The 59,077-nt window shown below is 46.3% G+C and overlaps 3 protein-coding genes and 1 long non-coding RNA gene across 9 annotated transcripts; 2 read left to right on the top strand and 2 right to left on the bottom strand.

The window, feature by feature from the left end:
• Positions 1 to 1,332: 1,332 nt before the first annotated feature.
• LOC146438661 (uncharacterized) lies at positions 1,333 to 6,781 on the bottom strand. The gene is made up of 2 exons (XR_014851878.1): positions 6,652 to 6,781; positions 1,333 to 3,960 (listed from the first exon to the last, which is right to left on the bottom strand). It is a non-coding gene; the product is annotated as an uncharacterized LOC146438661 (long non-coding RNA).
• On the top strand, positions 6,760 to 24,477 carry RPIA (ribose 5-phosphate isomerase A). Of its 6 annotated transcripts, none has more exons than XM_085059515.1 (10): positions 8,869 to 9,021; positions 11,323 to 11,423; positions 12,849 to 12,909; positions 14,943 to 14,998; positions 18,879 to 18,938; positions 19,758 to 19,822; positions 20,131 to 20,199; positions 20,712 to 20,853; positions 21,336 to 21,435; positions 23,292 to 24,477. In XM_085059515.1, the coding sequence occupies exons 1-10, from the start codon at positions 8,958 to 8,960 to the stop codon at positions 23,387 to 23,389; spliced, it is 816 nt and encodes a 271-aa protein (XP_084915641.1). In that variant the 5' UTR covers positions 8,869 to 8,957; the 3' UTR covers positions 23,390 to 24,477. The 6 variants fall into 6 exon arrangements, with proteins under 6 accessions (XP_084915640.1, XP_084915643.1, XP_084915641.1 ...); XM_085059512.1 differs by lacking the exon at positions 8,869 to 9,021 and adding an exon at positions 9,420 to 10,370; XM_085059514.1 differs by lacking the exons at positions 8,869 to 9,021; positions 11,323 to 11,423 and adding an exon at positions 6,760 to 7,032.
• Positions 24,478 to 29,252: 4,775 nt separating this feature from the next.
• Positions 29,253 to 30,305, bottom strand: LOC146438659 (uncharacterized). The gene is made up of 2 exons (XM_085059903.1): positions 30,204 to 30,305; positions 29,253 to 30,048 (listed from the first exon to the last, which is right to left on the bottom strand). Exons 1-2 carry the CDS (start codon positions 30,228 to 30,230, stop codon positions 29,320 to 29,322), a joined length of 756 nt encoding a protein of 251 aa, XP_084916029.1. The 5' UTR covers positions 30,231 to 30,305; the 3' UTR covers positions 29,253 to 29,319.
• A 10,435-nt stretch (positions 30,306 to 40,740) lies between these two features.
• On the top strand, positions 40,741 to 56,367 carry SUCLG1 (succinate-CoA ligase GDP/ADP-forming subunit alpha). Its single transcript, XM_085059511.1, has 9 exons — positions 40,741 to 40,896; positions 49,296 to 49,399; positions 50,268 to 50,384; positions 50,893 to 51,105; positions 51,194 to 51,251; positions 53,583 to 53,666; positions 54,289 to 54,440; positions 54,961 to 55,149; positions 56,115 to 56,367. Exons 1-9 carry the CDS (start codon positions 40,845 to 40,847, stop codon positions 56,139 to 56,141), a joined length of 996 nt encoding a protein of 331 aa, XP_084915637.1. The 5' UTR covers positions 40,741 to 40,844; the 3' UTR covers positions 56,142 to 56,367.
• Positions 56,368 to 59,077: the final 2,710 nt, after the last annotated feature.

Genomic DNA, 59,077 nt, shown 5'->3' with positions numbered 1-59,077 from the left:
GGAGCGGGGGGGACGCGTGGAAAGTGCCCCCCAGCAGCCCGGAGCGGAATGGACTCGTCGGGCGGGAGCGGCGCGGTGAGGGAGTGAGGGAGTGAGGGAGTGAGCGAGTGAGGGAGTGAGCGAGTGAGCGAGTGAGGGAGTGAGGGAGTGAGCGAGTGAGGGAGTGAGCGAGTGAGCGAGTGAGCGAGTGAGCGAGTGAGCGAGTGAGCGAGTGAGGGAGTGAGGGAGTGAGCGAGTGAGCGAGTGAGCGAGTGAGGGAGTGAGGGAGTGAGGGAGTGAGGGAGTGAGCGAGTGAGGGAGTGAGGGAGTGAGCGAGTGAGGGAGTGAGCGAGTGAGGGAGTGAGGGAGTGAGCGAGTGAGGGAGTGAGCGAGTGAGGGAGTGAGGGAGTGAGCGAGTGAGGGAGTGAGCGAGTGAGGGAGTGAGGGAGTGAGGGAGTGAGCGAGTGAGGGAGTGAGCGAGTGAGCGAGTGAGGGAGTGAGCGAGTGAGGGAGTGAGCGAGTGAGCGAGTGAGCGAGTGAGCGAGTGAGGGAGTGAGCGAGTGAGGGAGTGAGGGAGTGAGCGAGTGACCGTCCGGGGATTGAGGGGAGAGTGGACACGGCACTGAGAGTGGACACGGCACTGAGAGTGGACACGGCACTGAGCGGTGTGGGGTGCTGGACAGAGGTGGCACTCGGGCATCTCACAGGCTGGTCCGGCCAAATGGATTCTGTCAATCGGGCGGTTCTGGGCAGGACAGGTAACCCTAGCCCTGACACCGAAATCGGCGCTGTGCTTACCCCAGGTGACCTCAGCCCAGGTGACCCCACAGCTCTGCCCACCCACCCCACCACACAAGGCCCATGACCGGCAGCCGCAGAACCACCTGTGGCACCTTAAACTCCTGTTCCTCCATGTATCCATGGATTTGTGCATCCCTGTGTTCCAGGCCAGGCTGGAGGGGGCTAGGAGCAGCCTGGGCTAGTGGAAGTTGTCCCTGCTTCCAACCCAAGCCATTTTGTGAGTCTCTGTTTATGGTATACTTGATATAAACCATACATATGATACATAATTGCCCCCTTCAGGGTGAGTTTCCCCCCATTTTTTTTTCCAGACCCAATTTGCCATGTTTTGAACAACAGTCCTTGACATCATGATGGTACCACCCAACTAATGAGGATGTCATCTGCAAATTGGATTAGGGCTGATTTTGTATTTACTTCCAAATGACTAATGAAAATATTGATTATGTACATGTGTAGTACAGCACACATGATCCTGGAGGGTCCTATTAGAAGTAGGCTTATTTGGTAATGATTTATAACCACTTATAAAAAAATAATCTCTATGACCAGTTTAATATATTCTTAACTGATGCTTTATTACCCTGTTTAATTAAAATATTGTGCAGTTCTAAGTAAAAATGTTTTTAGAAGTTTATTACACTTTGCAGAGGAAATTGAATTATTTGTTGTCTTTTAGAAGCATGAAATGAGATTATTAGACCTCTGACTGGCATTACTAATGACTGTAATGAGTCACGTAACACCCTTTTTTGGTATTTATCCAGAACATTATCCATAGATCTAATGTTATTAAATCTACATTTACTACATATCATGCAGCTGCCCTTCCTGACGACAGGCACCAACCTGGCACCTTTTTAGCCTCCTAGAATTGCTCTGGTCTATCAGAGTTCACTAAAAAGGAACGTCAAGAGACAAGGGGTCTCTGCAGTCAGCTGATTCCAACCTCTTGGGCCAGAGTTATCCCTGGAAGACAAGAGCCCCATTGGTCACTAATGCACTGAAATTAATCACAGCACTGTTAAGTGACCCCCTCACATATCTTCCTGCTTCTTTACAAACATAGATCATAAATGTTCAATGAACACTTCTGCATCGTTACTGACATTTTAATCATCTCCATCTAGTAATGGGCCTGTACCATTCACTACTAGGGTTTTCTGGGATTTAGCCTTGCCAGCTATGGATTTCCTTTGATGTGCTTCACTTCCAATAAGTACTCTGCTTCTCATAGCTTCGTGTTTATACCACCACTTTTTTATTTCCTGCTTTTTCCATTTTGGCTATTTCTTTTTTAATTTTACTCACTCTCTCCAGTCCATTAATAAAACCAGAGTTGTCAATGTTTTTTCCCTCTTGATTTTGAAGCTGTGACTCTTTGATTCCCCAATGAATTCTTTAAAAAGAGCTTGCAATTGCCATATTTAGACTTCTACCTAATTTCTTCTCCCTGCTTGCACTCTTATTTTCTGATGAATTGGAAATGCAGCTCTTTTGGAGCACCAAATGTATGCAAACTCAGGTCACGAACACTGCTCCCCAGCCAACCACTGATCTGCAATCCAGGGATCTTTGTTTGGGTTTTTTTGCTTCCTTCATGATAACAAAGTCCAAAAGAATTTACCTTGTGCCACATGCCAAATGGCGCATGTCATTTTTAGTAACTTAAATGACATTTTATTACTGTACCCATATGGTCTTTTGCTACTATTTTCTTTATTTAGATAACTCCTCTCTCTTGAGTGTCTACCCGTTCATATGTTTATAAAGAGTAATCAAATTCCTTGTTTCTCTAGGGAAACCAAGCCAAAGGCTTTTATTCTTCCCTTACTCGTTTGGCTCTCTGCTCTAATTCACCCTCCCCTGCACCTGTCTCCATTTAAATTCATTTTTCTTGCATGGTAATGTTTTGAACAGTCAGGTTGAGGGGTAAATTTAGTTACATTTTAAACTCCATCATACTTCTAGACTATTAAGAATAGCTAATTCCTTGCCGTGCTTTTTACAGTAACTTATCTCTTGTCCCACCAGTGATTGGAGGGACTCAGAGACAAATACACGGTAACCACAGACCCGAGAAAGTTCCAGACTATCCGGATACCTCACAACTAGACTTGCACTTCTACCTTTGTGCTGGTTCGTCAAGGTTTATTACACTTAAGGCAAAACAACAACAACAACAACCTCGTGCAAGTGTCCCTCTCACACCCATGAGCATGATCTCATTTTCTTGCGTTCCCTCCCACCCCCCGCCCCACATCAGCAGCCTTCCAATTGCAGCCTTTTATTTTGGGGAGGATCTAGCGGTTTTCACCCGAGCACACGTTTTCTTCTAGACCCCTCCTAGATTCCGTGGCACGGAGGAATAATGAATAATAATCAGCATGTAAAAGCTCTTATTTTTCTTGTTTTGGAAACATTTCTCCAAGGCATGGACAACGTTATTCTCGAATCCTTATGACAAACGTGGCAATACAGCCCTATAATTTTCTCTCTGTATTAAAAATTTGTGCCAACAAAACCAAACTTCCTTCTTTTTGCAAAGCATGACTCACATCCTCCATTCTGTTTTGACTGACTGACATAAGAGATCTATTTCAGTCATATGACAATAACTTTGAATCTGACTAGCCACTTATGTGGAAATCAAAGCCTGTTCTTGCAGGATGGATGGATGTTAACAGGAATGGTGTTTTACATAACTCCACTGAAGATCTGCCTGCTTTTCCCGAATAACTTGCTCTTGGAACAGCAGTGAAAGCCCAGTGTGCCACCTCGTGGCTGCCCTGTGCCCAGGGCCATTCCGAGTGCCTCCCTTTTCCAGAATCCAGACCTTCCAAAAGCTGCATATGGTGTAATTAGCATACCGGCACCCCTGCTGATGTCTTCTCACAAGCAGAATAAAACCAACTAATTCTTCACCCGGCAGATCAAACCAGAGGCAAGCAGGGAGGCAGGTGTTATTCAGAGGAAATGTCACCGAACTGGAGTTTGCAGGATAAAAAATTAGGTCGCAGGAATGTAAATTGCAGGGATGTGACAGGCTTAGAATGCTGCTGCCAAGCAGGAGAGTTTATCTGAGAAGATGAGTTAGAAATTCTCAGTATTCCACTTGGTTTCTCCAGTGTGTTGGTGAAGTTTCACTTTCATGGGTCTTGGATTTTAGCTGTTTCATGCCTAATGAAATGAAAGAGGAGTACAGTTAATTGGATCCACACATCTGACACCCAGAGGGGCTGTGCCTTCACCAGGATTTCAGGTTAGAATGCACTTTTCCAGCCAGTTTCAGCTGGAATAAGTCTGCCATGGAAGATGGTCCCACAGCCTTCCCTCTCCCAAATTATTTGATCTTGCTGCCTTCCTCAGGAAAGGTCAAGGAAAACTGACCTCAGTTTTTTTTGTTTGCTTTACCTTTTAGAGAAAACAGGTCTGTGCCAACACATGGAAGTAGCAGGAAAACTTGGCAAGTGATGGACAATAAAGTGGGAATGCTGCCTTTTTTTTTTTCCCTGTCTTAGACCAGGGCAGCTTAAGCTGGTTACAAAACTCCCTTTCAGAGAGATATATTAGGTTTGGCTGACCCAGTTCAACCTCACTCACCTGGCAAGAAGAAACTGCCTTTTCTTTCCTGTGTGGCAAGGTGAATCAGCACGGGGTCATGGGAATGCCAGCAGCAGCATAAACTCTGTACCCAGGCTGAGTGGATGGTGGCTGAAGGGAGTGAAGAGCAGGCTCTTCCCTTTTTGTCAACAGCAGGCTGTTATCTCAGCTACCATGTAATTTCCCTAACATGTAATTTCAGCCTCAGATGCAGAATTCAGCACCCAGAGTCACGCAGTCACCCTGACAGCCTGAAAGGGCTGAGCTGCTCCCTTCCCCAGCATGGCTTTTTGTTGGGGTTAACACCTCACAGTTACCTCGGTTTGACAGGCAGAATTTCTGTTCTAAGCAGGTTCAAACACCTTTGTGTTCTGAGAGTTGGCTCCTGGAGAAGCTTTGACATGGGACAAAACCAGGCTTGTACAAAAGGACTTTGAGCTGTTTGCAAACAGAGCTGGTTGTTGCTGAAATTCACAGAAAATCCATTTCTAAAATGTCCAATACCATTTTTTTGTGCACAGGCAAGGCTCAGCACACCATAAATGAAAGATTTTCTGCTTTCACTGTAGCTGTAACTCACCAGCAGATTCAGATAAATTGCTAACAGAAAGCTCATTATCTACAAGTGGAAATGTTTGTGTTTCCCCAGGCACTGCAAGATGTGTTTCAAGCCAAAGCTCTCAGCTGTTGCTGTGAAGGTACAACAGGATTATCAACCCACGCTTCTGCAGTAACACTCCCCAGCCCAGTGGGATTTGAGAGAAGCCCAGGATGGGCTTCCTGAATCAGCATAAAACCCCAGTGACTGTTTTTCATTTCACGTAGCAGTCAAATTCTTTGGATACTGAACAGAATAATCATAGAATCACAGAATCATAGAGTGCCCTGGGTGGGAAGAGACCTCAAAGATATCTCATTTCAACCCCCTGCTATGAGCAGGGACACCTTCCACTAGACCAGGTTGCTCAAAGCCCCATCCTACCTGGCTTTAAACACTTTCAGGGATCAGGCAGCCACAGCTTCTCTGGGCAACCTGTTCTAGTGCTTCACCACCCACACAGTAAGTTTTTTTTCCTAATATTCAATCTAAACCTGCTCTCTTGAAGTTATTCCCCTTTGTCCTGTCACTACATGCTCTTGTAATGTCTCCCCAAACTCAGCCAACTGCTCCTTCAGTTTTACCCTTCTTGCATCATGGAAAAACATCGTGCTTTGGTCTGATTCCCTCTGAATTTATATCCCACTAGATGTATGTATTTACACTTTAAAGTGGGTGACGTGCAGGAAAAATCGTTTTCAGCTGGCAGAAAACACTGAACCACTGTATAGAACCACGTGCTGCTCTTAACAGCAAGTCACCTGCTCTGAACAGAAAGGTAAGGCCTCACCACACTGAGATAAGCCTGGGCAATGATAATAGAGTCTTTGTTGAAACCCCACTCCATTGTCCAAGGACTGATGTGCTGGCCCAGGGAAAACAAAAGGAAATGTTTCTAGTCCTTGAAAATCACAGCAGAATCGCAGAGGTTGGCAGCAAAGCAAGCCAGTCATACACAGAATTTAAAAAGAGAAACCAGCGGCAGCTTTTCTGTTGTGCAGATAAAAAGATTATTCTTTATGAATTGTTGTGGCCTGACCTTGGAGTGAGTAGTAATGGCTAAATACCTGCAATTCTCATCCACCTTTGTGGGACTGCAGCCTGGAGAGAAACTGAAGTGCCTGTGAATGGTCCTAATGTGGCTCACAGGAGTGAAAATGCAGGTGTAGAAGGACTTCAAGGTTGTTCTGCCTCTCTAATATGTTTCAGAAACAATTTCATCAGATGTCAACCGAGGACAGAGGGGAAAAAATTTGGCAAATAAAGATACGGTTCTACGTGGTTCAGGATAGGAGACCTCTATGGGGTTCTATCCTGACTCTCCTGCAGGGTGGGATAAGGACTAAATGCTTATTGACACCATCTGCTCAGACAACCCGTGGAATTTTTCAGTCCGTGTTGCTTCTTTTGAAGGAGATCGCGCTACGGAGTTTGAGTGAAAAGTCCAAGAAAGGCTCTTCCTCAAAACCTGTGGAAGCCCGGCCAGAGTTACAGTACCTCCCCGAGCTCCGGGCATTGCCTGGCCTCCTGCAGGAGCTCCCTCGCCATCCTCCCTCCTCCCCCAGCACTTCCAGGAAGGACACACCGCATCCTTCTGCTCTTTGTGGAAATGCCTCAACATTTCCAGCCCTGACAAACCCGATCTCTCCTGTACTTATACACGTACATACATCGATGCAACAAGTTGCTCCGGGGACTGTCGGGCATTGTGGGATCTGTAGTTCGCCGCTCGCAGCACTACAAGTCCCAGCCTGCCGGCGGCAGAGGAGAAAGAGGCGGAGGAGGAGGTGGAGGAGGAGGAGAGGAGCCGGCACGGCCCAGGCCTGCAGCCCGTGAGGAAGAGCCCCCCGGGGGCGGGCCGCGCCGGCATGCGGCTCCCCGGCCGGCTCGCCCTGCTCCGCAGCACGCCCCTGGCTGCCCGGCCGCCGGGGAGGGTCCGAACGGGGCGGGCGGGGGCGCGGCGCGGCTTCTCCCGCGGGCGGCTCGGCAGCACCATGGCAGAGGAGGCCAAGAAACGGGCCGCCTTCGCCGCCGTGGACAAGCACGTCCAGGTGAGGCAGCCCGGGGTGCTGCGGGGCTCGGGGGGCTCGGAGCCCCGGTGTGCGGAGCGGCCGCGGGGTGCGCGGAGCGCCCGGGGCGCGGGGCTTCCGCGGGGTGCGCGGAGCCTCCCGGAGCTCGGACGGACTCGGAGTGCGCGGAGGGGCTCTGGGGTGCAGGGGCTCCACAGAGCACCGAGGAACTCCGGGGTGCGGGGACCTCCCAAAGCACAGAGCGGCTGCAGGGTGCTGGGGTCCCCCAATGCATGCAGTGGTCATGAAATGTACGGAGCATTGAAGTGCACGGAGCGGCTCTGGGGTGCCGGAACAAGCTCTGGGGTGCCGGAAAAGCTGTGTGGTGCCGGAACAAGCTGTGGGGTGCCGCGACCGCCCAATACTCGGAGCGGCTCCGGGGTGCCAGGACAGGCGCTGGGCTGCTGAGACCCCGCAGTACACGGAGCGGCCATGGGGTGCACGGAACTTCTCAGCGAATGGTGCGGCTCTGGAGTGCACGGAGCCCTCAGTACCCGGAGGGATCCCGGAGTGCAGGGACAGGTCCGGGGTGCCGGGACCCGCCAGCGCACGGAGCGGCCATGGGGTGCGTGGAGTTCCCCGGTGCACGCACGGAGCTCGGAGTGCATGGAGCAACTCCGGGGTGCAGAAACCCCCTAATTCCTGGACGGAGCTCGGGGTGCCCGGAGCAACTCCGGGGTGCAGAGACCTTCTAGTACGCGGAGCAGCCATGTGTCTCCAGGCGCACGGACGGATCCCGGGCTGCGTGGAGCGGCTCCGGGCGCAGCGACAGGCTCTGAGGTGCTGGGACTCTCAATGCCCGAAGTGGCTGTGAGTTGCACGGACGGACCCCGGTGAGCACGGAGCGACTGTGGGGTGTCGGGACCCCACAAAGCACGGAGCGGCCACGGGTTGCAGGGGCTCCCTAGTTTACAGGAGCGGCCACGGCGTGCGAGGAGCCTCCCAGGGCACGGACGGAGCTCGGGGTGCGCGGAGCGGTTCTGGGTGCAGGGACAAGTACTGGGGTACAGGGACCCCCCAGTGCACAGAGCGCCCACGGGGTGCACGGATTTTTCCAGCGCATGGAGCGGCTGTGGATTGCAGGGACAGGCTCTGGGGTGTCGGGACCCCTCAGTGCACGAAGCGGCCGTGAAATGCACGGAGTTTCCCAGTGCATGGACAGGCTCTGGGATGCACGGATCCCCCAGCACACAGAGTGGCTCTGGGGTGCCGGGACTCCCCAGTGCACGAAGTGGCCAGAGGGTGTGCAGAGTGCCCCAGTGCATGGATGGATCCTGGGATGCATGGAGCGATTCTGGGGTGCAGGGATACCCCAAAGCATGAAGCGGCCACAGAGCCTCCCAGGGCACGGATGGACCCTGCGGTTCATGGAGTGCCTCTGGGGTGCAGGGACAGGCTTTGGGGTGCTGGGACCCCGCAATGCACAGAGGTGCCATGAGGTACACAGAATTCCTCATGCATGGACGGACCCTGGGGTGCTCAGAGCAACTCTGGGGTGCTGGGACCCCACAAAACACAGAGCAGCCAAGGGTGTACAGAGCCTTCCAGTGTGTGGAGAGACCCAGGGCTGTGTGAGGCAGCTCCAGGTGCAGGGACAGGCTCTGCTGTGCCGGGACTCCCCAGTGTATGGAACAGCCATGGGATGGATGGAACTTCCAGGATGTGAATGGGCTTCAGGTGTCACAGACTCCTCCAGTGCCCAGAGCAGCCCTGAGGTTCATGGACACAGTGGAGTGCGCTGAGAATACACACCCCACTCAGAGCATCCCAATCCTGGGTGCAAGGAGGGATCTGAGCATCCCAATCCAGGGTGTACGGATGGGATCTGCCGAGCCTCTTTCTCCTTTGCTTTGGTCTCCACTTCTTTACCAGGGGAGAAAGGAGAAAGCTGCTTTTCCTTCCCCGGGATGTGCCCCCCTGGCAGCAGCTCCATGCCTTGTCCAGCTCAGCACTGTGTACACCAAATTTGGGGTAATGTCTTGCACCTCCAAACTTTCACTGTGCACCCTCCTGTGAGTTGGGCTGTGGTGAGAGTTCAGGCTAATGCCGTGCCCTGCTCCTTTATCCAAGTCCAGGACATGCTGCTGCTGCTGCACCCTATTTCTGATCCCCCAAGCAAGGAACAACAGCCCAGGGTGTTCTGTCCTGTCCTCTGCAGGCTGGGAAGTGCAGCCAGGGGCTTGAATCAACCCTTTCAATGTCAGCTAGGGCTGGAGCTGCTTGAAGTTTGGCACAGCCTGATCGGGAGCTCTTGGAAGATCAACGGTTACAGTCACACGGGTTTATCACAATGTTTGCTGTGCCAGCCCTTTCGCAACGGCTCTGGTGAAATCAGGGTGAGGAGCTGCTGCTAAGAAAGTAGATAATAGCAGTTAGTGGAGAAAAAAATTCCCCTTTCCTTCCTGTTCCCCCCTCGCTGGGTTAACGCTTTGAGGTTCAGTTGCTGATGGCTTCCCTTATGCCCCATAAAAGTCTGGCTTGTTTTGCAGCCTCCTTCCTCTAAGCAGTCTGTACCTGCCTGAGAGAGCACAGCCCCATGCTACCTGAGACCCACTGCCTGCCAGGCCACCAGGATCAAAAGTGGTCACTCTGTGAAATGGGGCAGCCTGGGGGCTCTAGCAGTTGCATAAAAATCCCCTTTCTTGCCCAAGGCAAGCCCAAAACTGTGCATTGAGGGGTCGTGGGAAGAAGGACTTAACTCAGAAGGTGTGGAACCAAGACATGACTGTTGCTGTGAGTTATCATAATTGGGGGCTCCTTTGATTTGGGGTAAAACCAGTGCTTTTGGACTTTTTTAGTGAAATAGCTGGCCTTTCTGCTGTTTTATGGCCAGGAAAACTTAGGATAATGGTTCTGGTTGTGTCCCAGCTGATTAAAGTTCAGTGTCCAGCTAGTGATGCCGATTAAGTAAATTAGGCAGTGTCTGGGGTAATACCCCAATTTTTGTGTAAGTTGGCTTCAAGAAACAGTGGAGAGGCAACTCAGAGTCACTGCCCAAGAGCTGGATGGTCTCAGCTGTCAGTTTGCACTGCCGGAGCAGCTGCTGTTTGTAATGGATACGTTTGTGTTTGCTTGTTAGAGCTCTCAGGAGGGTGCAAAGCTCTCTGAAAGCAAAGTTAAGGCTTCCCTTGCACAGCAGGGACATGCGGGAGACACCATGACTTCAGGGTTTAGTTCTGCTGGACAAATCTCTCTTGCTTCACTCTGCCATAAATCCATGGCACTGGGGGCTTGGTTGTGGTACTGGATGAGGCTCCTCGCTTGGCATCCTCCTTCACACCCATTCCTGCCTGTAGACAGCAGCTCCTTGTGTGGCAGATGTAAACCTGGGAGTGGGAGGGGGGATTAGGAGAGGAGAACTTGTTTCTTTTTATTTTCTGGTTTTAATTTTTTTTTAATTAAAGCCAGATTTGTGTGTTTACCCACAGCACTTGTCCCTGGGCAGCTGCAGGAGCAGAGTTGCCCAGTCCTGGAGTGGACACTGAGGTGACCAGCCTCAGAAACCCTGGACTGTGGGGCTGTGACAGCTTGGGGGAGCGGGGCTGGCACAGGGCTTGGGGCTTTAGAGCTGTAAGCTGCTTGGGAAGAGCTGGCTTTGCGTTTATACAACACCTCTGAAGGCAGGCCCTGCGAGTGTGCCTGTTAGAAATGAAATTACAGCTGGGAGCCCCATGTCCTGCTGCCCCAGAGAGGACTGAGCAAACTTTGGGCTTTGTTTTGTATTGATCTACTACTTTTACTAGAAGGTCTTTGCTCTCTAGCCTTGGAAGCTTACGTTGGCCAGGCCAGTCCCTGTGTGCTGCTGTTCCCTTGTTGGCTTCTGTAATGCTGGGCAGTGTCTTTAGGCCCTTGGGTTGGCTGAGGAAATGCTGTGTCCCCTGCCCACTTCACCCAGCATGGGTCCTCAGCTGTACTGTGGCTCTGTGCCTTGGTTCTGTTTGGTAGGCTTTTGCTAAACAAGCTGAAATGTATGGTTTTTTTACATGAGGTGCTGCTCTTCAGTGCTCTGCTTCTCACCTGTGTTTGCCCTGCCCCTATTTTTAAAAGTGGATGCTTTGTAGATGGTTTTGCCCCTGGTCTGGCTGGGGTTGGAGCTGAGGAGGGAGAGGTGGGAGCCAGGGTAAGGCAGGGACTGTAGCAGCACCAGTTTAGACTGATTTAAAGTGCTGCTTCACACTTAATCTGGTAAATGGATGGGCTGGGACCCTTGTGAGCTCTTCCCATTTCATTACAGCGGAGTGGCTGATGCTGAGGCTTTCCCCATCCCTTCAGGGCACCCACCTGCTCCAAGAAGCTGCCCCATCCTACAGAAATGGGGGCAAAGAGAAGAAACTGCCTCTTCCTGGGTCGAATCAAGTCTTTTGGGAGCACTGGTACTGCCCATATCCTGCCAGCCTCTGCACAGCTTTGCTTGCCCCTTCCTTGGCTGGCCTTGCCTGGCTCTGCCTGCAGGGTGGGTGACACAGAAACCTCACGAGCTGTTGCGTTTCTGCTGGCCATGATGCAGGTGTGCAGCAGTGACCTGTTGCTCTCCCCAGCTTTTGCAGAGTCACGGTGGTTAGTGAGGGCTGGGCTGTAAGCTGAGCCTCTGGGTTTGGAGAACTTCTGTTTTCTTTAAGCTTTTAACCTGCAGAAGCAAGAGAAATGACTAATCCTAGGGGAGTGTGACCTGTCTTATCTCCACCTTTGCAGGTAAACTTGCGTGACAGCAAGATTTTAGCTGGTTGAAGTGCTGCAGGTGTGGCTTTTTCCACAGCTGCCAAATTCTGGATTTGCTGCACGTGGGGAAAGAGCTCCAGATCTGTCTAATGTCCAAGAGATAATGCACAGCAGCTCTGTGCCTGCATCTCTGGTTGTCTTCAAGTCTTCCTCATCTGAAGTCTCTGTGGTGATCGTGGGCCTCTTTAAGTCAATTTAAGCTTTGGATCCTGTCCAAAGAAAACAGTACACTGAAAATGGGAAGTGCAGAAGGCTGGAGGTCACTGTCAGGGGATGGGAAACTGAGTTGATAATAAACAGAGACTGGCATGGCAGAGAGGATGTCTTGCAGAAGTAGCTCAAGTGCACCCATACACCCTCAGCCTGCAGCACCTTTTAGGAGTGTATCTGTTTTATGGATGACAGGGCAGTGATCCTTCTGAAACCAGACCATAGGCAGAGAAAGGCCAGGATGGAGCTGTGGTTAAAATTTCATCCTCTTCAGCACATGCTGCCAGGCTCACCACCTTCCAAGTTTTGCTGGACTCTCCTATAGGCAGCTTTACACTCTGTTTTGGAAAACATTTTTTATTATTCACAGGAACAGCTGCTGTGCTCTCTGCTTTGGCTGCTGGTGCATCTGTGCTGTTTACTAACGATATGGTTGGCAGCAAACCCAGCCTTTTACTGTGTGGCTTCCTTGGGAGATTTTATCTTGAGGTTGTTTCCCCTTCTTCCTCTGTGGTATTGTCTGAAATTCACAGCTTTCCGGCAGGAGAGCTTTCATGGAATGCCAGCAACCACCAGTGAGTGTGCATTGAAAACCCTGAGATTGGACTGTGCTGGTAATTAGCAAGCACATGTCCTCTAATGAGAGGGAGAGTTGATTAAAATCCCTTGGCTGCAGACCATGGCCGTGCCCTCGCTGGCACAGCGTGTTCCCTTCCTTGCCTGCAGAGTGCTGAGATGCTGTGTCCACGTGCATCCCTGGACAAGGCTCCTCCTGCATGTGTTTATAATGCCAATTTTACTGGGAAAAGTGGACAATCCGGAGCCTCAGTGACAGCATTCCTCTCTCTCTCTCTCTCTTTGATTTGCAGAACAATCAAGTTCTTGGGATCGGAAGCGGATCTACGATTGTACACGCGGTGCAACGATTAGGTAGGGTGCTCCCCTTCCTGTCCCTCCCATCACAAAAATCCCCTTTTCCATCTGCCCCAGCTACTTGAAAAACACCCTAAATCACCTGCATGCTGACTTAAAGCTGATGCCTTGAGTCTGTTCACTGACTGCTGTGTCCTGCTTGAAGCTGAAGGTTAAAACTGGGCGTTGGGCTCCAAATTTATTGCCCGAGAGTCCTGAGAGGTAATGATTTGCCACCTGTTCTCCCCACACAGCCAGGAAAAGAGCTCTACTGGCACCCACCACAAACTGGAGCTGAGCTCCTTGGTCTGGTTCCAGCTTTGCCCAGCTCTGCCCAGTGCTGACTTGCTGGGTGGCTCGGGGCCATGCAGCTGCTCTGCTTCCGTTAACTCGTTTGTCTGAGGCTCATTTTGCTCCCCACATCCACATGATTCGCATTGAGGGCCCTGCTGAGGTGTAATGAAAATGAGGAAAGCAAAAACCTGCTGCATTTTATTTGTGTATCCCACAGCCAGGTTTACCTGTTTGCTCCAGGTGCAGGGGTTTGCTCAGGGCGTGATTCAGAAAATTCCAGGAAAATATTCGAGTGAGGCAAATGCAGTTTTGCAAAGTGAGTGTGAGGGTAATTACTGTCATGCCTCATTACAGGGGGTGCAGAGGTTTAAAGTTCCTTTGCAGGCCACTCTCAGCCCTAGATCTGCATGTGGAGGTGCTGAACTTTGGATGACCTTCGATGCAGAGCAGCTGTGGGGGCCGTGGAGAGGGAGTGCAGGATCAGCCCTGATTTTCTCGGGGGGTCTTGCTTGAATACAGAGGGAGAATCACAGTATCATTAAGGTTGGAAAAGACCTCCAAGATCATCAGGTCCAACTGTTAATGCAGCCCCACCATGTTCACCACCAAACCATACCCCCATCTGCACCTCCAGGTATGAAGATTCCACCACTTCCCTGGGCAGCAGAGGTCAGTGTGTCCCACCTGGGTGGCTCTGCGTGGCTGGGGAGTCCCCTGGTGACCTCCAGCTTCTTTGGGCAGAGCTGCAGCCCACAGCAGGCTGAGCTCTGAGCACAGCCCAGCCCTTCACTCTGCAGGGACACAGCAGGACTGGGGCTGTGCCTTGGCAGCCAGCTGGCCCCACTCTGAGTGCGTGACACACTTCATTGTCTGGAGCTGCTGTTCTGCCTTCTGGGCTTGGCCCAGTACTGCAACCACTCCCTCCCTGAGCACAGAACAGTCTCTAAATAAATGGCTATTGTATTGAAAGAGGAGTGGCTGTTCCAGGCTGCAAATTCTGGCTTTTCATGTCTCCTGACTGCTTTAGCGCTGGGATGTGGCTTGTAACAACATCCAGCCTCGTGTATTGTATCTCCAGTCCTTCCAGCAGCAGCATTATCTTGGAGCATGTAGCTCCTGTGCTTGCTCTGGTGTAAGAGCTCTTGCTGGCTCTCAGGCTGTTGGCTTGTGCCTGAGTATTGTAATTACTAAAATAACGTTTTGTCCATAATGATATCTTAGTAATAGATTTTAGTCATTTGAGGTTAGCCCGGAGGAGGAAATATTTCCTTCCATTTAATGGAATACTGTACTTTATTAGTCCTTTCCCTGCCATATATTTAAATGTTCTATAATAAATTAATGTGATGTCCCCAGGGCAACAAGCCAGCAAACCTTTCAGACAGCTGTTGGAGCTCTGTGTTTACATGGAGAGCAGCAAAAACCTGTCTAATGGAGTGAGAGAGGGGATGGGGCCAATTTCCCAGGTGAGCATTTGCTGATGGGGCTCCTCTCCTGCTGGGGACATAAAGGTTAATGGCTCATGGTGGCTTGGGTTGAGCCAGAGTGGGTGTTTAAACATTTCTGACTGTTGAAACTGAGCCTCAGCCTATGCAGGGTGGCACCTGTTTGTGTTTTGAGCGTGACTGAGTTATTTGCAAGCCAAGCAAGTAATTGCAGTGAATCAGAGGGGCTGCTCTGAAGTTTCTTAAAGTGAAAGTTGCTGTGTTTTTTCGTTGTGCAATGAACAAACCAAGGCTTCTGCATTTTTCCTGCAGCTGAGCGAGTTAAGGAGGAGAACCTGACAATTGTCTGCATCCCTACATCTTTTCAGGTAAGCACTTTCCTCCTTTGCTTCCTGCCAGTCCAAACACTCTTGCAGGGGATCTTCCCCTGGGCTGTGGGAGGCCACCTTGCCTCTCTCTGGTTCACAGTGGTGTGAATTCACCAAAACCACCAGTGAAAGCAATCGTGGTGCAGCCTGCAGATAGATCTCACAAAGAAGGTGGTGGAGCTGTGTTACCCTGACCTGAGCTCAGGGATGCAGTAAGGCTGGGAGGTATATTTTGAGCCTGTGTGGTAAGGCTGGTTGTGTCAGGGTTGCTGTGTGGCTTCCTCTGGATCCCACTTGCAGGAAAATGCTGCTTAGTGGTGAACCAGACTCGCAGTGCAAAGCTCACTGGAGACACTTTGTCTCCTTTGATTCTCTATCAGCCCTGACAGCTGTAAAAAATAATAGCAAGCTCTTGTCTTTTCAGGAGGAACTTGAAATGCATCAGCTGGATTTTATGAGAAATTGCTGAAGAGGAATTTGCTTAACCTCTCATTTGCTGTGTAGCCTTGGCAGGAATTGGTTCATACCCAGCTAGGTGTTGAGAGGGTTGGAGGGAGAGGGAGAACCTGGCTTGGTGGTGGAATACAGAGCTGCTGGAGAAGCTTCTGAGCATCTCCCATGCCTTTGGCAACTGGCTTTGGTCTCTTTGCCTCTGTTCCCTGAGATCGGAACATCCCTCTGGGCAGGGAGAGGTGACATGGAGGGGACCACCTGAGGGGTTTTCAAGGCTGGGTGGTAATAGCCCTGTGAAGAAATTGGACATGTGTCCTTCTCATGGTCCTGGTGTGGACCTGGGGACTGTACTTTTGTCACAGCTGTGAGGACAGTCAGGCAGTGTGGCAGGCAGGGCAGAGCATGTCCTGTGAGGTTTTCAGGGGTGGGATGGGTAAAGCCCTGAGCAGCCTGGGAGCTGACCCTGCTTTGACCTGGAGGTTGGATAGAGACCAGCCTGAATTATCCTAAAATCTTAGGAAAACTTAACCTTACCCTACAGTTGTTGAAGTGTGGGGTGACAGGGCTCTCTCCTCCCAGCTGCTGCAAAAGGCAGTGGCCAACTGGGGTATAATGCAAGGTGTGCTGCAAAGGTCAGAAAGTGAAAAAAAAAAAAATAACCTATATCAGTAATTCTGTTGCATATATAGACTGTGGTAAGAGTCTGTCTTTGATCTGTCTAAAATGATTCCCACCCTGAAATGCCACGTCCCCTTTGAATCTAGGAGAAGTGCTCTGAGTTCAGTCATTAGTGCTTAAAGAAAATATTGATGAAGCTCTTGTAGTGAATGTGGGCTCGAGCCTGTCCTGCCTTGAAATGTTGTCATAATTCATTTAACACCACTGAATTTCTTACCAGTAAAACAAAAAGGTTGCTGTTAAAGGGAAGAGAGAGATTGTACAACTGCACGAGCCAAAATCCCCAACACAGGGCTGCCTTGTATCTTTTGCAGTCTCTTAGACCTTAACCAATCCCAAGTAGAGCATTCCCAGGTCAGCAAAACAGCATTTTATTTTCACTATGCACAGGTGTAGATGGCTGCCTGAGGTCACTGGCAAGGAAGAGTTGGTTTCAGTGGGCTTTTATACTCCTCCCTTCCCTGTTGTCAGGTCATTAATCCATCACCATCAGTAAAGCTAGAGCAGGGTAAGTATTTGTCCCTTGGCGTTTGCATTGTCTCTTTTCACCTGGACGTGTGCTGAGAGCACAGAGTGGGACTGTTCCTGGCAAGTGCTGTGCAGTGACCACCACTTCTCCCTCAGTTCTGGGAGCTCTGCTTTTGATTCCCACTGCTCCCATTGCCTTGCAAGCAGAGCCTGGAGAGAGCCAAGCCACCTTATTTCCACACTGCTGACTCTAAGCCTGTTCAGGGTTTGGCCTGCATGTGCAGCACAGTGTTTTTCAATGCTTTCAGTTTCCCAGATCCCTGAAATCTCCTTATGTGGACACCATGTGATGAATGCCAACCCACTGATTTTTATTCCTTTCATTTTGTGAGTCCTTAGGGCCCCACAGCCCATGGGTGTTAAAAGTGCATGCTATGAAATGCCATAATAAACTATTCAAATCGTATCTTATTGCCAGGAGTGCCACCTGCTAATTCTAATGTTTTTGGGATGCAACTGAAGCACTTTGTTAGTGTTAGTGGGTAGAATTCAGGGGAATCAGCTGATCCAGACTATTGCACTGGGGTTTCTTGGTTGATCTGCAGCATGGTAGCAAGTTTGGACTCCAGCATAGTCCATGCAAGGAGAGAGTCTCATTCAGGTAGTGATTTGTAACAGAAAATTCAACCAGTTAGGGATTCTGCAGATGGCACCAAGTTGGGTCAGTGTGGATGTGCTGAGGGCAGCAAGGCTCTGCAGAGGGACCTGGACAGGCTGGATCTGTGGGCCAAGGACAATGGTCTGAGGGTCAGCACGGCCAGGTTCTGAGTCCTGCACTTTGGCCACAACAACCCCTGCAGAGCTCCAGGCTGGGGCAGAGTGGCTGCAGCAGCTGCAGGGCAGAAAAGGACCTGGGGTGCTGTTTGACAGCAGCTGAACATGAGCCAAGGTGTGCCCAGGTGGGCAAGGAGGCCAATGGCACCTGGCCTGAATCAGCAATGGGGTGGCAGCAGGACCAGGGCAGTGATTGTCCCTCTGTGCTGAACAATGGTGAGGCCAAACTCTGAGTGCTGTGTCCAGTTTTGTGCCTCTTGTGACAAAAAAAAACCAAACTTTGGAGGTGCTGGAGTGTGTCCAGAGAAGGGAATTGAGCTGGGGAAGGGTTTGAAGCACAGGTGTGATGAGGAGCAGCTGAGGGAGCTGGGAAAGGAGCTCAGCCTGGTGTAAAGAAGGCTCAGGGGGACCTTCTGGCTCTGCACAACTCCCTGACAGGAGGATGTAGCCAGGTGGGGGTTGGTCTCCTCTCCCAAGTAACAAATAACAGGATAAGAGGAAATTACCCCAGGTTGTGCCAGGGGAGGTTTAGATTAGATATGAGGGGAAAAATTCTTCACTATGAAGGTGGTTGAGCACTGAACAGGGTGCTCAACCTCAAACTGCCCAGGGCAGTGGTAGGGTCACCATCCCTGGAGAGATGTGAAAGCCATGTACATGTGGCACTTGGGGACATGGTTTCATGGTGGCCTGGGCAGTGCTTGGTTAATGGCTGGACTTGATGATGGTAAGAGGTCATTTCCCACCTAAACAATTCCTTGATTCCTTGTTTAATCTGCGGAAGTGAGCCAAGGGCAGCTCTGGGTGCCCTAGGTTTTGTTGCCACTAGAGGGAAATACACAGCCACTGCAGGAAATGTAGATCAGAGCCACCAAGCAGCTGTTTCAGCAGCTTCCCACACTTTCTCCACGAGTTGTGCATTTGTTTGTTTATTTTTTAGTTTATTTCCAATATGAAAAATATTTTCTTTGTTAGTTCAACATTTCTGTGGTGTGAATATTTAATTTTCTTGCTCCCATTTTTCAGCTGAAGGAGACAGGAAGGGCTGGATGGGTGTGAGGGAGAATGATGTCCAAGCTGAAACAACACAGGATTTAAAAATTCCGTATCTGCTTTGGTGCTTAGACACATGTGATTCCCACCAAGCTGATGAGGCCTCGTGCTATTTAGTATGGAGACACCCAAACCCAGGAGTCCTGTTGCACCATCTGAACATTTTTAGTTCAAGTCAGCAGCAGGATTTTCTTCTGATTGAACTGCTCTGGTCTGGAAACACCATTTTCTCCTTGCTGTGTGTTGCCACTGCAGCCTCTCCACCAGCTCAGAGTGGAGCAGTAGAGCTCTCCCAGGGAGGCTCCATCCTTGCTGCAGGCAGGGAATAAAACCACGAGTCTGTTTTCCTTCCCTGCCACTGGTAAATGGTGTTTGTTGTCTCCTTGGTGCACAGGCCCGTCAGCTGATCCTGCAGAACGGCTTAACGCTGAGTGACTTGGACCGAAATCCAGAGGTGAGTGAGACCACAGAGGTGAGACCTCACCCGACCTTCTCTCACTCAGTCCTTCAGAAAGCATCCAGGCTCCTTTGCCCTCCCCTGAGGTTGAGTCTGGGCAGCCACGCTGCAGAGTACGAGTGAGAACTCAAGTTAGGACAGCAGGAAACAGTCTCAAGTTGTGCCACAGGATGTTTAGATTGAGTGTTAGAAAAAATTCCTTCACTGAAAGGTTGGTCAGGCAGTGGAACAGGCTGCCCAGGCCAGTGGTGGAATCACCATCCCTGGAAGCATTCAAAAAACATGTAGATGTGATGCTTAGGGATGTGGTTTAGTGGGGACCTGGCAGTGGTAGTTGAATTGTTGAACTCAATGATCTTAGAGGTCTTTTCTAACCTTAACGATTATGATTTTAACAGGCTTAGTTTATTTTTCCCCCAAGCCTTAGTTCTGTGTTAGTTCTTGTCCCTTTAGATGGCAAGAAGGCTGCTGGGTTGCCTCCAGGTGTTTGGCATCTCTTCCAAGATGAGGCTTGTGGCAGGGATATTGCTGAACTGTCACCAAGATTTTCTGTGGGAAAATCTTGCATGCTGATCCTTAAATGAGAGACTAGAGACTAAAGTGATGTGCCCTGCAGGGCCAGCAGCTGGATTGGGTTTCTCTTCCTCTCAGGGTGTCCTTGGGTGGCCCATCAGACACTTGTCTCTGGTCAGGCTGGCACCAAGGTGGTGCTGGCACCAGTGTGACATTGTGACTGCTGCTTGGGACACTCCACCCCCAGAGCTGCACCAGGAGCACAGGTGGGCTTTCAACACCACTTTTCTTCTCTTCCCACAGCTTGATGTTGCCATCGATGGAGCAGATGAGGTGGACTCTGACCTCAACCTTATCAAAGGTGGCGGGTGAGCCTTGCTGTCCATCTGTGTGTCTGTCACAGTGCTGTTGTTGGGGCTCTGAGCATCCCTGTGTGGCTCTTGGTGTCTCTGGGGTGGGCTGGAGAGGATGGTGTGCAGGGCTGTGTGTGGGAGATGGCTAGATGGCTCCTGGCCAAGGGGGCAAGGGACACAAAGTGAGGGGTGAGGGTAAGGTGTGGGGCAATGCCAGCACCAAAACCAGCAAGAACATAATGGAGGGGACTGGACTTCAAGGCCATCAGTGAGGAGCAGTCTGATGTTTTCTGGTTTTGTTTTTATTTCTTCTCCCCTTGCAGTGGCTGCTTGACACAGGAGAAGATAGTTGCAGGATTTGCAAAATGCTTCATCGTTATTGCCGATTACAGGTGAAAATATTACTGTTCATTATACCTTTCCCCTCCCTGGGAGGTTTCAGATGGTGCTGTGTTAGTTATGCCATTAGTGTCCTTCCAATGGTTACAGGAGAGCAGGAATGGGTGGAAATGAGCCTGGCTCCCAGTGCTTCAGTAATTCAATTTATCTCTTTTTCTTAATTTTCAACTCAGCAGGCCTGCTTGGGAGTCAGCAGAGCTTGTGGGGAAGTAGCAGTTCTGCTCTTTGAGCTCAGTCATTGTCAGCATGGGATAAATTTTCCAGCCATGGGGCTGTGGGAAAAACAACTCCTGTCCTGCTTGTCCAAAACATATCAAAATAAGGCTTCTGAGTGGATAGAACATCATGCATTAAACTGGCTCTTGCTGCATGTGGGCAAACGTGACCTAACCCCTGTGTCCTCCTGAGCCTTGTGCCTCAGGGGGTTGCAGAGGGACTGGGGTAATGTCAATGGTGTCAGCAATGTGAGGTCCAACACTAATCCCACCTCAAACTGTGCCCTCAGGAAAAAATCCGACAGACTTGGGGAGCAGTGGAAGAAGGGAGTTCCCATCGAGGTCATCCCCATGGCTTATGTCCCTGTCACCAGAGCCCTGACCAAAAAATTCGGCGGTGTGGTGGAGCTGCGGATGGCTGTCAACAAAGCAGTGAGTGTCCCTGTCAGCCCTGCTGCCCCAGAGGAACCACCTGAACGTGGGCAAAGGCAGGACCAGAGGCCTGGCCTTCCATCTGATGAAATCCGGGCTTTCACTCCCATCAGTGGCATTTGTGTAATTCCTCCTAATTACACTTTGGATAATGAAATGGGTGTTTGAGCTGCTCATTGAAAGCCTCTCTGGTTTATGACCCCTACAGAACCATCCTGGAGCAGAGGGGTGGCCAGCCTGGGTCTGACCTGCTGCTCTGGGGGTGTTGGGGGGCTGCAGGGCAGTCTGTGCTGCCAGAGAGGGTCTCGAGTTGGGGGTGATTCTTTTACTGACAGGTTTATTGTGGGGATGCCCCATTTTACTTGAATGATGACTCTAAACCACTGCAGTGGGGACAGGTGATGCCAGTGAGGGCTGTGACAATCCCTGGCTGGGATCAGGACACGTGGAGCTCATGTCATGACTACTGGGTTTGCTTCCAGGGCCCTGTGGTGACAGACAATGGGAACTTCATCCTGGACTGGAAGTTTGACAAGGTTCATGAGTGGCGTGAAGTGAACATCGCTATAAAAATGATACCAGGTGATGTCTGGGATTTTTTTAAAAAACACAAAAGCTGGCTAAGGCTTGCTCTGTGATAAGTAACCTGGATTGGGGGAGCTCTCTCCTGTATATGAGGAAATGTGTGTGTGTGTGTGTATTTGCTGCCCTCCTGCATGTCCCTGTATTTGTTTCTACTCAAGAGAGAAGTCAGCTGAATTGGTACAGCTGTGCCCATGTGGCTTTTTCCATATGGTGGTGGAAACCCAGGGTGATGCTGGTTGATGTTGACACTGTTTCCCATTAGGCACAGCTGTCCTTTCCTCTTCCTTACTCTCCTCTTGTCTGTTTAGAGTGACTTTTAGTAGAAACAGCGGTGCACTCTGGAGGGAGGGTTTGCACTGTGCTATGATATTTTCCAGAAGCTGCTTACAGCTCTGCATCCCATTCCCATTGGGAAGCCCTCCCTGCTGGCCTTGCTGTGAGGATGCAGTGTACCCAAGCTCTTGCTGTGCTCGAGCAGCAGTGGCTGAGTGCTCTGTTTGCAAACAAAACAGCCTCTCTGCAAGGACTCCTGCCTTGCATCAGACCTGCTGCCCAGGCCAGAGCTGCCTCTGCACCATCCAGGTCTGCCCAGGGGCACTGGCACTCTCTGAACTCAAGGGAAGCAGCATCTGGATGGCTTTTTGATTATTTTGGCAAAGCCTGCCCCTGAAATCCTGCCGTCACACAGCTGACTTCACTGACTGCTCATGTGCTGCCAAAACATGCAGGAACAGGTTGGGATCTTATTGCACAAACCCCAGCCTCCCCACAAAGCAGCCATAAATTGTCCTGGCTCCACAACTGAAATGCCAGACCAGGCAGAGGTTGTGGGTGTAGGATAGGGGAAGACTCACCAGTAACTTCTAGTTGTTTCTGGTCAGTGGTTTTGCTTCCCTCAGTAGTGCTTATCAGAGAATCACAGAACTATTGGGGTTGGAAGGAATCTCTGGTGCTCACTGCTGGTCTGGGCTGCCCCTGGTCCAGTGCTCCATATCCTACTCCAGTTGCTGGCCATGGCTGTACAAATGTCTCCATCATTAGAGCTGCTTCTGTGCAAGAGGCAGGCAGTGCCTGGTTACTCTGCACAGCAGGAACTCCTTCCCTGCATTTCTTTTTGGTTGAGAAAGGAATGGTAAATTGTGGGATCTGTTCCATTCTGTGAGTGTGGTCTCAACACCATTTGTTGCTAAAAAATGGACCTGCTAAGGGGGTAAAAGTGTCCTCCCTACCCAGAAATGTACGAGCCTAAATGTGAGGCTGTTAAAGCCTAAATATAGTGGTGTAGAAGGGCTTTGGCCACCCTGTGCCTGTGGTAGCCCTTGCCCTCCATTTCTATTGACCTTCCTGGCCTCTGGCTGTTGCTCAATGATCTCTGTGAACTTAAGTACCCCATAATTAAATGCAATCAAAAGTATGTTTGCAAATGGGCTACAGATTGCAGAGGTAGCACCAGAGCTGCTGAATGTTAACATTTGAACAAGTGTTGTCCAGGTGTTCTTTAACAGGAGAGTCTTTTGGATGAGTTTAAAGGCAGAAGGAGTAATCCCCAATCCTGTGGGTGTGTGTAGCTTCCCGTGGGTCATCAGGTGACAAAAAATTCCTCTCTCATGATTGTGTTGGTGCAACAGTGGTGGCTGGGGAAAGCTTTGGGAGTTGTTTCTCTGTCTCTGGACAGTTTCTGCTGGGGGTGGCTGCATGGAAAAGACTTCCCAGAAGCTCCCTGTGTGGCTGACACAGCTTGGACACTTCTCCAAAGCTCTGATGGAGGCACTGCTGCCTTTTGATGAGCAGAACCAGAGGACACAGAGCACAGGGGTGGCTCTGGCACTAACCGGTGACCTCTCGTTCCGCAGGCGTGGTGGAGACGGGGCTGTTCATCGACATGGCCGAGGTGGTGTACTTTGGGATGGAGGATGGCTCTGTCAGCGTGAGGGAGAAGCAGCCCTGCTGACTCTCGGGGACTCAGCTGATGTGACAGTGCCAACCCGACGTTTTGCCTTAAGGAGCAGCGGCTGTCGCAGGAGACCCGCGGGAAAGCCCTTCAGAATCCGCTGACGGGATGCTGAATGTCTTTTTTAAAAAAAAACGAACAAACATAAAAAAAAAGATTCTATTTCTATATATATATATTTTTACTTTACAGGAATGTCGTCTTTTTTTAATGAGTCCTTTCAACGAATTGCTTTAATGTTTTTATTTTGTTTTCTAAGAAATACTTACCAAAAACAATACTCCCTGGTTTTGTGTTTGGAGTTTGGTTTTTTTTCTTTTTTTCGAAGAGAACTTGAACCCTTCTGGTTGCTCATAGTGCTTAATGATTGAGGTCAGAAATACAACCCTAATGCATTGTCCCTAACCACCCTGGCTGGGAGGGTGATGTATGTAACAGGAGCACATCCAGTTGGGACCTGATGATGCCTTATTTGGAACCTTTTTGGTTCGGTATTTTATGCCTTTTATTTTTCTATACCACTGTTTTTTAATAGTTCAGGATGTCTGGTTGTCCTCTGTGCACATGACAAATCTCTGAGCCTAGGGTGGTCTCTACATCCCCCTCTCTGGGACATTAATAAGGCCTTTTCTAGGCTTCTGTATGGAGGAGACATTCATCCTTTGAGCCAAACTCTGCTCTCATTTAATTCAGTACCTCTGATTAAAGTCTGTCCTCTAGCTGGAGATACTTGGGACTTTGTCCTTGTAGACCAAGAGCAGAACTGGGTGCTTGATGAAGTTTACAGGAGCATATTTTAGCAGCTTAGGGCAGTATGGAATAGTGTTCAGTGGCAAATGATTTGGTTTGGAATGAAGGTTAATTATCACCCCTCACAGCTGGTTGAGTTGTGGGAGGATAGCACAGAACGCACAGGAAAGTGGAGTCTTCCTGCCTAAATTTTCCATGTGTAGCAGGAGAGAGACACTCATTCAATATCTCATTTTTGGTGTATAGGTGCTTTGCATGGTTCTGATGTCGAAATGCAAGCCCTCTCTTTGTGTTTTAGACACTGAAATAAAGAGCTGTTCTACCAGACTTGGTGGTAATTTTGTTCTCAAAGTAACTTACTTTGTGGATAATGGGTCAGATCATGGTCAGCTCAACTTCTGCTAACTTCCCCCTTATAAGAATCCCTCACCCAGGCTAATTTAGCATTTGATTTCCTTTTGCTTAAGGTAAATGCATTTTTTAAAATTAACCAGATTATCTGGTCAACGCTTTTTATCTGCAGTGCTGGCCTCAACAGAGACTGTCTTCAATTTGCACATCTCAAACCTGTGTATCCAAAATCCAGCTCTCGTACTGAGCAAACTGCCAGCAGCTTGCTGGAAACACTGGGATTTCTTTCCCCGCAAACCTGGTGCTGCAGAAGCCATTTGCAAAGCCCTAGTTCTGGCCATGGGCTGTTTTCAGATGCTCTTGGGCTCCTAATGTAATCCTGGATAAACAGAGAGCAATCGAGCACAGCTTTGTGCCCAAGTGCCTTCTCACTCAGTGTACTGCTGGAAATGAGATTAGCAGGAGCAAATGTTGCTGTTGACTCTCCTCTGTCTGAAATCAAACAGCTCCTTCTCAAAAAGCCAATAAACCCATTACTTTCTGGCCCTGGACCAGCTGTGATCTCATTCAGCTTTGTGCCTAGTAGGGGCTCCTTAGGTTTAAGCCTGAAGATGGCAGGTCTGACTCCTGAGCTGCTCTGGGTGCTTGGGGTGGAGGTCGATCCCAGGGGTGCTTTTGCAAGATTTCCCTGCTGGGGTGGGACTTTGAGTGGGTCTTGGGCTGTGGGTTATGGGCACAGTCTGCACTGTACCACACAGCTGGAATGAAAATGTCTTTGTGGAATTAAAATCCCTGAAATGCTGGAGAAAATTTAATGTCTGAATCCTTGTGCAAGCTCCCCCAGCTCACACTTGCAGTCAGTAGATGGGGTTTGACTGATGAGGCTCTTAAGAACAGTCTGGTTTTTTCCCTTGGAGGCTGCCAGGCTCCCTTATCCATCATGACCACCCTCATCTTCATCTGCCAGCACATTCAGGTGTGGTGCAGGGAGTTTATCCCCTCCTGGGGTGGCTTTGCTGTGCCCTGGCTCTGCCCTGTCACCAGCACAGCGCAGTTACACTGCTGCTCAGCTGCCTTGCCACGAGCATGTCTGATGAAAGTCAAGTGTACAGGTAGCAGGAGTATTTCCAGTCCCTGGTTCTTGTTTTTCTAGGCTGTCACCATTATTACATACTTTTTTTTTTGAGAGGTAACAGTTTATGGATGAGCTTGCCATGGTGGATCTCCAGGTGAGGGCAGGCACTGCAGCTCCCTGTGATTTCCTTGGGTAAAAGCAGCTCAGCTGCTCCAAAAGCTCCTGAGCCTGAGTTTGTTGAATTTGATTTTACCACCTTGGCTGGTTTCACTGTGGCATTTGCTTTGGCCTTTGATTTTTTTCAAGGTGCTCTTCAAAAGATTCCTCAGAAGCCTTTAGAAAGGGGGCTGCCAGTTCTATTCCATGCTTCTCCCACCTTGGGAAGAAAAGCAGGGATATATTTTTAGAAGATGGGAAAAAAGTGATACCAAAAGCAGGTGGAAGGAGGTGTCCTTTTACACCCAAGGCAGGCTGGTTGTGGCTATTTATGGTGCATTCCTGCAGTGGGTTCTGTTACCTGCTGTGATCCAGCACCCCACATTGCCTTTTGGGTTGTGCATGGTAGGTAATGCACAGAGATTTACCATTAGCACTGAATTATGGATTAACTTGCCCCTGGAGGAAACAAACGTTTCAAGAGAGAGCAATAGCAGCACTAAAATTAATGAGCAACAGAGGTAATGAAACACTAGTCCCATTAAAAAAAAAAAAAAAGCAATATAAACATAGTAAGAGAGTGCATCAGATTCAATTTCATTAACCTGTGGTTAATAGGTTAAATAATTAAGATTAATTAATTAAACCAACTAGAAAGAAATGTGTTTTGTTAAACCAAATCACCTTGTTCCATGTTATATAGAAAGTATTACTATCCCTCAAGTTATTATTGTCATTGTAGGATGGGATTTATGATCTGACATAATTACTGATCTGAGAAATGTGACATAAAAAGAGATGAAAATAATTAAGCAGGCAGCATAGAGGATATGTGCTTTGGGTATTAAACCAAAAAATTACAGCTAAAGTGATGAGAAGATAAGCATAACATAACCAGTGATAAAAATTAGTTGTGATGAATTTTAGTAAGCTGTCATATATATTAATATCTTTTAAACATAAAGCCAGATCCATTTTTTAGCTGTGTGGATTTAACAAAAAATTGTGTAATTAAACTGTCTTTGGTCCAGCTGCACCAGGAAAGGAGGAGGAAAAGGAAAGATGTCCTCATTTTCAAAGTAATTTTTCAAATTTATCAAGCCAAAGTGTCTTTGCAGTTTTATTTCCCTCAGTACATCAGCAGGAAGGTGATGCATTTCAGAGTGAAGATTAACTTAAAAGACCTATGAACTCCCAGGTTTTTGTACTGAAAACTTGTGAAGTTTATTCATTTCCCTTTCCAGTAACTTTAATGGGAATTTTTTCATTCCTGTAACTCCTTAACCCTGGCAGCTGAGACCAGGTTTTTGTTTTCAGAGCACGAGATTTTCCAGTTTGTATTTTTACGAACACAAACAGCTCTTACACTTCCTTAGTGACACTTCTAGCCTTGTGAAAATCATGTCAGACCATGAAGAGTGAATGCAGTGAGCAAAACAGTAAAGGATCAGTGACTTGGCTTGACTATAGGAAATTATATAAACTACTCTTTTTAGTGAAAACAGAAGACTTTGTACAAGGGTGTCTGAGTGAAAGATAAAACCATCAATCATGTTGGAAAGCAAAATGCTTCTGCTGATTTATGTTGTTTCTGGAAGTCAGTAATAGAAAGATGAAATTCAGCAGAAGAAAAAAAGTGGCTATAAAACCAAATACCTCAGATCTGTAAACCTCCTGACACTTCAATATCCAAGTTCACTTGGGAATGTTGAATTAGAAATATTCTTAATCACACTAAATTCAAAGTTCATCTCATGCCATATTGATTAAACTACATGCACATGAATTTGATCATGCAAAAAAAAAAAAAAATCCCACAGCAGCTGAAGTGCCTGCTAACTGGACTGGTCTTTTTTATTGTGCACCAAACTCTAAATTCCCTCGTGGTGGTCTTCCAGTGCAGGATTAATTAAAGAAAATACTACATCAAGTATTCAAGCACTTTCTACTTATAAATGTCTCACAGGTTTGTGTAATCTCTTACTGAAGCTATTACTAGGATGCCTTATAGATCAAGATCTCTAATTAAACATTAATTCCCTTAAAACATTTTCAAAGCCCTAATTTCAGTAACTTGCAAGTTATTTGCCTGCCACAGCACGCTGTCTTCTTGTAATCAGTATTTAATAACCTGTACGGTTTAATCCCAATGTAATGTATTTGGCAATGACAAATGAAATTGAAAAACCCTGCTGTAAATCTAGATGGTACATTGGGATGCTTTCCTTACTATCTTAATTTATTGCTGGGAAAAAAAAAGACAGCCCTGCCTTCCTCTAACCCTTAAATGAGTGTTATTTTTTGAAGAGAAGATTATAATTATTTCCTTTACTTTTATACATAATTTAGTGAGGGCAGGACCAGATCAGTGAAGAGTCTCTGCCTGACCAACACCATCATTTCAGCACCAGAGAGCCTGGCCAAGAGCTTTTTATCCCTTTTAAAGCAAGTCAGCAAGAAACTTTAAGAAGATTGAACACCTTCAGCTGTAGAATCATTAGAAAAATCTTCTCTGCTCACAGGGTTGTACAGCTGGAGGTGACAGCAAGGTTTTGCCACACGTGTCACTCACAATCACATCAAAATATTACTCAGTGGTTCAGTATTTTTTAATCCATCCTGCCTGGGCAATTTCTTCCCTATTCTATTTTTCCACTAAATCAGTCTTGGGTCCTGTATAAAAGATAAAAAAGGTAGGATATTTCTTTTCTGAAAGTCAGATGGACATGTTTTTAAGCTCCCAGGCAGGCAGCCACAGTTCCATGTTCCCTCTCCACAGCTGAGCTGGGCCTGTGTCAAGTTGTGAAGAGGAAAACCCATCAGGTTACTTAGCTGCGATTTTTTTGCAATTTTTTTCCCTGGAGTAAATCTAACATCTGAACTTTAAAAATCATGGATTTTAAAACTAGAGACAGTGAGCAGAAAATAAAGCTGGTAACATCTCCCATCTGCCAGGTCAGCAGGGACTATTTAATCCAAGCTCCTTTATCTCAAAGTGACAGTTCTTCACCTCAAGTGCCCAGAATTCTGGACACCAGTCAGAGGATATTGTCATTGTCATCGTGGGACCCATCCAGGACATGGCACAAGGATTCTTAAAGGATCATCTGAACATCCCCAGTCCAACTGCCCTTGTCCTTGTGGAGGAATTCCACTGGCTGGATGTTAACTGGGAACACTCCACAGCTGGAAAAGACAGGTCCAGGAGATTCCCATGATACCTGGGTGACAACTTCTTGGCAGAGGGCCTCATGGAGCTAACGTGGAGAGGTGCCCTCCATGGTTTGCTGCTTGTTCCCAGAGGCTCTCCTGGGTGAGGTGGTGACTGGTGGCTGTCTTGTCCACAATGACCATGAAACCATTGATTTTCAAATCTCTGGTGCTGCTAGAACCCATCTGGCTCCTGCAGTGGACCACTGAGCACTGTTGGAAAATCAGCATCTTTTATTGGTATGTCCTCATGCAGGAAAGCCGTTGGCTGCTTTGAGTCTTTGCACAGCAATGAGGGACAATGACGATTCTCCAGAGCTCTTTGCAAATATAAAAACATTTATTGACAACACCTGAACTGATCTGGATTCTCGACTGGCAGTGGGCACTAATTGTCCAGCTGTGCCTCCATGCAGGAGCACCAGAACAGGGTGCACAGAGCCCGCAGAGTCTGCAGAGTCCTCCTGCGGCCGGAGGGCTGCCTGGGGACACCCTGCAGGTCACTGAGGGTCTGGGCTGCCAGCTGGGTATGCGAGGAACAGGGAGAGGAGCAGGGGATGTCTGAGGCAGTGCTCTGTGCCTCTGCTGCTACCACCTCCTCATCTGAGGAAGAAGAAGTTGCTGCCATTGCCTCCTCCTGGAGGGGGACCTGCCAGAGCTCTGGGTACCGCGGGTTGATCCAGATAGTCCTGATGGTGATGCGTCCCCAGTTTTCGTGCAACGCTGTTTTGTCGCTGTCGTTATCCCCTCGGGACAGCTCCAGGAATCTCCTGACTTCCTCTTGGGAAATCTCATGTTCCATGTGGCGTTGCCCTTGGTACACCGAAAGGGGACTCCAGCCAACCCTCTTTTCCTCCTCGTTGGCCCAGGCTCCCTCCCTGGGCTCTGGTGCTGCCAGCACTGACCGCTGCTTGCTGAGGGTCTGGGCTGCCTTGTGGGCAGATGAGGGGCCTGGGGAAGAGCAGGGGTTCTGCAGGGCTGGGACACAGCTCTGTGCCCTTGCTGGGGGCAGCTGCTTGCCTGAGGCTGCTGCCTTTTGTGCCTCAGGAGAGGCATCTGGGCACTGCTTCTCGTTCTGGGGCTGCCTGTGGTCCACCTGCAGCTGCTTGAAGTCCATCTGTGGGACAGAGGAGGCATGGGATGGAGGGGGCTGTCTTGGCAGAGCTCAAGCCCGGCCTTGTCCCATCAGCAGCCTTTCTTTCCTGCCCCATCCCTCATCCCTTGCCTCCTCAGGCTCAGCAGCCCCTGGGTGGGCAAGGATTTGGGATTCACCTTCTCTTCCTTGGGCATCTCTGTCATGCTTTCCTGCAGAGGTTCTCAGGGAGCTGCTGCCTCCTGAGAGAGGTGCTCTCGGGCAATGGCACCCCAGGCCTCCAGAGGTCACAGTGGCCCCTGTGTCACAAAGAGCCCCAGAACGTGCTTCTGTCACAAAGGGACTCCCCAGCATCCCCAACAGCCACAGAACATCTGGAACTGGCTGTGCCCAGCACAGTGCAGCCCCTGCTTTCCTCTCTGAGCCCCTGGCTGGCCTGATCCCACCCCTCCCACACAGCCCCACAGGGACCCTTGCTCTGGACTTCTGGATCCCTCTGGATCAGGACTGACTTGGCCTTGGGCTTTTATTTCTCTCCTAGCCTTGATTGGAGCCTCTCACATATCATATGCCATTTCTACAGGGTTCTGTGTTTTAACTCAACTCTTACACTCAGCTGCCTAAAAGTGGTGCAGTCACTGAGTGAGCTCTTGGAGGTTATTTCAGTCATCCAGGTTGGGAATATTTTGGTTATAAAGGGAATAATAAGCTTTGTTTGGTCAATGAATGCTTAGAAAATGTAAACATTTCTGGATTAAATAATACTCAGACTTCCAAACTCAATATTCAGTAAATGAGATGAAAAAGAAGCCTGATGCCTTTCTAGTCTTCATTTGACTAATTTAAGAGAAATGGATAAGATAAAACCAACGTGCAAGAGTCCACATGTTGCTGTTACTCTGTGGTGGATGGCTGCCTTTCCCAAGAAAAAATCAGTGGAGAAATTAATGCCCTAAGGCCTGCATTTACTGCTTGAGGAGTAAGTGAGGTATTTCAGGGATGTCATTATTTACAGGATCAATATTGCTATTTAGCCAGATGGCTGGCCAAGCACAGACAAATACTGTCTGCTGTAATTAATTTATTTGTGCATTGATCCATCTCTGCACCCATTTTGCTGATCAAACAGATGGATAGAGCAGGACTAGGAGCAACTTATTCCTAGTTTTACCACATCAGTAATAGGATTTGTCTCATGTAACTTCAAGCTCAAAAGCTACATGAGCTTGGACAAACCCGGAGCCCTATGGAAAGAGCCAAATGGATTCACCCCATCTATTTTAGGGACCCCTGCGAGTGCCTTCCCCAGACAAAGGCAACACACATCCCCAGCCACCTACAAGTCTCTCAACACCAGAGAGCTAAAATAACATTTTAGCAAACTGTTGCATTTCTTAAAGCAGAAAATGCAATTTTAGGAGGGATGTGTTGAAGTACAAAGGATGGCTACAAGATTCTCCTGAATTCAGAATGTTCAGTGGGAGATGCAGAGAGATTATTTCAGATCTACTCAAGTAAACAGAGTACTTCATGTTGGCCCAAGCTGTTGCTGACTTGCTAGGGAAATGTTATCTAGTAAAGGCTTCCACTGATCACAGGCTGACAGCCCACAGTGAGGTTCCTCACCTCCATGCAAAGCAGGAATAGCCACAGTGAGGCAGGTGGAGCTGATGAACCACAAATCAGTGTCAGCTGCAGATGGATTCACAGATGGAGAGGAAAGATGTTTTCAAAGTTTGAGTGAAATGCAGTTTTAAAAATCAAGGTGTTTCACAGAAAGATCCCTCATGTGACACATTCACCGGGCTTGTTCTATGCCGAGGTGTGATCAGGGGGAGGATGTGGAGATTCATGTGCAGAAAAATTCCATGGAACATGTGTGGGAGCGGGGGATGCTTTCTGGGAACCAGCCAGGTCACTGCAGAAACACGACAGGTGATTTTTGAAGAGTGAGATGAAGCCAACACACTCAAATTTGTGTTGTTTACCTCCCCATCAGAGGCATGGTGAAAGTGGCTGTGCTGCTGGCTTGCACCAGCCAGAATCAGCCCTGTCATTGCCTTCATCTCCCACAAAGGTCTGATTTAACACACTCAGGTGACAGCAGCCAGGTTTCTAAAGAGAATTTCTGGGTTGTGACCAAATCTGACCAGCCAGGGGGCTGTTTGTTTTTTTTGGTTTTTTTGGGTTTTTTTGTTGTTTTTTTTTTTTGTTTTGTTTTTGCAACACAATTCCAAGAAGACAAAAGAGATGAGGGCTTTCAGTTTTCACCTGGCAATGGTAGTTGTCACTCCTGCTGATAAACAGATGGTTTTAAACCATCCTGTTTTTCTGGGACTAGGCGAGGATTCTCCAGACAAATATATGCAATGCTTGGGGGAGGTCAGTCCAAGCAGTCGAGGCAAAATACACAAGGAACTTTTAGTGTTTTGAAGATGATCACCTGGGGCATCTCTGATACAGCTCCATCCCTCCAGGCCCTGAGGATGGGTTGGTCCAACTGGCACAGCTTTGGAAGTTTACCAAAGGGAGGAAGCCTCCCTGGGTGTCACAGGGTGCTTCCCAGGCTGCCACGGGGCAGAAGAGGGGCTATGTCTATAGCTATGATTAATGTTTTAATCTAGGATCTGTTAGATTGATTTAGAAAAAGCTGGGCTACATATTGAGGATAGGAGGGGGGAAAATATTTCTTTTCCCCCTATTCTTCCCTCTTTTCTTCCCAAACAAATTATGGGGCAAGTTTCTCTTCCCTCCAGTCATGATGGAGTTGGCACCAGGCTTGGGGGAGCTGTGGTTTGGTGTTATCTCAAAAAAAAGCCCCACTGAGTCCAACAGAGATGCTCATTTAGCAAAGCCTGTCAGTTTGAGCAGACTCATTGGCCTCAGTTGGTTTTAGGCTGCATCTGAAGTCAGACAGACAAAGCATTGCTTTAAAGTGCGGAAGAGGAATTTGACTAAAGCCACTATAATAAATAATCTCATGACAGGCAAGTCATGCAAATTAGGTGAATATTGGCAGGGTGGGAACTCTCTGCCCAAGCCTGAGGCAGTTCAGACACCTTTGTGCCACTCTGGGTTCCTGTTAGAGTGGAGAAAGATGTGGGTCACCTACTCCTCCATGATCCTAGCCTGTGGTCTGCCCCCTGCTCTGTGGTTTACCTCCTCCTGTACAGTTCATCCCAATGTGAAGGAAGCACAGCCAGAATCAGCCATTTAAAACCTCATCTTTCAAATATTTCTTGTACTGCACAAGTAAACCCAATCCAAACAATATTTTGTCACACACAGGTGGATGACAAGTGGTGGTCTCCTACAGGGCCTGGGCTTGTCTCATTCTAAACCTGTGAATAATCCCAGTGAATTTAAATACTGCAAGTATTTCAGTTTGAGGGTAAATGTGCCTGGGTGTTTCAGTGGAGTGTGAGAGCAGACACTCCTCTGTGGCACCCACTGAAGTGGTGTAACCAAGCAGAAACCCCACTGAGTGGAAAAATGCCCCTTGCTCAGGAAAAGCAGGCTCTGCCTGTGCCTCCAATATCTTGTGATGGGACATCTCCCAGCTCCCTCCAGTGGGTTTCCTCTGCTACCCACTGCAGCTCTGATCCAAAGCACACTCAAGGTAAAAGTGCCATTTATTTTCTGTGGGATTTTAAATCTGTTTCCCCATTAAATGGACTCAGCTTTTAGAAAAGGACGGCTGGGATATGAATTAATTTAGCTGAAGTTCCTGGACTTTCCCATTTCATGTCCATTTTAGGGATGAAGTTAAAGCAAGTTCTTCACAGAATCACAGAATTCATCTACCAAGATGTTCACTGCTTTTTGTAAGGTGCTGTTATTCTGACAGTCACTTTTGCTTTCTCATTCTTTGTGTTTTTTATTAGTTTTAGGGGGTTTTTTAATTTTTCTTTTTTCACCTTCAGGGAATGCTTTAACAGCAATTTCACAGGAATTCGGTTTTGGTTTTGTTTGCAATAATTGTTGTCATTGGAGTGAAAAAGGAATCCACAGGAGCAATTACTGGTCATGAGAAAGTGAATAAATGAATTAATTATCTTCAGCTTTGCTATTATTTTCATGCACATAATGATGGCACAGGCTGGTGCACTGACTACAATGTGTTTAGGGGAGGGACAAAAACTCTCTAAAAGCCTGTGGGAGATAATTAGTTTGAAGCTCCCCCTGAAAATGGTGTATTTTTCTTTTGTGGCAACCTCAGTGCCAAGTCCTGAGGATGAACAGGTTCCTATGGATGACACCAGTGGAGACAGAAATCAGATTACCTTGGGAACAGAGGAAGAATATTCTTCCCTGACCTTCACATGGGCTGAAGCAACTGTGCTCACTCTTTCACCTTCCAATCGTTTGCCTCTCTGCCACGAGCTGCTAAAATAGGGCAGAGATACAGCCAGCCTCTGTGGCAGTTTGGCATCTAAAATTAGCTCCTTCAACAGAAAACACCTCGAGTTTGGCCTAATTAAGTTCAGTTGATGTTATTGCTATTTCTTCACTGTTTCAGTAGGAGGAGCTGAGTGGGTGCTCGTGTGTTCCAGGACCATCAAGCATCAACAACCACAGTGACAACACAAATGCCATATGCTATAACTAGGGAAAGTCACTTCCAGCATTGAAATTATCAGAAAAAAGGCAAAACCAATATCCTGTGGTCACTTCGATTTCCTGCCTTCAGCATAATTGTTGGTGTCTCACTTCAAACCTCTTCTTCCCAGTTTTTTGCTGTAGCTTCAAAGAGTCAGGGTAGACCTGCACATCAACTTCATATTGAACAAACTGCAGAGTCTTTTTGTGCCTGAAACCAAAGGATTTAAGAAACATGTGACATTTTTCCTAAAGAAAAGTGTCTCCTAAAGCACCTTGCACTTCCTGAGGACAAAAATCTTCGTTTATCCTTAGTTGCCCTAGTATTTTGCTCCTCAGTTAAACCATAAAAAGGTCCTTCTTCAGCCGAGGCTGCCCAGGAGAGAGCAGTCAAACAGTGGAGCAATTGTGACATCTGCTGGTGTTTGTGATTGTTACACCGCACGGAAAATCACGGAATCGTAGAATAGTTTGGGTTGGATGGGACCTTAAAGATCATCTTATTCTAACCCCTGCCATGGGCAGCGACACTTTCCATCAGGCCAGGCTGCTTAAAGCCACATCCAACCTGTCCTTGAACCCTTCCAGGGATGGGATATCCACAGCTTCTCTGGCCAATGAAAAATATATACAAAACAATGTTACGAATGTAAGAACAGGCACACTCAGTGAAAGCTGATTTTGTGCTTTTAAGGTTAAACAGCCAGAGGATCTCACAGAGGTCACAAGGTCTCCAGTGCTGCCATTGCAGTGCCTTCACTGCTGCTGCTCCAACTTTTAACTGCAAGGATGTGAAATGAGGATCCACCCCTGTGGATTTAATTTAGTTTGGACATTGGTCTACATTTTGTAGACATTCAAGAACTAGTCCTGAAGCAAAGGATTTCAACAGAACATTAACTTGGTCCTGCAGAACTTTGCACAGTGACATTGCTGGGTCAGCAAGATTTCTGCAAAATTAAACACCTCAAATAAAACTCTTCACTTTAGAAAGAATCTTTTTTTTTAATGTTGCCAGTAACTCTCGCAAGGACAAAGGTGGCTTCAGCATAAAAACAGTCCAGTTTGAGCAAAAGTTGTCTAGAGGACCTTTAAATGTTCTTTCTAACCCTAAGCATTCTGTGGCTCTATAAGAGTTGCAATTGAGCTTGTCTTTGTGCTTTTGAGCGTGTGTCCCCAGGGGAGGTGGGTGAACACCACTGGAACTAAGGGAATAGCCCAGGAAGACTGCTAGAGGGAGAAGTTTGTCACCTGGGGCTAATAAAAGCCACCACTTCCTGCTCCAGGACCACAGACTGCAGCCCAGCACAGTGGTCCTGCAATAGCTCTACCAATTTCCTCATGAAACAGTTGATGATAATGATGGGAGAACAGGACAAAAGGGAAATAGCTGGATCTGCTGCTTTCCATGGTGAAGGAGTTTGTTCCATGTGTTTGTGACTTCTGGGGACACCAGACCAGATCTGATTTGTTGTAGGCTGTGCTAGATGTAGCCAAGTTGAGACCTTCCTCTTGGATGTGGTTTTTGGTTGCTCCCAATCATTACCACTGTCTTGTTTTCTAATACTGATTTTCAGAATTATGGCTTTCTTAAACCCCACAGGGATAAAAACAAATAATTACTCCATGCTTTATTATGCAGAGACAGAGGAACCAAAGCATTTCAGGGGTGCTGAGGTGAAAGGGAAGATGCCTATTCCCACTGCTGCAGTTCTGGCCTTCTGATGTCAGGGTTGCATCAGCTTTCAGCTTAACTCCTGCTGAGATGCACCCCAGAATCCTAAAACCTTAAAAACCAATGTAGCTTCCAGGGAAGGAGACTTGAATTTATTTATCACACAGGGATTTATTATTATTCAGTGGAGCCTCTTTCAGGGCAAAGTTTAAAGAGTTGGAATGAGATGATCTTTAAGGTCTGATCGAACCCAAACCATTCCACAATTCTGTGAAAGAATTAACAGCCAAACTCAATGCCTTACAGCAGGGGGACAAGCTATGACCACAGGGTTTCCTGGCATATGCATTTCAAGGAACTTCCATCCCATTTTGCTCCTGCTTCTTCCTGGATGGCAGAGGCTCTGCAGGATCCTGTATCCTGCTCCAACACCAGGAAAACCCCATGCAGGATCTCTGAGAGCAGAATTTGTCCCATTCTGCTGTTTTCCCTTTGTGAAGCCCTCCCATCGTCAGGTCTGCTCCTCTCCTCGTGACCAGCAGTGCGAGCTGATGATGTGGAAGAGCAGGTCTGCAGGACGTGACCTTTCCCAGCTCTGTGGGGCAGCCCCAGGTCTGCCACCTGTGTTTTTAATAAACCAGATCGCTGTGCTTGGCTGCCCTGTCTCCAGGAGGGAGAAAAGGCAGTGGGAGGTGTATGGCTGCAGCCCAGTGAACTGCTACGAAAACCCATCAAGTGTCAAGCTTTTCCCTAAGACCTGGAGCTGCCAAAGCATTTGTGGCAAAATTTACTGAATAAAATGAGTAAGCTCTGATAAGCCCCTGATATGTGACAGAGCCAGACTTGCTTCAAATCACACAGAAAAAAAATGAATCCACACTGTTTAGATGAAGATCACCACAGGTCTTCAGCAGCATCTTCCTTCCAGAAGAAATCCACGCCATGACAGACCTGACAGGGTAATTTTGGGGCTGGCAGGCTGCAGGTATGATTTCAGTGTCCATGCTTGGGACTTCCCACTAAAGAGCTTCCGATGCTGATGTTGTGACCACAGTTGGTGCCAAGCTGAAATCTGATCGCCTGTTTGTGAAGCACTGCAGAAATGTCAGGCTCTTTAGAAATACCAAGCCATGGCACTGCTTAGGAGATGAGGGGTAGTGATTGTGTGATTATTTTCATTTGGCATTATCAATCCTGAAAAAAAGACCCTACAATAACTACAGTAATAGCAACACCACAAAAGTTTGCAGGATTTTTCAGAAGCAAAATACAGAATTTATTTGCTGAAAGCAGAATGGGGATTGCACAGAAAAAGAGCAAGCTGGATGCTCCTTTTCTTGTTCCACCTACACCCTCCCTGCCATAACTTTTTACTCAGTGGTCCTTATCTGTGCTCTCTGGAGTTACACCAGAGGTCCCAGCAAGTCCATTTCTAACTAATCCCTTAGCAGATGCCCTCAGCCATAGCTCTGTTACTGAAAAACCACAGGCTGTAGGTTAAAAATAAAGCAGGTTAAAGCACAAATGTGGCTAATCCCTCCAGAGGGAATCCTCTGCTTTGAATTTCTCTGTGCTGTTTACAAAGGAAAGGAAAGCAGTGGTCCAGCTCCCCCTGGTGACTTTTCCAGAGATGCTGGTATTATATTTACTTACAACCTATAAATGAAATTACAGAAACTCACAATCTAGTCTGTTTTTAGAAGGGTCAGTTCCTCTCAGATGCTGAAAGCTGGACAGAGGTGAGGCCAGGGCTTTCATGCTTGGGTCCCTGCACTGATTGCAGAGAGATACTGCAGAATGACCAATTTGTTTGCACATCCTTAAGTTCCAGAGATAAGAAGTGATGGATGCCACTACAACTAACAAGACTCAGGAGTATTTCAAGCTGCTGCGTTGTAAGATTGGGAGATAGTGATCAAGCATCAGCTGATGCCAGAAATGTAGGTCCAGAGTCATCACTGAGGTGAGTAAGGGCTAAAGCAGCTGAAGAACTTGTCTTTGATAATTACCAGCTAATTCCCTAAATACAGGCTTTCCCTCCAAGGATGGCCTTCATGCTGAACCCTCCCTGTTGAAACCTGTATTTGACAAAGGGATGTCTTTTAGCTCTCTCTGTACCAGGAGAAAAACCTTTTTCAGATTCGGAATGGGAAGTCTGGGTTGTATTTTATACTATTAAATACCTGCCCACAAAGTCACTTTGTAGCTGTACCAACTGTGCAGTTTGTACAGCTGCCAGGCTGAACTCAACCCTAAGTTTTTTAATATAGCTGAGTTTATTGTATGGATCAAGTGTGTGACTCCTGCCATAGAAACACAGAATGATCTGGGTTGGAAGGGACATGAAAAACTATCAAGTTCCAACCCCTTGCCATAGACAGGGACACCTCCCACTAGACCACGTTACTCAGAGTTCCATCAAGCCTGCTCTTGAACACTTCCAGGGATGGGGAATTCACAACTTTTCTGGGCAACAAGATTATCCCAAAGGATTTCTGCCTGCCGTGAATTTCACCATGATATTTGTGTTTCTCTTGAAATGATGTCCTTTATAAAAATGCATTAGGGACCGACCCCACCTTTGGGCTTGCTAAAACAGCTGAAATTTATTGTTCTTAGATTATACCCCTAAGTCTTTCTTAATCCTTTGGCTACCCCACTAAAACTGGGTCTGACCTGACTTAAGGCAGCCCCAGTCACTGCTACCTGAGTGTTGCTAATTGCTGCTTTGTTTCTCCCTGGGCTGAATGGTTTCTTTCTAGGCAGTTGATTCAATCAGCAAAATTAATGTTGGTGGGACAGAGTGTTCTCTGACAGGAATGAAACCATTGTGTTACAATAATTTAAAATAAATTTATTTTTCCTCAATCCCATGTATGTCTGACCAATTATATATTGTACAGCTGGAGTCCATGCCTGGAACTTCAACAGTTATAGTGATGATGACCTGCATTGACATTAATTACAGAGTCAAAAGACTCTATATGCACTCAGTTTTTGAATGCAAAAGATTGATGAAATGTTTCTTCTACTGAGATTTAAAAACAAACCAACAACACCAATCCTCATCTTACATGATCCTATTAAAAACACTAAACAAGCAAAATGTTCCTGTATGCAGAATGACAGTGCCTTGGCATCTAACTCAAATTCTATAATCCCCACAAGAGCCTTAGTGAAAGCCACAAGGACAAATTGATTTGGAAATGGATCCAGGCATAAATCTTTTCATTGTGAGGGTGTTCCTTATAAAATCAATGTGTGTGTTCTCCTAAGGGGATCATATACACCTCGCAAGAAGCTGAACATTTAGATTCTTCATTTATTAAGGCCTCTTTCTGGCCTCAGTTTTAGGGACACAATTAATTAATCAATCAGGAAGTACTGGTTATATTTACAGAACCTGTTTCTCCTGAGGCCACTGATGGCACAGGTTGAACCAGGTAACCCACTGTGGTCCCTCCCAGCCTGACCCATCCCATTCTGTGAGGTGGTGGAGTCAATCACAGAATATCCTGGGTTGGAAGAGACCCACAAGGATCATCCAGTCCAACTCCTGGCCCTGCACAGCACCATCCCCAAGAGTCACACCATGTGCCCAAGAGCATTGTGCAAACACTCCTTGAGCTCTGTCAGGCTGGTGCTGTGACCACTGCCCTGGGGAGCTGTTCAGTGCCCAACAACTCTCTGGGTGAAGAACCTTTTCCTGATATCCAACCTAAACCTCTCCTGACACAACTTCAGGCCATTGCCCCAGTCCTGTCACTGTCAGCACAGAGCACAGATCAGTGTCTGCCCCTCCTCTTCCCCTCATGAAGAAGTTGTAACTGCAGTGAGGTCTCCCCTGGGTCTCCTCCAGGCTGAACAGACCAAATGCCCTCAGCTGCTCTCACACAGCTTCCCCTCAAGGCTCTTCACCATCTCTGCTGCTCTCCTTTGGACACTCTCTAATAATTCAATGTATTTCTTTTATTGTGGCATCAAACTGCCCCCAGCTCTCGAGGCGAGGCTGCCCCAGCCCAGAGCAGAGCAGGACAATCCCCTCCCTTGCCCGGCTGGCCATGCTGTCCCTGATGTCCCCAGGACAGGGATGTCCCTCCTGGCTCCAGGGCACTGCTGGCTCATGTTCAGCTCTCCATCACCAGCACCTCCAGGTCCCTTTCCCCAGCTCTGCTCTCCAGCCCCTCATTCCCAGTCTGTCTGTACACCCAGGGTTGCCCCATCCCAGGAGCAGAATTTGGCACTTCCCCTCGTTGAATTTCACATGTTGGTGATTGCCCAGTGCTCTCATCTGTGGAGGTCTCTCTGCAGAGCCTCCCTGCCTTCCAGAGAACCAACAGCCCCTTGCAGTCACGGTCCCTGGAGGTGTCCGAGGACACACTGCCCGTGCCCGTGGCGGTGCCGGTCACGGCTCGCACTCGGTGATCTCGCAGCCCTTCCCCTCACGGCTCCCGCGCCTACAACACCCAGAAGGCGCCGCGGAGCCGCTTCCGCCGCCGGGGCGGGCCGAGCTCGGGGCCGCCGCGCCGTCATTGCGGACGGGACGATGTCTCGCTGCAGCCCCGCCGCCGCCCGCCTGCTCGGCCGCTTCCTCCGCCGTGAGTACCGGGACGAGCCCTGCCGGCCCCGCCGCAGGGGCTGCGGGCAGCGCCGGGGCCGGGCGGGGCAGGGCGGGGCAGGGCAGGGCAAGGTCACGGCAGAGCGGAGCAGCGCAGAGCAGAGCGGGGCCGGGCGCGCTCGGCCGCGGGGCGGGACTGGACTCGGGCTGTTCCCGGGGCTCCCGGCGCTGCTCCGGGCCGAGCAGGGCGTTCGGGATCGCCCTGCTCGGGGCAGGGCACGCCTGGCTGCGAGGGAGCTGTTTGTGAATGCAATGGGAAGTTTTCCCCTGGAGGGTGGGCGGCCGCAGGTGCGGGACACGGAGAGGTTGTGTGCGCTGGAGCCCCGGAAAGACTCCAGAGGGCAAGGGCCGGAGGAAGCTCGTCGAGCTGGGGTCACTGCGAGGGCTGGAGGCCTCTGGAGGCCCCGAATCAGCCTGTGGTTTCAGCACAGCGTGGTGAAGTTCTTTTTATCGCCAAGAAAAAGAGTACAGGCCTCCATTTGTGGAGAACAAGAGCAGTCCGAGACTAATACTTCAGCTCTAAGTATTTAATATGTGTTCTTCTGAACATCACACTAAAAAATAAAGTGCTTTCCCCCCCTTTTTTTTTTTCTTTCCAGCGTGCTATTTTTTGTGCAGTTAGTGCTGCATCCTCTTGAAGGGGAGACTTGTAGTGATAGAACAAGGGTAATGGCTTCAAAGTGAAAGAGAGTAAGTTTAGATTGGATATTAGGAGGAAATTCTTTACTGTGAGAAAACTGGAACTGGTTTCCCAGAGAAGCTGTGGCTGCCTCATCCCTGGAAGTGTCCAAGCCCAGGTTGGATGGGGCTCTGAGTGACCTGGGATGGTGGAAGGTGTCCCTGCCCATGGCAGGGGGTTGGAAAAGGAAGGTCTTTAATGTCCTTTTCAACCCAAGCCACTCTGTGATTCTGTGAGATCAGTGTGGATATGCCCAGGCACATGAGCAGTTACTTGGAGTCTAAGTAGAGGAATTTCTGCATTAATTTGGTTCTTGCAGGTGAAAATGAATGAACAAACTTAAGCCTACCTCATTTCACTGTGCATGAAGTGTTTTTATCTTGGTGGGATGCTGATTTGCAGGTCTAGTAACATGATCTCTCAACTATGAGCTGGTCTGAGCAGTTCTGTGGCACGCCTGCTGTCCAGGTGGGTATCCATTCCTGCCTCTTGTTCTCCGTGAGCAGGACCTGAAAATGATTTATGCTATTAATTCCTGCCACTTCAGCTTTTTGAATTGGCTCCCCTGGGCCCAATGGGAATTGGTTCTGATGGAGGGAAACAGATGGGAATGTAGCACCTTCCAATTGAGCTTAATTTATACTCCCAGCAAAGCTACTCTTGAGTGCAGTTTTACATGTTAAAACTCCACATTGTTCCATTTACAAATAGCAGTAAGAGATTCAGGGAATAGTTCATAAAATGATTTTGAGGGGTATAAGGGAGGAAGAGATCTAAGTGGCTCAAGAAATGTCTTTTTGCAGCTGCTCATGAAGTCTTTTACAGAAACTCCTGCAAGATTAAATAGTTCTTCATTGGAAAATTTTGGTTTGATACTCTTTACCCTTTAAAGACTGTTGAAACCTTAAATTTGGACTTTGTACTTACATTCTCACTAACAATTAACATCTGCTTCTCTTAGTGATTTGAAATCACAAGTTTCCAGTGTGTTCTGTTGCAAACGAGATGCAAACTCTCTTTTTGTTGGTGCAGTGCTGAAGGAATCATGCAGGCTGTGTATCCCTAAGGTTGAAATCAGGAAGTTGTGGAAATGGAGTATGAAATATATCAATGAGTGGTAAGTGCTGCTCAAAGGTCAGCTCAGAGCACTGCTGGTGTATGGACAGAGTCAGGAGAGACCTGTGCTTGTCTATATCCCACCTTGAAGAGTTTTTGTTGGCATCTGAACTGATTGGATAGTCAGGATTAGAAATTCCATGTCCTGGATGTGTTAGAAGGCTTTGGAGAACTCTTGGATTAAAAGATTATAGTAATTATGTGAGTAACCTTGGCAAAGGATCGCTGCAGAAATAACAGTCCAAACGGAAGAATTCCTTAATTGTTTTTATGTTAACAATGTGGAGGGAGGAAAGCTCACAAACCTTTCCAGACACATTCTTAGGGGAGGATACGTGGGAAAAAGCAGCTTGTTGGTTTACAAGAAGTAGATTGTGCTGTGGAAACACTTTTTGATTCGTTGAAAGGACTGAAAATCTTTGTCATTTCCCACTAGTCCTAGATTTGTTTTAATGTGCTGGGTGTAGTGTAGGCATTGCATCTGCCCTTTGCAGCCTGATGCATTTAATTAATTCCTCAATTCCTATTTCATGGTCACAGATTGGGGTTTCCATAATTACCAGGAATTTGGCAAGGGAAGGGTGAGAGAAGAGAGCCTGGGGACTGATAAACAGGAATCCTCTGAATGTGTAATCCTCTTAAACAAAGGCCTAAGGTATTTTGAACAATCCCTCAATAGCATGAAGACTTCTTTGTCAGTAAGGATCACCTTCTGCTAATGTGACTGATAACTTCAGGGGTGAGTTCTGGAGATGAGTTTTGCTCCTCTGCACTGCCAGGAGCTCCCCAGAACTGTTCTGTTGTGTCCTCCTTGGGCCCTGCATTTGTTGGCAGAGGAAGGACAAAGGAGATGGTCATAAAAATGTAAATTAATGTAGAAAATATTTAAAGGAGTTCCCAGAAGCAAGCGGAAGGTCCATAACTGATGGAAGATAAAGGTTGGAATGTGTGTGTGGAAGAAAAGACACAGCATTTTAAGTAGGGCTCCTTGTATCTCAGTCCTTCCCTGAGTTTCCCCTGCAGTGGCCTCTATTTTCCCCACTTACATTGGAGCTCCTATGATTTCTAAGGCTTTCTTCTTTCCTTACTCAGGTAATAGAAAAGGAAAGGAATATCTTCTTTCATCTCCAAGTTCTGTGGCTATTTCAAGGAGCAATAGAGGAAGAATTTCACTTGCAACTTAGACTTCTGGTGATGTTGGTGTTAATTCAGGTCCTTTTGGAGAGGAATCTGCTGTTTCACCTTGCTGTTAGGGCTTGTTTTATGAGCACCCTCAGCTTCCAAATTTCATTTTTTTTTTGGTCTGGGGTAAGTGTGGATAAGAAGGAGGTACTTTGATTGGATTTGTCTCCATAGGAAATCTTACAAGAAGTCCTGAAAATAACAAGTTTTGAACTTTGTACAGTTTGAGTGAAGAAGACATTTAGCCCTTAGTGTCTCTGCTGTCACCTGGTTTGCACAACCCAAATAAGAAAGGGGCTGGACAAGATGACCTTTAAAAGTCCCTTCCAGCCCAAACCATTCTATGATTCTATGAAATGTAGCTTGAGTTGCATTGTTTTAAATGAGATTTGTGCCTGTGAGGTGTTGCTGCTCAAGGAGTGCCTGAAAGCTCAGTGAAAACAGTATTTAAATTCCCTGTCTGCTTTAAAATATCTTGTAAATGGGTCGGTTTTCTTTTTAACATGTAAATTCATTTGGACTTCATGAGAAATAATAGAGTATTTTTCCAGAAAAGTTTGTTAATTGAAGTGTACAAGTGAGCTTCAAGCTCTGCTTCACCCTATGGATTGTGAGTTTTTCGCCTAAGAGGTAAATGAGGTGGATTTTCCTGTTATTTGTACTGCAGTGAGTTCTGCTCTTGGCTGGGGCCTTGTTCCCTGGAAATGCTAGAGTAACTACCAGCAGTGTGTGGTATTGGAGTAATTCTGTCCTGTAGTTTCTAATAAGGTTTCTTGACTGTAAAACAGCAGGTGTTTCACATACAGGCTTATACCCCACTACTAAATTTAGGTCTTGCTTTTCAAATCTCCCCTGAGGCAGCAGGGGTTGGGTGCTTGAGGACTTTTCATAACTGCTTGGTTGTCCTGTACAATGCACCAAAGTAGGCTCTTGCTACAGTGCATCTCACTTTTTAGCTATGCAGCAGTTAAAGTACTGGAAAGCCAAAGCAAATGAATCTTACTATTTGTATAACTTTATTTTTAAACCACAAACTGGACAGGGGTGGGGCAGAAATGAATGGTGTGCCTGAGAGATTGTCCAGTCTCTTACTTTATTTTTATTACACTTTCCTAAAGGTCTATTATAGGCCTTTTTTGGACATGATAATGTTATCTTAGAGCTCTGACCTGGCAAAATATGACATTTCACCTGTGCTTTTGGGAAGAGTTGGGTTTGATAAGTCTTGTCTTTATACTCTAGGACTTCATCTGGAGCCTTCACCTTTGTAACTTGGCCTGTAATTTAGACGTGAGCATTAAAATAGCATCACCAATGGGTTTGGCTTTTGCTGGTTCACTGCTGAGGAACAGACTTGGTGGGTTTTTTTTCCCAGTATTCATGAAGCATTTACACCTAAGCACCCAGATTTGTTCTAGTAAGATCAATTGTCTGAACGGGTTTGGAGGTTGTGAAGCAAGTCCTGGGTGGAAGTTGAGACTTGGCTTCTATTTCTGACTCATACCTGCTGTGAACTTAGGCATACCATTTCCACTTTCCACCTGTTTCCTTCCCATCTTGTATCTGTCCTGACTAAATTGCCAGCTGCTTGCACCTAGGACTTGCTGTTTGTGCCACGTGGAGCAGAACCCCATCCTGACCCATGCCCCTGTTGCTCCCACTCTGCTGATAACTGTGGCAAACTGCTGCAGGCAGGGCCAGGAACAGAAGTACAGAATTGTTTGAAGCCACTTAAAAAACCCCAAAACTCAGACTCATCCGGCCCAGAGACTGCAAGGTGATTTTTAGTTCTTTTTTCATGAATTGCTTAAAAAATATATTGCTCTCCAGACATTTGCCCATGATAAGCTGCCTCTCTCTGGAGACAGCAAATGGCTCAAATCTGTAGCCAGGCTTTTTTGAACCAGCTGTATTTTTTCTGAAGCAGGGCCATACAATAGCATGAGAGGCACGTATGGTTTTCAAGAGTAAATCCACACAAAGCTTAAATTCTAAGCTGCCTTTTAGATATCAGTGCCTATTTTTTTTATACTTTAGAAAATGCTCAAAAGCTTTTTATCCTTGAAAAATATATTTATACGGTCTCCTGAAAATGGAGAACTGACAAACTTAAGCTTTCAAAAACTTTTTTGTGCAATGTTATAAATATCTGAAAATAGATCTGTAGTGAACAGTTGAAATGGGTGCATAGAATTGCTGTAAGGTGTAGAGAAATGTGACTATTTGTCAGTTTGTCAACAACTAAGAGACTGTGGAGTCTCCCTCGCCAGAGATACTCAGAAACCATCTGGACACAGTCGTGTGCATTGTGCTGTAGGATGGCCCTGTTTGAGCAGGGAGGTTGGACCAGATGACCTACTGTGATTCCTTCCAGCCTGACCCATTCTGGGATTCTGTTTTTTTTTTTTTTTTTTTTTAAGTACTGAAATGGCTCAGTGACAGATATGTGGCTAGCAAGCATCCCTCTCTTACTTTGCAGGTTGCTTTGTCAGTGGTGTAGCACAGACTCTGTAGGACTTTGATTTGAATCAGTCTAGTGTTCCTGTTTGTTCTTTCCCCTTGCAGGCCCCTTTTTCAAACAGTCCTTCCCTGGAGTGTTCTCTGCAGGGCAGTGCTGGTGACAATTACTGTAACATCTCCTTCCCAAGGGGATCATCCTCTGCTGTTCTCAGGGTTGGGTTTCACCCAGGCACATCTCCTCACCGTGAGGGATTGCCTGAGTGGCTGGGCTCAGGTAGATCTATTCCCTGCTCTCATGACCTGCATTCCAGCTGTTCCTGTTTTTATTTTGCCTCTCCTTTGCTGGAGGCAGACTGCTCTTCACCAGATGTGCCTTTGACTTAGTGCAGATGCAGGGCCTTGCAGCCCTGCCTAGGAAGACCAAGTCCTCAGCCAAGGACAAAGATCTGTGCTGTCTTCTGTAGCTTTGGCTTCTCTCTCCCCTCCCACAGCCAGCCTGTTCATTAAATGTCAGCCTTAGACATATTTTAATGGAATCATGGAAATCACAACATGGTTTGGGTTGGAAGGGACCTTAAAGATCATCTCTTTCTGCCCCCTGCCATGGGCAGGGACACCTTCCACTAGACCAGGCTGCTCAGAGCTCCATCCAACCTGGCCTGGAACACTTCCAGGGATCCAGGGGCATCCACAGCAATGTGTGCCAGGGCCTCACTACCCTTACAGCAAAGATTTTTTCCCTAATATCCAATTTAAATGTGCTTTCTTTCAGTTTGAAGCCATTCCCCCTTGTTCTGTCTCTACATGTCCTTGTCAAATAGTTTTGCCCCATCTTTCCTGTAAGTTCCCTTCAGGTACTGAAGGGAATAAGGTCACCCTGAAGCCTCTCTTTTCTAGGCTGAACAATTCCAATTCTCTCAGCCTTTCCTCATGGCAGAGGTGCTCCATCCCTCTGATCATCTTGGTGCCTCCTCTGGATCAACTCCAACAGATCCAGGTCCTTCTTGTGTGGAACCCCACCCTGGAGGCAGCTCTGCAGCTGGGGTCTCACCTGAGTGGGGCAGAGGGGCAAAATCCCCTCCCTCAACCTGCCTACTCTGCTTTAGAAGCAGCCCAGGATACGAGTGGCTTTTGTGTGGCTTTTCCTGAGGATTTCACATGGATTTTGTCCCTTTGTGCTTTGTATTTCCTGGCATAATGACTTCTGCAACATTATTTGTTGTGATTTAGGTTAAAACCCTGCAGGTCTCTAAGCTGAAGTGCACTTTTGCTACTTTCCTTACAAGTTTCCTGCATCCTAGTCTGTACCTTTCTCTCTGGAGTTTTACTTCGTGTCTGTCTGTGTGAAGTTGAGGATTTGCTACAGCTCCTTAGAGAACAGCTAAAGGTGGCTGGAGTTAAATCCTGAGTTTGCCAGAACTTTCTAACAACAGAGTAAGGACTTTAGATTTAGCAATAGCACTGATGTCTGTAGGCTGTTTCTGGCATGGTTTGGCTTTTCTTCTCACTCTTTTGAATACAACTGAAGCATAAAAGCAGTGTAACATTAAGTTTTAGCTGGCAAAAGAGAACTGTATAGTTGTGTGATGGAATTCTGTATATACAGGGATCTTAGAAAATTTTTTGTACTCTCTTACTAAACCTAAGAAATTGTGTTATTATAAGAATTTAATAATGCATCTTAACAAATTCTGTGCATTATCAGTTTATAAGAATACTTTTTTCCTTCTTTCTTTTTAAAAGCACTTCCTTCCTTCCTAAAAAGAAAAAGAAAGAATTCTTCTTCCCTTGTTCAGACATGCCTGAGTATGTACAATCTGGGGACCATGATTCAGGATATTTTATTTTGATTTCAGTTTCACTATTTACTTCCTTAAGTCTTTGTTTCTAAAGTTTTGAAAGAGCTAAAGGGGTAGATAGTAACATATTGGCATATATATTTGGGATCCAATTAGGGTTGTGCCCTCCCAGGTTCACTCTATGTATAAATTAAGGTTTTTATGTTAAACACTTGCAGGGAGTAAATTGGTTCTGATCTCCTCAAAACTCTAGTGTTTGAAAAAGCATATGGCAGTAAATGTAGGTGTGCATTGTATTTATACCAGAAGACCTCCCCCTCCTCCTCATCTCAGGCTTTCTTCTGTGGTGACATTCTATGCATTTGATGTCACCATTCCTTTCCCTTCAGCACAGATGCAGTCATTCCCCTTGGCTGTTTGTTGCCAGCACACATTGTGCTCTTTTTCTACAATTGAAGTTGTTTTCTTCTTTCAGCACTAGAGTTGTGAGAACTAAATTGAAAATCACTCTAGTGGAGTATCTGGAGAGCTGGGTTTCCTCACGAGCCCAAATGTGTGTCCAGCAGTGACGCCATAGCTAGGAATCTGTTGGAAAAAGATCTCCTGCTGTCTGTCTTACTTGGCATTAAGGTTTTCCTGGGCTGAGGGACCCTGGAGCTCCTCAAGATCTCTTATGTTCTAGTCTGGACTGTTCACAGGAGGTATAACATAGTACCAGTGTTGTAACAGCCTCTGGGTATCAGGATTTTAGTTCTCCTTTGTCACTTTGCAGAATTTCTGAGAAGATAAAAATGTGTTCTTTTCAAATGAAAGTAATGCTTAAGAAGGTGTTTCTGTCTTTGTTGTGAAGAATCCTAATATTGAGTACTTTATGTGAGAAATACTTCCCCTAATTTCTAGCAAACTGAGAAATCACCATGATAGGGTGAGCTACAGGTGTTTAATATCTTAGAATGACATTTAGCACTGAATGAGGCTTCAGAGCTGCTTTTGAAAACATGAGCTGCTCATGATTCTTTTCATAGAAGCATTAACTGATATGCACTTACTTGGCAGGACATTTTTTTACTCAAGAGTCTACCAAAGGAGTGGATTAATGCTTTGTGCTCTCTTTTAATAGTTTGTACTCTCTTTTCTCTGCAGTTCAACAGAATGGAGTCCGACACTGCTCCTACACAGCATCCAGGAAAAACCTGTATGTTAACAAAAACACAAAGGTTATCTGTCAGGGTTTTACAGGCAAACAGGTATGTTTATAAATTATTTCTTCTATCACCCTTTCAGTCAGAAAGTTAATTGCTAAAAAAACATAATAACATATAATACGGATTATATACTGCCTTTGTCTGTGTTAATAGGAAGCTGGACTTGCTTCAGCATCAGAAAGGTCCCTTCAGCACTGTAGTTTAGTTTCTTTGGCCCAAATATTTGTGCACAAGCTTGAAAGTTGGTTTTGAGTCATCTCTAGTGTAATAACTTTCCATTTTTGTTTTTCATTTTGATCTTAAGAACTTTTATTGTATACAGCTGAAAGGGTTTCTTTGTAAAAGGATACTTGCAAAAAAACTGCCAAAACCTGACCATTTTAGAAGTTAATGCCTCTTTCACAGATGCATTTCAATATCAGCGCCTATGAATTAAATTTCTGTTTTTATTTCAGGATATTTAATAATTTTCTCAGATTCACTCTTTACACATTTGCAGGGGAGAAGGCTGCTTTTGTGAAACTATGAGCTAGTCATGGATGAGCATGCTAATTTCTTCTATTTCACTGTATGTTTGTCATCTGCCAGATTTGATGTGGAAAAGAAAATGTGGCTGCTGTGTCTGCAGGTGTCTTAGCAGCACACAACAAAATATCCTTTAGCATGCAACCACAGTGCTCCAATTAAAAAAAAAAAAAAGCAGAGCATGTTAGCATATCCAAATGCATTTAAAACATGTGGATGTACTCTTCAAAGTATCTGATATATATACGTGTAACGAAAACTTCCTTTCTTATTGTAAATTTAAGTGCCATAAATTGTCTTCAGAATTATAGATAACATCAAACTTTTTAGTTAATTTTATTTGCTATGACATGCCTTCTAACTTTACTTATTTTCTCTCTCATAGGGCACCTTTCACAGCCAGCAGGCATTGGACTATGGCACCAATCTAGTAGGAGGAATTTCTCCAGGGAAAGGGGGAAAAACTCATCTAGGTCTGCCTGTGTTTAATTCTGTGAAGGAGGTAATTTGCAGCAGTGACTGGAGGGCACAGAGTTTAAAGCTGCTGAAGGGCTCCTTATTTCATTGCTCACCCTGGAGAGACAAATATTTAAGCCGTGGATGTCACTGGGCAAAGAGTGAAATAGAAGTCTTGTAAAAGAGGGAGCATTCAGGGTGGTCAGGCACAAGTTTGGCTTCCACTGTGCAGTTCACAGAGTCTGGGTACACTTGCTTTATGAATGCAGCTAGTTTCTGATTGATTCTGGTGTGCATGATGAATTTTTAGCAAACTGCTATGGAAGAGTATTTATGATGGTGATCATGGGGCAGATCCCTTCCAGGCAGTGGTCAGTTCTCAGTTCCCTGGTTCTGTCCCATCTTCAGGGAATTTAACACTTGCTTAGATTATAGTAAATTAATACATATCCTTAATTCATGACGGAGAATGGATGTATTTTAAACAGTTTGTTGTCAAACGTTCTCTTCAGCCCCACTGAGCACACGGTGTGTTTTTGTTGTGTCCCTTGCAGGCCAAAGAACAAACGGGTGCTTCAGCCACTGTTATCTACGTCCCTCCCCCGTTTGCTGCTGCTGCCATCAACGAGGCCATCGATGCAGAAATGCCCCTGGTGGTGTGCATCACTGAAGGTATCCCCCAGCAGGACATGGTGCGGGTCAAACACAAGCTGCTGCGGCAGAATAAAACCCGGCTGGTGGGCCCCAACTGCCCCGGAGTCATCAATGTAAGTGACCTCTGGCTTTGCTCCGAGGCTGAGCTCTTCCTAGTGGTGGTTTGAATGTTCCATCTGACTTCTCCCACTCTTTCCTTAGCCTGGAGAATGTAAAATTGGTATCATGCCTGGTCACATTCACAAGAAAGGAAGAATTGGTGAGTTTTTGAATATTTATGCGTCATGTAAAACACAAGTTTGGTGCTCTAGTGTTCTTCCTCCTGAGGCAAGGCACATTCTGCCCTGAAGAGAGTTGATAACACTATGGGACAGCTTGTCTGTCCTCAGTTTTTACGTAAATGTGGGCATTATCAATCCTGAAGGCCAAAATCAGGAAGTCTGCTGTAGTGGGCCAAGGGTACTGATGGTGGAGGCAAAGCAACTGGGAATTTCCTTAGGTAATGTGATTGACTTGGTATGCTCAAAGGAGAGCCTTGAGGAAACTTCCATTTTTCTTGGGATTTGAGAACACTAAGTTCTCCAACACTATTCCTTCCAACAACTTGGCTGCTTAGGACTGGGACTCTACTCTTGTAGTGATCTCAGAATTACAGCAAAGGGAAGAGACTACAGACAAGTTTATAACGTGATAATATAGACAACTATGGAACCATCACAAGTGGAAGTGACAAATACACCCGATTTTCAGTCAGTGTGGTTAAGGGCAGAAAGGCAGTGATTTGTTCATAATCAGTGTTAGTCACACCCCTTGTGTGTATTGAGTTACACACCCTGTTACATGCAAGTCTCTTCTCCTGACTTCTGTCAGCTTCTTGTTGTAAACTGTAGAAATAAGAACTTGTTTGTTTGTTTTATTTTTCCAAATAATGCAGTTCAGGAACTGTAGAGAAAATTCTTCCAAAATGTACATTTGTACTTAAGCAGAGCTTCAGAAATATTGTTGCAGACAGCATGCACTACTGTTGCCTGTCAGCAAGGTAATCAGCTTCACTTGAGCACAGTAATACCCTTTACAACATTACCAGTTTTTTTGATGGAAAGTGTGTTTATTGTGGAAAAGCCTTTTCAGTGCTTTGAACTAGAGACTCCATGCAGTTTTTCTGGCATGAGGAACTATCTCTGCTACTTAACCACTTCTGACTTGAGAATAGACTGCACCTAGGGAATGCTGGAAGATGTGTTAACACTCATGTTCCACCTCCAGCTTTCAAAAGTACCTATAAACCTGGAATTGAAAAATCAAATGGCTGCAGTTATGCCCTTTATAAAAACCACTGAGACATTGCTCTGTGACTGTAAAAGGTAACATCAACCAATGTTGCCCTGAGCTCCCTTCTGAATCAAACTTCTGTTCAGATTTTCTAAATGCATACAAAAATGTGTTGCAGTCACAAGTTACTAGAATCTGAATGCAAGGCACATCAGGTGCAAACGAGTATTTAAAATCTTGAATCCAGTAGCTCTGCCATTGCTGGAAATGTTTTCAGTGGTGATCCAAGGATCAAGGAATAAAAATGTAGCTTTGCTACCCTCCCAGTTTCATCTAACACTGTGACCTTTGGTGATGTGCTCCCCAGCTTTCTATTGCTGTGAGGCATCCAAGAATCATCTGAATATACTGTGATGCAAGGTATAAAAATAGCCACAGTCTTTGGACTTTCATCTGTAGCTTCTCTGAGGCAATCTGATCTTAATGGTAAACAGAGAGGCCTTTTCAAACATAGCAAGGAGAAAATGCTGTGCTAGAACACATCTGAGCTGGCCCACAGTATAAATAGCTGATAGAACTAAGGTTAGTCTAATGGTGTATTTTCTCCTCTGTTCATGCAATATATGTACTATATTCCTTGTTAAATAGCTTCAATTAGATGGAAGATGGTGTCTGTTTTCCCTAAAAACCTTTCCTTTGGAGTGTTAACAGAAGTCTTGACTTGAAAAAATGAACTAAAAATGGCAAAAGCCATGCAAATATTTTGCCCCTGCTCTGAGCTCTGGGCTACCATCCATCCTGAATTCAAAACTGAGGTTGTGGTTTCTTGTAATATTGTAATGTAAATACCAGATGTGTTCTGTGGAGCAGCAACAAATATCTTAATAGTGATAACTTGCATTTGTGCAGCATTTTTCTGTTCTGGAGGATCTCTCATGTGCCTGGCCATACTGGGATGTGATTAATACAGAATTCTTTTGTTCACCGTTGAGCTGCAACTGTTTAAAGTTCAGTGCATCAGCTACTTACATACAAGATAAGAAGTATGTTCTTCCATTTGCTTTTTAGTTTTCTTTCCTGGTCAGGCTTTAGCGTGACAAAAATAATATTGACACCCTGGGCAGATTTAGTCCATTGAGAGTTAAATATCAAAAGGTGACAACCAAGAAATAGTACAGATAGAATCTTACAGAGTGTTTTGGCAAGGACAGCTGGAATCTTGTGTTGTTTATTGAGATGATTTTCATTAATACAAGAACAGCTGCCTCTAGTCATGTGCTGTGTTAGTGTTAAGTTTATCTTCCTTTCTTTCCTCAAGGTATTGTGTCAAGATCTGGAACTCTGACATACGAAGCTGTTCATCAGACAACACAAGTTGGGTTGGGGCAGTCCTTCTGCATTGGTAGGTTCCCTCAGAATCAGTCTGTTGTACCTGGACCAATCTGCTTTTTCTTTACGAGCATAAATCCAAAATAATTCCTTTTTGCAAGTGTAGAATTTGCTGAATGGCAGTTCTGTAGAGAAATGGGATCCCTATGTGCTGTGAAGAGTATAACCCTTCTCTTATCATTTCCACATCAGGTTAATAAAAGCCTTAAAACCAGCTTTGAACAGAGAACTGCCAGCAAATATGATGGCAGTTTGGAAGCAGACTGTCCCAAGTTTAGTTTCTTAAAGGATAGGGCATTCTGAAGCATTTAGTTGGGTGTGTTAAGCAAATTCAGTTTCCTGACAGCAGAATTCTAGAGCTGAGGCACTGATCCTGCTGTGTTCATAATATTTTGATTATGGTTTGAAAGATGGACATTCAGATATCAGAGCTTTCTGTAAGTTGTGGATAAGTTGTAAGTTGTATTTGGAACAGGAATTTGATACACACTGACTTGGGAAGAGCCTTCAGAGCTGCCTGTCTTAGGAGCTTTTGGGAATACTCCTCATGCTGAAATTTACTTTGAAACTTCTGTCATAAATGCAATATTGTTACCTTGACTTGGACTTTTTTTGTGGTTTTAATTTTTTTTCAGGGATTGGAGGCGATCCCTTCAATGGAACTAATTTTATTGACTGCCTCGATGTCTTCCTGAAGGATCCTCATACTGAGGGGATCATACTGATCGGGGAGATTGGAGGAAATGCTGAAGAAGATGCAGCAGCCTTTTTAAAAGAAAATAATGCTGTAAGTCTCAAACACCTTGCTGCCAGACACCTTCATAGCTAGCCAGCTTCTTTTGCCACATCAAGGAAAACTCAGCACAGTCTCTCATATCTTTTTACAAAAAACCCAAACAGTTACTGTCTTTTAAAGAAAAAGAGTTGAAATTAAGAGTGTTGTCCCGATTAAATCTGATGGTTGGACTTGATGATCTTAGAGATCTTTCCAGCCATATTCTGTGGTTCTGTGAACTGGAGTGCAGTGCTAACTTCAAATTTTTATTCCTGTAACAATATTTGTGGTGATTTTTTTTGTAGCATTCATGGGTGTGTAGAGAGATTTAAAATTTCTATTTGCTTCTGGTTTATGATTATCAAGAGAGAAAGTATTCCACACTCCTTTGTGCTGCCTGAGCTGCTTTAATAACTTTGCCTGGCAAGTCGATATTTAAATAAAAAATAACAAATAAATAAATAAATACAAAATGAACCTGAAATTGCTTTTCCTCTCCCCCTCCTCCACCTAACACATTTATCTCTTCCAGGGCCCCAATGCCAAGCCAGTGGTGTCCTTCATAGCCGGCCTGACGGCTCCTCCCGGCCGGCGGATGGGCCACGCTGGGGCCATCATTGCTGGGGGAAAGGGGGGAGCCAAGGAGAAGATTGCAGCCCTCCAGAGTGCAGGGGTTGTGGTCAGCATGTCCCCTGCCCAGCTGGGCAGCACCATCTACAAGGTTGGTTCCTCAGGCATTGGCTCATCCAGAGCAAGAAGCCACTTCTGAGGGAATCCGAGTTGGGAGTATCTCTTACCCAGATACTCTGAACTTGCTTAAACATAAGAACTCTATTGACTGGACAAGACTCTATTTGCAAATTATGAAATTACTGCGTAAAAGATATGTGCACACAGTTTTATTTAATATTGTTTTATAGGAAAGTAAATGCAGCAGAATAGAGGAGAGATTACATTCCGCTTTCAAGCGTAGCAACTTGTTGAAATTTTTTTCTGGATGCTAAGAGTCTGAATTAATTTAAAATATGAGGACATTATTTCTAAGTAGGGTATTTGAGGAAGGAGAGCCTTGGCATATAATTCAGAGTTATGGTTGAATGTGTACAGCTGAAAAACTGAGGTGTGGAATGGGATTATTTGCATTTTACTTAATTCATATCCAAAAAAGGGATTGCTTCACAGCTAGAGGAGATGCATAATACAGTTCTGCTAAGTATTTTTTGTTTCCTGTGGTGACTGTGTAGTACAGCATCTCCACAGGTTGCTGTGGGATTCTTCTCTTCTTCTGTTGTTCTTTTTCTTTATTAAAATGAAAATCTTTATTTCATTGCTTCCCTGGCTTGAGTCCTTTACTGGAAGGATTCTGCTGCAATTGTGATGCAGAATTGGTGTTTTTCAAGCCTGTTATGCTGTGCCTGGGAGCAAATGGTTCCTTGACAGCATTGCAGTCTGGCACTGACTGCAGTCTGGCTTTCCAGAGCTGGTTTGTTAATGTGAGGTGGGAGAATGCTTATTTTCCTTCCCCCTAACTTCCACACTTCATGCATTATATATATTCATTTTTAATACCAGTATTTAATTCTTAACATCAGATTTGCTAAGATACATACAAAGTAATTTGAAACAGAAGAGTAACAGAAGCATTTTCTGTTTTCCCTGCTGGTGACATCTGTGTGCTCTTTGCAGGAGTTTGAGAAAAGGAAATTGCTGTAAGAGAAGACACTTTGGAATACTTTCTCCAAAACGCCAGTGCAGCACCGACCTCTGCTTACCTTTTGTCTGCTAATCTTCAGTTGCCCCAATGACTTGACATTGGTCAATGAATTCGACGTGGAAGCCATAAACCTCCTGGCTAAACCTGTTTTGATGTCTCCTGGTTTCAGACATTGTCACCCCGTTGTAAATCACAGCAAATTAATAAATCTACTACTAAATCTGATCCATCTTTTGAATTCCTGAAGCAGAGCAGTTTCTTCGGTCATCACAAACAAAATCTTTTGTAACTTAAGCACTGCCCCTATTTAGGGTAAAGTTGCTTGTAGAGCTGCTTTTAAGGATCAAGGCACTGACTTTATGCACATACCACACTTGTCTTTATTTTTAAGAAATCCAGTCCTACTCGTTTGTTGCTGGCAACCTTTGAACAATAGGCCAAAGTTTCCGTCCATTAAACCAAAGCTGCTGGATCTGAAGGGATTGCTGTTGATCCACGTAGCTGGATATGCCTGAGGTCCAGACTTCCTCTTCAAGGCTGATTAGCCATGCACAGTGCAGTCCTCTACTGGCAAGGAATTCTGATGTGTATAGAGATGGAGTTGTTATTGATAAAAATTAATATAATTTCACATACAAAGTATATATTCAAAATTGTCTGTAACTATGAAGATGTTTTGGTCTTTAGCTTACATTACCCTAATTTCCACTTTATCTTAACTAGCATTGCACTGCTCATGTTCTGAAATCCAAGTAACAACGGAACATAGTGGAGGAGAATTATTATTCTCTAGAAAAGAACATAATAAAGTAACTTTCTTGTTAACCACTCCCAGCACTGTAATGGAAACCCCCTTTTTTTTTACTGTGGATATAGCCCAAGTATTGTGCCTATGAATGTTGCAAGTTTATCAGGATGGACTAAACCCCAGATTGCTTTATATAGAGGACTGAAAGTTCATGTGACCTGGCACTTGTTTAAAGCTAACCTTGTGTTCCATAAAGGTGCTGTTACAAAAACTCGTGTCGTCATTTATTTAAAACCTCTTGGGTTTCCTACTCAAATCTCTGTGGATTTTCTCCTCCTGAGGCAAGCAGGTGTGTCAGTAGTGACATTTGCAGCTCCTAGAGCTAAGCCCTGATGAAGTGCATCAGGTACAGGTCGTATCTCTGCACACTGGATGGGTATTAATGCACTTGATAGATGGTCTGGCATCAGCCAGGTGATCAGGCCTTGGGACACAGAGCCCAGGTGCTGCTTTGTTCACCTTGGAATGATTTACTAAAATGAACCTGACACCCTGTCACTGGACAGCTGAAAGTAGGATTGAGCAGTAAATCAGTTGATAGAGGTTATGACAACAGATAAGGGTTTATTTATAAGGTCTGCTCAGTTTTCTGGTGGTGCCTGATTTAATCTCGAGCAAAAAGACCGACGGCTGCCCTTTAGAGAAATAGCAGTGCTAAACTGTCTCAGTCTGTGCAAGAGTGCAATTCCTCAGCAGTGAGTGTCAGGGAATTGCAGCCAATCTTATGGGCCTGATAACCAGAGTAACTCATTGTAGTGCTGTTCTAGTGCCCTTTGGGATGGGCAATGCTCTGTGATGAACTGCCTGAATGTCATCCTTGTAACAGATGCTCTGCCAGGACAACTGAGTGGAGTAAGTTTCCTGCTAGGGATTGCTCTCCTTGGAGCTCTTTTAGAGGCACAAGCCATTTTAGAAGACAGCCATGAACTCCAATGATTGCTGCACCCTGAGAAAGTGTTTCCTTCTATCTTGAAATCTGAGGAGGGTTTAACAAGTCACCCCTGGTTCTAAGGTTTGCAGCAGTGTCCAGTTCTCCTCAGCAGCTGTCTGGATCTGCTCCAGCCTGGGGCAGCAGTTTGTACCAACCTGGAACTGATGTCACCTCAGGATGGGGAGGGACCTGACCTTGTCTGATAGAAAGGCTTGGTCTGAGCAGTTTTCTCTTGCTGCCTAAAAAATGTGCACTTGACAAATATCAGCTCATCAATGACAGCGTCTCTTTGGAAAACACACATCTGTTAAGTACCATATGTTCTTGTGAATAAATATTTTGAGTAATCTGATCTGGGAAGTTGTTTGTTTTTTTTTTAAGGCAAAACTTAGTGTTGAGCCTTAAACCTGTTGCTACCTTATAACCTAGTAGTTAACCTATCTAACTATAGCCTGGTATAACCTATAACCCAGGGAGTTTTTATGTGCAGGAGAAATGCTGCCAGTGTTGGTATTCCTGTAACATTTTATGAAATAGTCCTTTTTGTGTTTCTTGATCTACACTTGACAATGGTGTCAATCCATAAATCACTTTCACTTTTGAGAGATGAATTCTGGAAGTTTATTTTGGTCAGGGAAATATATTGGCACGCTCCTTTTCTTCAACAAAGAGAGTAGGATGTAGACCACCTTGGGTTTTTTTTTCTTAGTGGAAAATAGTTGCTTTTGGATGATCCCTAATATGTTCTAGTGATTGGATCCCCTGGTAGCAGCCAAGTGTCAGTGCAAATTGGGTCAAAAAATGCCAGAAAGAGACACATTTCAAGGGGAATCAAGAAGAACCTCTGACTTCTATTCTGGTGGGTTCAAAGCAGTGGCCTGCTTGTGATGGCCAAAGAACAAGGTCTTGATTTTGTTGAAACTGTGGAATGAAGTCTTATGCTCTAATGTAATCATTTGCTCAGTTTACCTTCACCTTCCCTTTCCCACTCCCTGTTGCTGGTCAGGATTAGATGACAACTTTTCCTAGGAAGGATACCACAGACTGTCTGATACCACGGACAGGAGCCTGCAGGTGATTTTGGAAGGTGGCAGTAGGAGCTGTGCTGCTGTGGATTCCTGACAGCAGCAGATTCTGGGTGTTTTTCACTGTGGGCTGGAAATCCTGGAGCATCATTGCTACAGGGCTGGGAGTGC

Source organism: Lichenostomus cassidix, chromosome 4 (assembly GCF_008360975.1).
Source record: "Lichenostomus cassidix isolate B80296 chromosome 4, HeHo_3.0, whole genome shotgun sequence".
Classification (NCBI taxonomy): domain Eukaryota; kingdom Metazoa; phylum Chordata; class Aves; order Passeriformes; family Meliphagidae; genus Lichenostomus; species Lichenostomus cassidix.
Note: the sequence above shows the minus strand (reverse complement) of the source record. Positions and strands in the feature narration are given on the sequence as shown.

Excerpts from the sequence above, each read along its gene's own strand:
- SUCLG1 (XM_085059511.1), top strand. The coding sequence starts at position 40,845 with ATGTCTCGCTGCAGCCCCGCCGCCGCCCGCCTGCTCGGCCGCTTCCTC. Across the intron at positions 49,400-50,267 it reads AGGGTTTTACAGGCAAACAG|GGCACCTTTCACAGCCAGCA; the intron begins GTATGTTTATAA and ends TCTCTCTCATAG. Across the intron at positions 51,252-53,582 it reads TCACAAGAAAGGAAGAATTG|GTATTGTGTCAAGATCTGGA; the intron begins GTGAGTTTTTGA and ends TCTTTCCTCAAG.
- LOC146438659 (XM_085059903.1), bottom strand. The coding sequence starts at position 30,230 with ATGACAGAGATGCCCAAGGAAGAGAAG. Across the intron at positions 30,049-30,203 it reads AGATGCCCAAGGAAGAGAAG|ATGGACTTCAAGCAGCTGCA; the intron begins GTGAATCCCAAA and ends TCTGTCCCACAG.
- RPIA (XM_085059512.1), top strand. The coding sequence starts at position 10,208 with ATGACTTCAGGGTTTAGTTCTGCTGGACAAATCTCTCTTGCTTCACTC. Across the intron at positions 11,424-12,848 it reads CAAGTCTTTTGGGAGCACTG|AACAATCAAGTTCTTGGGAT; the intron begins GTACTGCCCATA and ends TTTGATTTGCAG. Across the intron at positions 18,939-19,757 it reads ACTTGGACCGAAATCCAGAG|CTTGATGTTGCCATCGATGG; the intron begins GTGAGTGAGACC and ends CTCTTCCCACAG.